This window comes from Oryctolagus cuniculus, chromosome 8, assembly GCF_964237555.1.
Source record: "Oryctolagus cuniculus chromosome 8, mOryCun1.1, whole genome shotgun sequence".
Lineage (NCBI taxonomy): Eukaryota > Metazoa > Chordata > Mammalia > Lagomorpha > Leporidae > Oryctolagus > Oryctolagus cuniculus.
Window position 1 is genome coordinate 131,868,965 of NC_091439.1, and position 59,254 is coordinate 131,928,218.

At 48.2% G+C, this 59,254-nt stretch overlaps 1 protein-coding gene, 1 long non-coding RNA gene and 1 other non-coding gene across 5 annotated transcripts; 1 reads left to right on the forward strand and 2 right to left on the reverse strand.

Moving 5' to 3' along the window:
• Positions 1–1,470: 1,470 nt before the first annotated feature.
• Positions 1,471–11,148, reverse strand: TRIM61 (tripartite motif containing 61). The gene is made up of 2 exons (XM_002720567.5): positions 11,024–11,148; positions 1,471–4,536 (listed from the first exon to the last, which is right to left on the reverse strand). The coding sequence occupies exon 2, from the start codon at positions 4,189–4,191 to the stop codon at positions 2,770–2,772; it is 1,422 nt and encodes a 473-aa protein (XP_002720613.1). The 5' UTR covers positions 4,192–4,536; positions 11,024–11,148; the 3' UTR covers positions 1,471–2,769.
• Positions 11,149–13,583: 2,435 nt separating this feature from the next.
• Positions 13,584–22,759, reverse strand: LOC127487128 (uncharacterized). Of its 2 annotated transcripts, none has more exons than XR_011378117.1 (4): positions 22,285–22,759; positions 19,599–19,649; positions 18,272–18,406; positions 13,584–16,541 (listed from the first exon to the last, which is right to left on the reverse strand). It is a non-coding gene; the product is annotated as an uncharacterized protein (transcript). The 2 variants fall into 2 exon arrangements; XR_011378116.1 differs by having other exon boundaries at positions 13,584–16,544.
• Positions 22,760–22,833: 74 nt separating this feature from the next.
• LOC138843418 (uncharacterized) lies at positions 22,834–42,179 on the forward strand. 2 transcript variants are annotated; one of them, XR_011378114.1, is made up of 3 exons: positions 22,834–23,730; positions 26,440–26,570; positions 34,272–42,179. It is a non-coding gene; the product is annotated as an uncharacterized lncRNA (long non-coding RNA). The 2 variants fall into 2 exon arrangements; XR_011378115.1 differs by having other exon boundaries at positions 22,838–23,700.
• Positions 42,180–59,254: the final 17,075 nt, after the last annotated feature.

A 59,254-nucleotide genomic window follows, 5' to 3' on the forward strand; every position in this document is an offset into this window, starting at 1 on the left:
CACGTTCTATCATATTCTTAAACACAAAGTCAATTCCAAGTAGATAAAAAAGAGTTTTGAAGTACAGAGTTATCTTAACATCATTTGTACAGAAGATTTCTTTAAGAATCCAAATAACAAAGGGAAAGACAGATAAAAACATTGAACATATGAACTGCTGAAGGCACCACTGAGAGAAGTCTAAGTTTGAAGATTCCTGTAGTGAATATAACTGCCAAAGGACTAAAACTATAAAATGTTAAAAGCTAAAATAAATTGACAAGATAGGCAGACCAACTGAAAAATAGGAAAAAAGTATTTCACAGAAGATAATTAATAATAAAACATGAAAATACTATAATAAGTAGAAGAAACATTTACGCCGGCACCGCGGCTCAATAGGCTAATCCTCCACCTAGCGGCGCTGGCACACCAGGTTCTAGTCCCGGTTGCCCCTCTTCCAGTCCAGCTCTCTGCTGTGGCCCGGGAAGGCAGTGGAGGATGGCCCAAGTGCTTGGGCCCTGCACCCCATGGGAGACCAGGAGAAGCACCTGGCTCCTGCCTTCGGATCAGTGTGGTGCACAGGCCGCAGCGCGCCAACCGTGGTGGCTATTGGAGGGTGAACCAAGGGCAAAAAGGAAGACCTTTCTGTCTCTCTCTCTCTCTCTCTCTCTCTCACTATCCACTCTGCCTGTCAAAAACAAAAAAACACTTAACTTCTTGCAAATTATAATCTCTTAAAAAGTATTTATTGATTTGACAGGCAGAGTTAGAGATATCTTTCATTTGCTGGATAACTCCCAAAATGACACCAGTGGCAAGTGCTGGGCCAAGTCAAAGAAAAAGCTTCATCTGGGTCTCTTATGTGAGTGGCAGGGGTCCAAGTACTTTGGGCCATCTTCTCCTGCTTTCTCAGGCTCATTACCAGGAGGAGTGGAGAAGCCAGCACTTCAACCAGCACTTATGATGATGGCATGATGCATTGCAGGTTTTTAAAATATAAACAAACAAATATTATTGAGGACTAATAGCACTGAATGTTTATACCCTATGGATAGGACTGTGAACAGACATATCACACTGGAAAATACCCTGACATTATCCAATAAAGATGAAGACCCAACAATTCACATTCTAAAGAAAGCAGGAGCCACCCTTGTGAAAGTTCTCAACTGAGTATCCATCAGACATGGAAGAGAAATGGAGTACAATCTTAGGGAAAAGAATGGGTGAACCACATAAACATGAAGTTGAATAGAGAAAAATATAAGACACATTAACAATTCAGTATCATTAACATTATAAAAAGGACTAAAACATTTGGAAGTAAACAACATACTGTTTAGGGATAGAAAGATACAATGGCAGAAGTTTAAGGGGGAAAAAAAAAGACTATCAAACCAAAAATAATGGAGAAATCAGCTAGGACCAGGGAGTAAAGAAGTTGGGTTTTATAAGGGATACAAATGAAACTTAAAAAGTACATCATTAGCACATGGTTGGTTTCTTTTTATTATGTTCTACACACTTTTATAAAACACCTTGTTGAGATTATGTACATATGAAAAATATTCATTTTGCATTATTTACAAAAATCAGAATGTCCAAAATAAACATGCATCAGTGGGGAAATGGTTAAATATGGAACTGTCAATATTAAACATGAAAATAATTAAAAAAGAAAAAGGCTCTAGATTATGAGAAAGAAGTACAGATGTATTTAGCTGGAGGTGTCATATTATCAGAAAATGCAAAGGAATCTAAAAGAAGCTATTAGAAGTAAAATTAGCAGGACTTGGATACAATATTAATGTACAAAAATCAAATTTCTATTTACTAGCAATGAACAGTCAGAAAATTGAAGTAAAATATCATGAATAAGCATTAAAAGATTCAAATACTTAGGGATAAGCCTGACAAGAGGTAAAGACATGATGGAAAATTATGGAACATTTCAGAGATACTAAAGATGAAAATAAATGATTTATGGATTTTAAGACTCAATATTGTCAATCATCCCCAAATTAACCAAAAATACACAACACAATCCAATTCAAAAACTCAGCAGTCTTTTTTCTTGACATGTTTTTTGAAATCTTAAATATCTGTGTATCTGCTAAAAGATATAAATCCCTGAATTAATATAAATTAACTTTAGAAGAAAACCATGAAACCAAGTTAACAGGGGATTGTGATGAGAGGTCAGATCCCCACATGACATAAAAGACAACAGGTGAACGCAGCTCAAGGGCACTTTCTCCAAATGGGAACCAAGGAAAAACTGTAAGAGCATTAACTCATTTTCCACAAAACTAAGTCAATACTGACATACATGCATACATATACAATACATTGTAACTGAGAAAGACTACGGCCAGCAGAAGTGGAAACTTCCTACCTAGACAGAGCAGGTGGCCCCAGAGTATTCATGCATATTTTATGAATAAAGGCTTAACAGTTCTTAAAGTGAAAGTATGTAGGCAATTAATACAGAAAAAACAGGCTTTTACTGAGATTACTGAAAAAATTTATAACTTAAGAAAATGTGTTACTCACTCATCACTGTACTTCTCAAGTATTGTATCTAAGAATTTCTAAAGCATTTTCCAAATGAGCCTCATAATCTACCCCATAAAATAGGCTATATAACCACACTTTTTATAAGCTGCTGAAACTAAGATATAAACTATTTTGGTTTGCAGGAAAAATTGAAAAAAAAAATAGTCAACACTATAGATTCACCATTTTGGTCATGTCCATTAAGAGAAAAAGAAATGATCCAATAGTTCATCATTCAAAATCTGTAACTGTACAGATCTGAAGAGGTTTTGAGTCAGTTCCAGTGTAGAAATAGGGCCAAAGCACTCCTGTAAAATAATCACTAAAAGTGTACAGAACAGATCTATCGTTAAGATTATAAAAGGAAACCTCACCCATTTCAAAGTCTAAAAAAATGCCAATCTTATTTGGTGTTACATGTGGCAGAAGCTGAATTTTCCTAGGACCTACCGCAACATAATTACCGTGACCCCACAGCCCAATTCCCCATAACCCATCCTGTACTAAAATTGGCTGATTGTGACTCTTTCTTTTTCTGGGAAGAGATTCTGTACAGACACCTATAATCCATTCATACTTATCTTTGACTTCTACCTCCCAGTACTGCCTGCCAGAATTATATTCCTTAGAACCTAGAACAGCTGGGCAGAGATAAAATCTTTTTGGGTTAGGTGGTAACTTTTGCGTTATATTTCCATATTTCACAGATTTCCTATCTCCTGAGACAACAAGTTTACGATGTGCTGTGTCAGGATCTAGAATTACATCAACTTGAAATCGTTGGATAATTTTATTCAGGCCAGAATATTGTGGTGGAAGACGGTAACCATAGTCTTTTAATTGAAATGAAAACAGTTCAGGGCATTTTAAGTTTTTATATCTGAGGTAGACACTCTTAATATCTGCCAGCAACTCCAGATCTGACTCCACGTGTTTTCTCTTTATCTCTTTTATGAGGTGCTTTAATGAGGTGGCATGATCTGAAAACTTTGTTAGGTTTTCGCTTAGTTTTACCAAAATGCCCATCTCATCATCTTGTAATTGTCTAAGTACATTCTCTCGCTCATTTTGGAGAAACAACATAAATTGCTCAAATTCAGACTTGATTTCTTCTCTTCTATGTTCTGCCTTTATCTTCAGTTCCAGTGATTTTGTGGTATGCATAGTGATCACTCTTAAACTGTGCTCTATTTTCTCTTTCCATGCCATAATGTAACACTCCAAGTTTTTCCTATGATAGGGGGCAGCCTCCTCTATGGGCCAAATATAGTGATGGAGGTGATCAGCAGAGAAACTGCACTGTGGACATAAAACCTCTAGGTCTTTCTGACAGAATAAAGTCATAATCTGATGGTGTTTCTCACATATAAGCTTCTCTTCCTGCCTTTTCCTTTTACTTCTTCTTATTTGGAGTAGCTTGGCAATTTCAGTCAAATTACTCAGCTGGTTATTGCTCATGAATTTCCTTTCTGGACAGCGTAAATGGCAAAAAGGACAGGGGAAACTATCATTTAGATCCTTCCAGGACATACTGATGCAGGAGAAACAGAAGTTATGCCCACAGTGGATGGTCACTGGGTCTTTCAAGTATTCCAGACAGATGAGACATTTAGCCTCTGCTTGGAGGTCTGACAAGACTGTCAAAAACTCCATGGAGTTTTAAGCAAAGGTGGTAGGTAAGGTAACACTTTTTTTTAGTGAGACCTGGCTCTTGAGAGCTCAAGACCAAGTATACGTCAGAAATCCTCCCGTAGACCTTAAAAGCTACCAGCTTTCAGTCTCACTGGCTTGGCATGTTGATGGTCGCCTCTGAAAATGTGATTAGCACTCTGTCCCTCAGCTCCAGGGTCTGCTGCCACGAATGCTCCACAGCCTTTAGCCTGTGTGTATTAAAACACAGCAGCTGAGCTGCTGCTCTTCTCACTTATGATCCGAAGTCCAGCTTAACAGCTTGCTTGCTCAAGAAACTATCTTCAGATCCAAGGTAAAAAATCCTTCCTACAGATGAGAGAAGATATTTAGATTAAAACTGACTCTAAAATCATCAATGCATTATAATGTTCATACAAGAATAATCAAGGAAAGTTACAATAACTGGATAGAATCCTTGTAAACCCAGAGAATTCATATGGTAGAGATTCACTTGAGTGTAACTTTTTTATTTGACAGGTAGAGTTATAGACAGTGAGAGACAGAGAGAAAGGTCTTCCTTTCATTGGTTCACTCCCCAAATGGCCGCCATAGCTGGCTCTGTGCCCATCCCAAGCCAGGAGCCAGGTGCTTCCTCCTGGTCTCCCATGTGGGTGCAGGTGCCCAAGCACTTGGGCCATCCTCCACTGCTCTCCCAGGCCATAGCAGAGAGCTGGACTGGAAGAGGAGCAACTGGGACTAGAACCCGGTGCCCATATGGGATGTCGGCGCCATAAGCGGAGGATTAACCAAGTGAGCCACAGCACAAGCCCCTCGAATGTAACTTATTAAATCTTGCTCCAAAATATCTAGTACAAATCTAATCATGAGAAAATTAATATAACCTGGATTGTAGGGTACTCTGTAATGCAACTGGTATATATTTTCAAAAATGTTAATGTCCTGAAAAACAAAGTTCTAGATTTAAGATGTAAGAAACATGACAAATAAACATTGTCATCTTCTATCAGATCTGAGATCTTAAAATTTTTGCAGTGGCAAGTATATGGCATAACAGTTAAAAAGTCCCTTATAGTGCCTGTGCCCCCACACTGGAGTACCTGAGTCCAAACCCTGGCTCCTGATTCCTGGTAATGTAGATCTTGAAAGCCAGGGGTAATGACACAAGTAGCTGAGGGTTCCTACCACCCATAAGGGAGATCTGGTTGCGGAGTTATCTGCCTCCCACTCTACCTTTGTGGAAATTTGGGGGAGTGAACCACAGGTAGGAGCTTCTTCTCTGACTCTCAAATAAAAAATAGAACTTTGGGGACAAATGTGATAATTTTAGTTTGGGTTATAATCACATAATACTATATCAGCGTTAAACTGGAAACAACATAATTATCATAGATGTGAATGTTTTGGGAACCAGCATTGTTGTACAGTGGATTACACAGGCATAGTGGACAGTGAGAGAGAGAGAGGGAGAGAGAGAGAGACAGAAAGGTCTTCCTTTGCTGTTGGTTCACCCCCAATGGCCACTGCGGCCAGTGTGCCGCACCGATCCAAAGCCAGGAGCCAGGTGCCTCCTCCTGGTCTCCCATGTGGGTGCAGGGCCCAAGCACTTGGGCCATCCTCCACTGCAATCCTGGGCCACAGCAGAGAGTTGGACTGGAAGAGGGGCAACTGGGACAGAAGCTGGCACCCAGAACAGGACTAGAACCCGGTGTGCTGGTGCCGCAGGCGGAGGATTAGCCTATTGAGGCGCGGCACCGGCCAATGCCAGCATCCTATATCAGTGTTGGTTCAAGTTCTGGCAGCTCCACTTTCTATCCGGCTCTCTGATAACAGCCTGGGAAAGCAGCAGAAGATGGCCCAAGTGCTTGGGCTCCTAACATCCTGAATAGAGTACTAGGCTCTTGGCTTCCACCTGGCCCATCCCTGGCCCAAGTTATGACCATTTGGGAAATGAACCAGAAGGTGGGAAATATTTCTCTCTCTCTCTTTCAAAGAAATAATAAAATCTTTTTTTTAATAAGTTTCTTTTTTTTTTTTTTTTGACAGGCAGAGGGGACAGTGAGAGAGAGAGAGAGAGAGAAAGGTCTTCCTTTGCCGTTGGTTCACCCTCCAATGGCCGCCACGGCCGGCGTACTGCAGCCGGTGCACCACGCTGATCCGATGGCAGGAGCCAGGAGCCAGGTGCTTTTCCTGGTCTCCCATGGGGTGCAGGGCCCAAGCACCTGGGCCATCCTCCACTGCACTCCCTGGCCACAGCAGAGAGCTGGCCTGGAAGAGGGGCAACCGGGACAGAATCGGCGCCCCAACCGGGACTAGATCCTGGTGTGCCGGCGCCGCCAGGCAGAGGATTAGCCTAGTGAGCCGCGGCGCCAGCCTGAAATAATAAAATCTTAAAAGTGAGCCCCTAGCAGCTGGTTCATTCCCCCCAAATGCCTTCCAGGGGCCAGGACTGGTCTGGCAGGTCTCCCAAAGGGTAGCTAGAATCCAAATACTTGAGACCTAACTGCCATGTTCCACAGTCTGCATTAGCACAAAGTAGCTAATCCAATGTGAGACACAGACATCTTAACAGCTAGGCTAAATGCCAGCTACCCACCACCATTTTTCTTTTGAAATTTTAAAAATAAGAAGTGAAGGGTCGGTGCCGTGGCTCACTTGGCTAATCCTCCGCCTGCAGCGCCGGCACTCCGGGTTCTAGTCCTAGTTGGGGCACTGGATTCTGTCCCAGTTGCTCCTCTTCCAGTCTAGCTCTCTGCTATGGCCTATGAGGCAGTGGAGGATGGCCCAGGTGCTTGGGCCCTGCAGCCAATGGGAGACCAGGAGGAAGCACCTGGCTCCTGACTTTGGATCGGTGCAGCGTGCCAGCCGTGGCGGCCATTTGGTGGGTGAACCAATGGAAAAGGAAGACCTTTCTCTCTCTCTAACTCTACCTGTCAAAAAAAAAAAAAAAAAAAAAAAAAAAGAAGAAGAAGAAGAAGTAGTGAAGGAGAGAAACTTACTGTTTTCAAGAAACCCGATTTTCAGGAAATCAAATTCCTCTGTCAACTGTATGAGCCACCTCACCATCAATACAGTATCTTTCAAATCATTCTATCACACACTACTGGACCCTTTTTCAACTATTCTTTCTCCTCTCCAATTCCCCATAAATCAATAACAAAGCAATAGTATGGGCATGGCTTCAACATAGGAACTAGGCTTTGTCTTGATGATCTAGCAGGTTCTTTTACTATATAGACTTTCTTATCAGAAGAATAGGAAAAATGCAACGTCTCTACTTATAAATAAATTACTCCCAAATCAAGGTTTGACTCAGTGTTTTGGGCTTGCATAAGCAAAAACTATCACAGCAAAATGGTATAGGAAGCAGTGTTTTTACAATGTAAGGATTCACACTACTAAGAGGACACAAAGTTTGAATCCTGGCTCAACTACTTTCTGGGTGTCTTTATGGAGAATTCTTAGCTTTAAATTCACTTCTTTGACATGTAAAATAGAAATTATAATAACCTTTTTCTGTAATGAAAGTATTATATAAATGGTAGCTAAAACATGCCCATTATTCCTAGCAGAGGAACTTTCTATGTTAGATATATTGGTATATATATTCAAATAATGTCTACACAGTGATTTTCTCATTAGTTCTTTTAAATATTTTTCAATTTACGATAAAGCTTTCTACCTCCAACTTTGTCCTGTAGACAATTTAAGTTCTAATTTGCCTATTGCTTCTTTTTTCTTAGATCTTATTTTTTTAAATTTATTTTTTAAGGAATACAAATTTCTTAAGCATAACTTTAGGAATATAATTATTCTTCCCACCATAACAGCCCTCCCACCGATACTCCCACCCCCCTTCTCCTCTCTCTCCCCTTGCCAGTCCCATTCTCCATTAAGATTTCCAATTAACTTTGTATACAGAAGACCAACTTTATACTAAGATTTCAACAATTTGTGGGTGCACACACACACAACTCATAACTGGTTTTACAGTTAACTCTCAATACAACTCATTGAGAACAGAGGTCCTGCATGGGGAGTTATTACACAGTGACTTGTTAACAATTAACACTCTTATGTATGACATCAGCAACCACCCAAGGCTCTTGAAATAAGCTGCCTAGGCTATGGAAGCCCTTTGAGTCCACAAACTCCATCAGTATTTGCACAAGGCCATAAGCAAAGTGGAAGTTCTCTCCTCTCTTTATAGAGAAAAGTATATGCTTCTTTGATGGCCATTCTTTCCACTAGGGTCTCACTCACAGAGATCCTTCATGTAGAACTTTTTTTGTCAGTGTCTTAGCTTTCCATGCCTGAAGCCTAGAGCTTTTTGATATAGCTGAACTTGTCACTCGAACCTTTAAAACTGGTTGAGTCTTTAATAATGCCCTTTGTATTTCCTCATCTTCATCTGACTAAAGCACTTGACGTTTTCAGTTTTTAAACATAGGTGTGATGCTCTTTTATCTACACAAACCACTTTTTTTTCCTTTTTCCTTTCTTTTTTATTTAATGAATGCATTTTTTTTAGATACAATTTTAGGAATATAGTGGTCTTCCCCCCATACCCCCCAAATCCCACCCCTCCTCCCTCTCTCATCTCCTCCTTCATTATGGTTCATGTTTAGTTTGAATTTATATACAGAGGACCAACTCCATGCTAAGCATAGACTTCAACAATTTGCACCCATGCACACACACAACATATAGAGTACAGTTTGGGAAGAAAATTTGCAGTTGATTCTCATATTACAATTCATTAGGGACAGAGGTCCTCCATGGGGAGCAAGTGCACAGTGACTTCTGTTGTTCCTTTAACAGTTAACACTCTTATTTATGACACTGATCACTCGAGGCTCTTGCCTTGGGCTTCCAAGGCTATGGAAGCCTTTTTTGACCATGGAATTCATCAGTATTTGGACATGGCCATAAGCAAAGGGGATGTTCTCTCCTCCCTTCAAAGAAGAGTATCTCCTTCTTTGATGACTCTTTCCACTAAGGTCTCATACAGATCCTCCGTGTAGGGGTTTTTTTGCCGCAGTCTTGGCTTTCCATGCCTGAGATGCTCTTGCAGGCCTTTCAGTCCGACCAGGAAGCCTTAAGGATTGATTCTGAGGACAAAGTACAAATCACTCTTTAGATCATCCTTTCCTTACTTTGTTCCTGAGACTGAGCATTGCTCCTTTAGGAGACTACACCCAAAAGAAATGTTCTCTGGGATGGTTTATTATGTGTCAGGGACTATACTAAGGCTTTTCAATACAGTTACAGATTCTAATTAAACCATGAGAACAACTTTGTAAGTCAGGAGATATTATCTTCAATTGTAAAATCTGAGTGTACAAGAATTTGAACATGCTTCTCCAACATTACATCAACTGGCATAGCCGCTGGGTTATACCTAATCATTAAGCTAAACTGTACTTCATACTCCCAGAGCTTTACATATCAAAGCACCTTATTTTTTTGTTTATTTTGTTCTTGCTGGTTCATATCTAATCTCTTATCTCAAAAATTTTAAAAGGGAAAGATGAGTTTACAAATTCTGGTACTGTAACGGTAAGCACAGATAAAACACAAATTGAGAGCCGGCAGCATCTAATAGAACTGGGTTTTCTGCCAGCTCTTCTGCCTAACTAGTTATGTATTTGGCCAAATTCATTCTTTGAAGCTAAGTTTTCTTTTTAGAAAGTGGAAATAATGCTATTTTATGTTGTAAGCATAAATGAGAACAAAATGTAAGGTACACTTCACAGTACTCAGCTTTAAACATGTGCACAATAAAAAGTGTAAGACTATCTCATGAAATCTCAAGAGCTCTTACAACTCTAGCCAAATTCAAGGAGAGTCAGCCTTTTATCCGTGGGTTCTATTATTTCTGAGTTCAACCAACCTCAGACAAAAAATATTTAGGGGAGAACTGTCTGTACTGAACACACATATACTTATTCCCTTATTATTTCCTAAATGCACATAGCTATCCACATAGTGTTTACAACATATTAGGCATTACAAGTAATCTAGAGATAATTTAAAGTCTACAACAGGACATGGGTAGGTAATACGCAAATACTGTGCCATTTTATATAAGGAACTAGAGTTCATCTGTGGATTTTTGTATCTGCAGGGGCTTCTGGAACCGATCTCCAGTGGATAGCTAGGAACAACTGCAAATCCATTACACCATGTTACATTTTATTATCTTATATATTATATATATACATATTCATTTACATTAAACTGCACTAATATTTAGCCTAACTGCTCTCACATGATCGCTAAATCCTCACTAACTAGTAAAGGCATAAACTTCAAACACGTTCACTCTAAGAATGTGCCTTGGGAAATCTTCCTAATTTTTGAGTAAGAGGAGAAGCTTCAGAAACTCTCAAACGAATCTTCACTTTTATATTAAAATCCTTTCCATGTGTACAAAATTCCAACCCGGAACTACTACAACGAAGTGCACTTTGTGAGCGCGCTCTGCCTTCCAGGCCGCATGACACGCAGCGATGGCGGCTCCTGGTGACGTCCAGCTGCTCGAGGGGGCACACGGACGGCGGGGAGAGGGTTCTCAAAGGGCAGGGGTGGGGCCGCCACTCCACTCCCGTGCCCCCCACCCCCACCCGCCGCCAATCACGCAGAACTCTCGGAAGGCTACTGCGATCGACGAAGGCAGTGCCTCGGGTGAAAGTGTCCTGACAGGCCCACGAGCCGCCTTGTACCTCCACAAACCTGGGCCCAGAGGCTGAGGCGGTTCCGTCACGGACGGACGACACCCAGGCCGCCCGGCCCCGGCCCCGCCTGGCCTCTCTCCGGGGCCCTCTCCACTTACCGGAGCAGAGGGCTCGGCGGCTCAGCGCCCACGGAGCGCGCCGGACACACGCGGCAGACACCACAGACGCGCCGGAGCACGCCCGCCTCAGGCGGCCGAGACGCCGCGTGCCGGGAGCGCGGGGCTTCCGGGTCTCGCGAGGTTACGCGAGGTTCCGCCGGAAGTGGGCCCAGAGGGCTGCGCCTGCGCAGTGGCGCTGCTGAGGCCAGGGCCCTCGGCGCTCGGGGCTCCCAGGGCTGGTTCCCTAACTGCCATGGGCACCCTCTTCCCATTCTCACTTAGTATCTCACTTAGGATCGCACTTAGGCCCGACCCACAAGGTGCAGTCGGTGCGGCCATTTTACCTTCGCAGTGAATCCGCCTGCATCTCGGGGGGTCTGTGTGCAGGTGCTGCCCCCAGCTACGCGCCGTCTGCCGGTGCCGGTGGAGGGCGTTTAAGTCAGACTTTGAAGAGTACGTGGGAATTAGTTGGGAACCATTAAAGGGCACAAGCCTGCTAGGCTGGAGGAGGGGCCCTGGGGAGCCTCAACCTCAAAGATTAGAACTGGAACCGGGTCAGGGGCGGAGGGTGCTTGGGTGCCCATCCCCTGCGGAGGAGCGGTGAGAGAGGGCCAGCTGTAGGCACAGCTCCTCCGCTTCCAGCTTTCTGCGAATGCACCTGGAGGCTGCACATAATGGCTCAGGTCGTGAGTCTGCCATCCGTGTGGGAGACCTGGGCGAAGCTGCTGGCTCCTGGGCTTAAGGCCTGGCCCAGCCCTGGCTGATGCCGCCCGCAGGGGAGTAATACCGGATAGAAGATCGCTGTGTCTGTGCCCCTCCTCTGCCTTCTGTCACTATACCTTTCAAATAGACAAAACTAAAAAAAAATCAAGACATAAAGGACGGGAATTTTGCTGACACTAGAGGAAAGTGGGGAGATACCGGAAGCAGCCAGGATGAGAAGTGATTAAAGTTGGACAGGAATAAATGCTGCAAGTCCTATTTAAGCAGAGCTGTGCTTTCTAGCTTTTACGGAATGCAGAGGAAGCCGGTGAACATGGTGTAGTGAGATTTGAATTTTGGAGGCCTGTCTGGGAAGCACATGGAGCTGTTCTGAAGGCCAACAGCCCGGGTCTTGCTGCTGCCTAGCCCTGTGGCCCCTCCTGAGTGCCATCGTCTTTTTAGAAAAAAATTGCCGGCGCCGCGGCTCACTAGGCTAATCCTCCACCTGCAGCGCCGGCACACCGGGTTCTAGTCCCGGTCGGGGCGCCGGAGTCTGTCCCGTTGCCCCTCTTCCAGGCCAGCCCTCTGCTGTGGCCAGGGAGTGCAGTGGAGGATGGCCCAAGTGCTTGGGCCCTGCACCCCATGGGAGACCAGGAGAAGCACCTGGCTCCTGCCATCAGATCAGCGCGGTGCACTGGCCGCGGCGGCCATTGGAGGGTGAACCAACGGTAAAGGAAGACCTTTCTCTCTGTCTCTCTCTCTCACTGTCCACTCTGCCTGTCAAAAAAAAAAAAAAAATCCTTGTATATCTACGTGTTATATAAATACAGTTGTTACTATGGAAACATAGATTTGAATTTTGAAAGGATGGCTGGAAATAATTGAAAGGAGACAAATCTCTCGATACCTTTAAAAACTCCAAGAAGGAGTGGGTGGTGAGCATTTGCGGAGAACTAGGTAATTAACAGATGTTGATAGAGAAAATTCACTTTTGTTTTTATACACATGCCCTTTTATTAGTATAGATATAAGCAAAATTCATGGTTTCTAAACCTTTTGGGTTATTGTGGGCAGCAGTGTCACCTCTTTATTTTTTTCTTTGAAGATTTATTTATTTGAAAGGCAGAATGATAGTGAAAGAGGAAGAGGCAGAAGAAGAGATCTTCCATCTGCTGGTTCATTCCCCAGATGGCTGCAGCAGCCAGAAGCCAAGAGTCAGCAGCTTCTTCCCAGTCTCTCATGTGGGTGCAGGGGTCCAGGCACTTGGGCCACCTCCACTGCTTTCCCAGGTGCATTATCAGGGAGCTGGATTGGAAGTGGAGCAGCCAGGACTCAAACAGGTGCCTGTATGGGATGCAGGCAGCACAGGCAGCGGCTATAGCCACTGTGCCACAATGCTGGCCCCCACCTCTGCTGTTTTTTTTTTTTTTTTTTTTTTTTTTTTTTTTTTTTTGACAGGCAGAGTTAGACAGTAAGAGAGAGACAGAGAGAAAGGTCTTCCTGCCGTTGGTTCACCCCCCAAATGGCCCCCACGGCCCCCACGGCCCCCACAGCCGGCACGCTGCACCCATCCAAAGCCAGGAGCCAGGTGCTTCTTCTTGGTCTCCCATTCTGGTGCAGGGCCCAAGCACTTGGGCCATCCTCCTCTGTCTTCCCGGGCCACAGCAGAGAGCTGGCCTGGAAGAGGAGCAACTGGGACAGAATCCAGCGCCCCAACCGGGACTAGAACCCGGGGTACCGGCGCCGCAGGTGGAGGATTAGCCAAGTGAGCCACGGTGCCAGCCACCTCTACTCTTTTACAATGACAGTATAGTTTAATTTGTAATATACAAAATGTGAGTCTTTCCGTGTCATGGTATATGACATAAAAATTATTTGGGGTAGAAACCCCAGAAGAATGGCATTGAATCTTCACTGTGCTTACTAGGAAATAGCATAATTCAGTAGGATGGGGGGCGTCAACCTGCTAGATACTAGTTAACCTAAAGAGTTGATACACAGCAGATTCTTCCTCTAGCAAATTGCTTTTACTAATTTATTTTTAAAGTTTTTATTCATTTAGTGTATTTGAAAGTCAGAGAGACAGAGACAGAGAGAGTTCTTATCTGCTGGTTCCCTCCCCCAAATATTTGTTACAGCCAGGGCTAGGTGAGGCTTAAGCCAGGAGCCAGGAACTCAGTCTGGGTTTTCTACATGGGTGGCAGACCCCCAACTATATGAGCCATCATCTGCAGCCTCCCAAAATGTGCACTTAATAGGAATTTGTAATTGAGATTGAAGCCAGAATTTAAACCCAGGCACTCTTATATGGGATGGGTGTGTTCCAAGAGGCAATCAATGCTATTCCCCAATTGCTTTTAAAATTATCATTTTATGGGGCTGGCACTGTGACGTAGTGGGTAAAGCCGCCACCCGCAGTACCAGCATCCCATATGGATGCTGGTTTGAGTCCCAACTGCTCCACTTCCGATCCAGCTCTCTGCTATGGCCTGGGGAAGCAGTGGAAGATGGCCAAGTCCTTGGGCCCTTGCACCCACATGGGAGACCCGGAGGAAGCTCCTGGCTCCTGGCTTTGGATGGCACAGCTACGGCCACTGCGGCCACTTGGAGAGTTGACCAGCGGATGGAAGACTTTTCTATCTCTCTCTCTCTGCCTCTCCTCCATCTATGTAACTCTGACTTTCAAATAAATAAATCTTAAAACATTATTTTATTTTCTAGAAGATGAGTTCAGAAGCAATTTGGCTTTCATTATCTGCTCCACTAAGACTATTCTAAGTTTATCATTGATCTAGATTCTTAGCCGCGGAGTATTTTTCATGCTGTCACTCTCTAAGATGCAGTGTAGTCCTGGTGTTTGGTTGTTCCCTCTGGTTTTAGCTGGTTGCTCTTCCTCTCCCTTCAATAAAATAAATATAAAATAAAATATTTTATTTGTATATATATATATGAGAGTACTTCAAACAGTTCATGAGGGGTGGGTGTTTAGCAGAAAACGGCATTGAAAGGTAAATGTATTTTGGTGCAAAAACTTGAAATCTATGCTATGTGGGGTCATGGAAAATGTTCATTTATAAAAGCTATTCATGGATTTAATTTATTGCAGCAAAATACAAGCTCCATTTTTCCACAAACTTTTTAAGTACCCACACATGTTATGTGTGTACACACATATTCGTATTTGTCTAGGTACTTGTGTGTTAGAAGAGGAAACTAGAGAGTGGTAGTTAAGGCTTGGCTTTGGAACCAAACTTCTGGGAGTTCAAATCCAAGCTCTCCCCTCTTTTACCTGCTTCCTCATCTATTAAAAAATAAAAAGTAGGAGGCAATATAGTGCACCTTACCCTCACCCCTTACACTTGGGAATAGTAAACGAGTTCTCATGAATTGTTAAAGCACTTTGAACAGGGTCTGGCAAGGTAAATATAGTGTAAAGAATGTATACCATGTATTTTGTTAACATGTGTCAAAGAAGAAAAGTAAGTAGGGCATCATTGATTTGGTACACTCAAAATGGAGTTGAGGGGGCTCTTGTTAAAAATAGACCTTGGGGCCGGCGCCGCGGCTCACTAGGCTAATCCTCCGCCTAGCGGCGCCGGCACACCGGGTTCTAGTCCTGGTCGGGGCGCTGGATTCTGTCCTGGTTGCCCCTCTTCCAGGCCAGCTCTCTGCTGTGGCCAGGGAGTGCAGTGGAGGATGGCCCAAGTACTTGGGCCCTGCACCCCATGGGAGACCAGGAGAAGCACCTGGCTCCTGCCATCGGATCAGCGCGGTGCGCCAGCCGCAGCGTGCCGGCCGCGGCAGCCATTGGAGGGTGAACCAACAGCAAAGGAAGACCTTTCTCTCTGTCTCTCTCTCTCACTGTCCACTCTGCCTGTCAAAAACAACAACAAATAGATCTTGGGGGAAAAATGGGCCTTGGGCATCTATGCTGCTGAACTACTGAATTAGGCTGTTTTGCACATACCTACCTTGGTGCAGACCTTCTAAACCAAGCTAAACTCTTCCTGGAATGAAATTCACTGATCTTGGCAACAGTTTGTGAACACATTCCCCATGCTTCCAGAGACTGTGTCCAATTCCCTACTTTGCTGTACATATCATTATTCCTGACAAACAGAAGATGTAGTTAACAACCCATCTTGCAGTTTAGGCTATAAAACCAGATATCATTTTCTAACAACTTGGAGGACATTTTTGAAGTTGATTGAATTTTGTGTCTCCTGGCTTGCAAACCTAAAACTCCCCACTTCCTCCCCAAAATCTTACTCTTCTTTGCCCATGCGTGGGTTGATTTTTTTCTGAGTCAGCATTCTTGGCATGTTCTCCAGGATGCAGAATGAGCTTCCTCCATGTCCTAGTCCTGGTTGACATGGCATGTGGTCATCATCTGGACCCCTTTGCTTCTCCCATCTCCTGAGGCATGCTGGGTTTCAGGGTAAGTTCTCCTGGACTGAAAGCCCAATCTGATTTTGGTAGAGGACTGAAACCTTTGGAACAGCTCATTGTGAGCTTTGCTGCTTCTGGTGAGGGTTCTATCTCTGCCAAAAAGACAGACTCAGTTTGTCTTTGCTACTAGGCCGGGTTTAGCTCACAGGATTTTCTGTTCCTGTCATTTCAAGAGGATTGGGGTTCTGTGTTTTTTTTTTCTTTCTTTTTTTTTTAATTTTGATGAGAACTTGTAAGTTTAATATGGTTCAACTCATAGTAATATTTTGTTGCCATTTTAAATATTAGAATAAGATTTTAGTTGTTTTAGTCATGTATGGACACTCTCACACATTACATAATTTCCTTCTCCTCTTGTTCTGCTTTGCTGCTGAGAAAAATAGAAAAGAAAAAAGAATGAGGGACTGGGACTCACTTCTCTCATTTATCATCCAAGAATCATGTGTCTCTTCATTTTAAATAACAGAAAATTGTTCCTTTTATTAATTTTTTTGATGGGCAGAGTTAGAAAGTGAGAGAGAGAGAGAGACAGAGAGAAAGGTCCTCCCTCTGTTGGTTCACCCCCAAAATGGCCGCCAAGGCCGGTGCACTGTGCTGATCCAAAGCCAGGAGCCAGGTGCCTCCTCCTGGTCTCCCATGCAGGTGCAGGGACCAAGCACTTGGGCCATCCTCCACTGCCTTCCCGGGCCATAGCAGAGAGCTGGACTGGAAGAGGAGCAACCATGACCAGAACCTGGCGCCCACACGGGATGCTGGCACTGCAGGCGGAGGATTAACCAAATGAGCCATGGTGCAGGCCCCAATCTTTTATTAAATTTTTAAAGATACATTTATTGTCCGGTGCCACGGCTCAATAGGCTAATCCTCCACCTGTGGCATTGGCACACCGGGTTCTAGTCCCGGTCAGGGCGCCGGTTCTGTCCCAGTTGCCCCTCTTCCAGGCCAGCTCTCTGCTGTGGCCCGGGAGTGCAGTGGAGGATGGCCCAAGTGCTTGGGCCCTGCACCCGCATGGGAGACCAGGAGAAGCACCTGGCTCCTGGCTTCAGATCATTGCGGTGCACCGGCCACAGTGTGCCGGCCGCAGCGGCCATTGAGGGGTGAACCAACGGAAAAGACCTTTCTCTCTGTCTCTCTCACTGTCCATTCTGCCTGTCAAAAAAAAAAAAAAAGATACATTTATTTATTTGAAAGGCAGAAATACAGAGAGAGAAGGAGAGAAAGACAGAGAGCGAGAGCACGAGAACGAGCTTTCATTTGCTGCTTCACTCCCCAAATGGCCACAATGGCCAGGGCTGGGCCAAGCTAGAGCCAGTAACCAGGAGCCAGGAGCCCTGAACCAGGGTTCAAGAGCTCAGGGATTTGGACCATCTTCCACTGCATTCCCAGGCGCATTAGCTGGGAGCTGGCTCAGAAGTGGAGCAGCTGGGACTCGAACCAGCACCCAAATGGGATGCCGGCACTGCAGGCAGAGGCTTTACCTTCTAGACCACAGTGCCAACCCCCCTTTTATTAATTTTAAAGGTGAACAAATATTTTCCATTTTTCCTTCTTTGAAAATCTCAAAGAAAGAGTGCATCGTGGGATCTACCCCTGGTGTTCTAGCCACGAAGCCTCTGCCCACGGAGGGCACAGACTCTGAGGCCAGCGTTCCCATCCGTGCTCCTCAGAGGACAGATGCCAGGCCCCAGCCTCTGCTCAGAGGCTCTCAAGGCTCAGCACTGCTGTCCTGCTCCATCCAACAGGAAGGCATGCTCGGCTGAGTAACGTCTGACATGGCATGGGACTCACGGTCAGGGGTCAGGAGACACTGTTCTCCCTTGTGGAAGCCGTGCTCTCTAACAAAGTCAGGTCAGGCCCTGATATCACTGTGTGTGGGATTTTACCCTGGCAGCCTTTACCACATCCACATCTGTGTAAGCTTCAGTTGGAAACCATAGTCCTCCCTGAATCCCTGTCCCAGCTCTTCCCTAGAGGAATGAGGATCTGTGTACTCAGACTTCCCACTTCTCTCTGAGCCGACCACACTTCTGTAGACATGAAAACAGAAATGGGAAACAGCAGTCATCTCTCTTAAGTTTTTTGTCCGTGGTTTCCTACCTTTCCTATGTCCTTGTTGTCTCAAGAGTTAGTTAAAATGGTTTCAAAACAAAGGAATCGAGTGCAGAAGAAGCAAGGCTGAGTTTGGGTAAATATCCATGAAGTCAAAGCTGGAGCTCAGTCACGCCTGAGTATCTTTTGAGAAAAGAGAGTGTTTTCTGAGTTAGGAGAAACGTATGATGAGTGAAATACAAAGTATCCTGTCCAAATGACTAGCATTGTTTTGTTGTTGTTACTTTCTTTTTAAGGATTTATTTATTGTGACAGAGAGGGACGGGGGTGGGAAGGGGCAGGGAGATTTTCTATCCACTGATTCACTCTCTAAATGGCCACAGTGACCAGGCCTGGGCCAGGCTGGAGGCTGGAACTCCATTTGTCTTGAGGATATTATGCTAAGTAAAGTAGCTAGACACAGAAAGACAAAAATAGGGCCAGCGTTGGTATGAGAATTATGTGGTACCTTGTAAGCCCGGCATCCCATATTGAAGAGCTAATCTGAGTCCTGCCTGCCCTGTTTCTGATCCAGCCTGCTGCTTCTGGGGAAGCTGTGGATGATGGTCTGAGGACCTGGGTTCCTGTTACCTTTGTGGAGGACCCAGATGGAGCTCAAGGCTCCAGCCTGGCTCAGGCCTGGCCATCGTGGCCATTTTGAAAGTGAATCACGACCAGCGCCGCGGCTCACTAGGCTAATCTTCTGCCTTGCAGCGCCGGCATACCGGTTCTAGTCCCGGTCGGGGCACCGGATTCTGTCCCGGTTGCCCCTCTTCCAGGCCAGCTCTCTGCTGTGGCCAGGGAGTGCAGTGGAGGATGGCCCAAGTACTTGGGCCCTGCACCCCATGAGAGACCAGGAGAAGCACCTGGCTCCTGCCATCGGATCAGTGCGGTGCACTGGCCGCGGCGCGCTGGCCGCGGCGGCCATTGGGAGGGTGAACCAACAGCAAAGGAAGACCTTTCTCTCTGTCTCTCTCTCTCTCACTGTCCACTCTGCCTGTAAAAAAAAAAAAAAAAAAAAAAAAAAGAAGTGAATCAGTGGATAGACGATCTCTCTGGTCCCCACTGCTGGCTATCACAATAAATGAAATCATAAATTGTTCCGTCCTAACACACACACAATACAGGGTCTGTCCTCCCCTGAGGACAGAAGGAAGGGGTTAAGAAGGACCCTGTCCTTCCTTCTCTGAACAGCATTTCTTGCTGGCCTGTGGTCCTTGTCACTCAGATCACAGAGTTGTCAGAGTCTCCAGACAACATGAAGGGAGGTCACAAGCACATCCCTGTGGGACACAGAAAATTGTCCCAGAATCTGACCAGGCTCATCACATCTTACCATGTCAAGTCTTCCAGCATAGCCGAGTCAGAGACAAGATGAACAATGGAGCTGAGGAACAAGAGCAAGGTTTTTCTATTTATGACGGGGTCTGAGAAACACAAGGCAAGGGCACAGAACGGATTAGGGGGTGGAAGCACTTGTGAGCAGCAATGGGCCTCCTGGGAGGTCCATGAACAGGAAACTGGCCCAGTGCTGGGGTCAGCCATTCTATCCGTGCTATCAGGGAGGTAAGGGCAGGGGTCCATGTGGCTATCCTCTTCTCTCCACAGGGGACTGTGGCACACACACAAGGTAGTTCTCATTGAGATCCTCTGCAACACACACACAGATATACATAACCTTTGAGGTTCTGAACCTCTGGCTTCTACAGGAAAAGAGGTTCACTTTTAGTTAAAAGGCCCAAGGCCATTCCTATTTAAACAATCACAGTCCATATGTGCGTGTGTTGTGGGGATGGTGGCATTTGTAGCGGGAGATTAGCACCCTATTTCTTGAGATCCACCATAGAAGAAACAGTGGGTTAATGAACCCTTTGAACACCGGGGCAGGTTTGAGCATGCCCCAGCAGCTGTTCCCTAAGCCCACAGCACACACACTGTTGCTGTAAGCAGGAGCTTCCAAACACATGTGTTTATCAACAGTGCTGGTGGCTCCAAGCTGAGCAGTAACAGCCTGATCGGGTGGACCACTGGGGTGTGCTGCCTGAAGGGGACATGGAGCTTTCTCCCTGCACATGCACGGTGCTGTCCTGCACAGCTCCACTTCACTTTGCTAGGTGAGCCCAGCGGCCTGTGTCGCAGCAGGAGTATTTCCAGCCACAGCATGATGGTGCTGTCTTCCGTGACAACAACAGAGTTTTCAGCTCCAGGGGTGTCCTGGGTGCTCTGATGGGAGGTGGGATCACCAGGGCCTCCCATCACAGGGCTGGTGGTGTTTCCAGCAAATGCACCACCTATGACTGAGGTGGGGGCACAAGGCCTTTACCCAGAGGAAGGGTGTTCTCTACGTGGTACTCCAGTGTTCTGGGGAGGTGGGCTCCAGGTCAGAGGCTGGGTGTGGAGTACCAATGTGTCCAAATCGGGGATGGTACTGGTGTTTTCCAGCTCTGTGACTGCTAGAATGGGAGGTGGTGGAGGACAGGCGACCCACCACATGCTTCCTGTCCCGGGTGTTGGGTCCCCTGCATGTGATGGATTTTTCTGTCTAGATAGGTCTCAGAGGCACCCATAGGAAGTGGGAGCCCAAGGTGCTTCATGGGTATGGCGTCATGTCCTCCCACAGTCCCCCTCCCTCAGTTCTGGGCAGGTGGGCCCCAGGTGCATGTAAGCGCACTCAGAGGAAGTGGGAGCCCAAGGTGCTTCATGGGTATGGCGTCACGTCCTCCCACAGTCCCCTTCCCTGAGTTCTGGGCAGGTGGGCCCCAGGTGCATGTGAGGTGGCAAGTACTCTAGTGTGTCCCAGCTCAGGCACAGTGGTGGTGTTTACAAGTGGCTGTGCTATGGCCAAGTGAGTCCCAGGTGCTGGGGTGGGAGGTGGACACAGACATGTCCCTAAGACATCTTTCTTAGCAAAGATCTGGCCTCTCCAGGGGCAGGTGTTTCTGTCCACGTGTGTCCCAGGTGCTGGGGTGGGCAGCAGGAGCCCAGAGGTCTGCGGGCATGGGATGGCCTGTGTTTCAGGTCACACAGTGGATCTGGAATGTGGCGAGCACTGGAAGTTGATCCCCTACACAGGAAGGATGCAGTGGCCAGGTGGGTCCCGAGTTCCCGACCCAGGGCGGCGGTGGAGTGGGACTGGGTGTCCCTGTCCCAAAGTGCACTGCTCTGAACTGGAACTTGGAAGCACACTGAATCCCAGCCTCACTGGTCCAGAGGGCTGCTGGCCCCATAGACACCCGTCACCCTGGTGGGAGGCCCCTGGGCCATTGAGGGAGCTTTATGTACCAGGGGGTGCAGGGTGTGGAGGCTGGGCAGGCTGCCAGGCCCCTGGGCTGGAGACATGGCGGGCCCACCTCCCATCCACTGGGCTCACGTCCTGCTGCACTGTGGAGAGGAAGGTGACCAGCTGGTGGACAGCGCCTTGGACTCTGACTCTGACTGACGGAGGAGCCTGCACATTGTCTGGGACATAACGAGGAAGGGGAGTCGGGGGCAGCCAGAGGATTAGTCAGGGGTCTCACTGACACTGGGCGTGGAGGGATGCGCAGGGGCAGACAGATCTGGCCGGCTTGGGTGGCAGCAGCAGCTGGGACCCGCGCAGCACCCAAGGGCCGGGTCAGGCAGTCTGCAGTCTCTGCCCCAGCCGGGGAGAGGAAGGGGTGGGGAGAGAGGCACAGAGCCACCGTGCCGCCTGCTCTATCCTCCAGGACTTCCATTTTACTGAGGGGGTCTCGGGTTCCTGGGACCCTGGGTGATGCTCTCCACGGTGCCCACGTCTCCTCCCATAGCAATGCAGGCCAGTCTGGGAGCTGGGGCCGCTCGCCGCCATCTCAGAACAGAAGCTGGGGCGTGGTGCGGGCAGAGGACTGCTGATGGCTGCCTCCGCATCTCCTTGTCCGCCCAGCACGTCCTTGGCCCGCGGCTCGATGAGTCTGGAGGCCTGCTGGGGGCCTTGCACAGGGCTGCGGGCGCCCGGACAGCGCAGTCCTGAGCAGACGCTCAGCCAAGGCCCCGGGCCTACTCACTCCAGGTCGTCGGAGGTCGGGGCGGCGCCTCCCCGGGAGGCAGCGGGTCGCCCTCGGCTTCCAGGTCCAGGCTGGTGCCCCCCAGGTCCACGCTGCTGCTCGCCCGTGGCTGAGCCGCGAGTCCTCTCCCGCTTCGCTCTTCCTCTCCATCCGCCGTGGTCCTGGGGCGCCGGCCGGGCCCCGGAGGAGGTGACAGCGCTGTGTGTGCAACCCTGACCCTCGCACCTGTGGGCCTGAGTCGGGGTGCGACGTCTGGCAGGTGCCCCTAGAGCGCCCCCGCTTTTCCGTGCGCCCGAAAGGGCCGGGAGCGGAGGAGCCCGCAGAGCGGCAGCGGCCTGCGGCGGGCCGGGCGACAGCGGCCAGGATCCCGCAGCCAGGGCCCCGGCCTCGAGCTCCCAAGAGAGCAGAGCGGCCGGAGCCGGCGGTGCGCGCCGCCCCGCAGAGGAGCTGCAGGCCGGCCCCGGCCCCTCCCGCTGCGCGCCGGCGACCACGTGGGGCGCCCGCGAGCCGGCGCGAGCCGGGCCTGGCGGCAACGGGCGTCCATAAGCAGCAACGGACGGCGGCGGACGTTGGCCCTGGCGGGGCCCTGGGGACGGAGCCGCTGCGGCCCTGCGGGCTCCTGGGCTCGGCCGGGTCCCTGGGTGGGTCCCGGGCCCGTGCGTCGTGGCCGTGTCCGGGGTCAGGCAGGGCCGAGCCCGCTGCCCGCCCAGCGGCGGGGGCGCCCTGTGCATGGCCCCCGGGCCGGCTCGCTGCCTGGCGGAGCCCGCGGGGGCTGCGCTGGCCGGTGCCGCCCGGAGCAGGTGCCTGCCCCTGCTGTTGGGGCCGAGAGCCGCAGGGAGGCCGAGGCACAGGTGCTGCTGGGCCCCGCAGGGCGCCGCGGGCTCCGGGTGCGGCCGAGCTGCGCTGCCGCGGTCACCAGGTACCCCCGCCGTGGTCCTGGGTCCTGAGCACCCGGCGCGGCTCCCTGGGCACCTGCACCACCCCCGCCGAGGCTCGGTCCCTTGGCGTGGGCCTGAGCAGCCGCGGCCCACGCTGGGCTCCATCTCAGCAGGTGCAGGGCCCCCATGAGCCCCGTCGGCCTCCCTGATGGAGCCTGCAGCCCCTACTGGTCGTGGCCGCATTTGGGGATGCGGTTATCTTGAAAGAACGGATGATTCCATGTGGATAAGACGCGGTTACGCTGGTCTCGGTGGGATGCGTCTGGAAAGCAAACATCGTTTACGTGCAAGTTAGTGGTGCACAGTGAGAGCCGCACAGCTCGGTCACCGGGACCCTGCCAGCCGGGCCCTCTCAAGTCTGCCTGCTGCTGGCCCTCAGGGTCGCCCTAGATGTCCCAGCGCCCAAGAGAGCAGGTGCACGCTTGGTTTTCAGAGCCAGGGAAGCAAGTACTGTCTGGGAACTGGAAGCTTTAGCCTGGTAAGGAAGATTAGAAAAGTTCTCGGCCTGGTAAGAAAAATTCTGCACATCGCTTTTTGTACTTGAATTTTTTTTGTTGTTTTATTTCATCTGAGTGTTTTTCTGTCTCTGGGGGCTGTTGTGTATCAGAAATATGACATGCAGAGGGTCCTGAACCAAGAATGATAGAGATTAATATAAATTCTTAAAAATTTTAAATAGTCGATGTACAGTGGCACTAGGCATAATTCATGTGTTACTAAATTGACTTTAGCCCTCTGCTCATAAGAAAGCTTCTATAGTGTATGAGCCACTTGGACTTCCATCCCCAACAAATTTGAAGTTTTGCTCACACCCAAATTCTGTGTGTTTAGAGAAGAAATTAGCTCCTATAATTCTAACCTCTCCAGGAGCAGAGCTGATATATACTTGTGGCATTTAAACATAATTCCTTGATGACATTTAGGCAGAAAGCAACATAGAATGTAATCTTGCTTGCTTCTTTGAAAGAAATTAAGCTAGCTTAAATTTTAGAAAACTGTTTCCTGTAGGAGCTCTGAAAAATAATAATCGCATGCCAGATCTTTAATAAATAATTGCAGTCATGTTCTTTCCATTATTTTTTTACCAAAAAGAAAAAGTAGTTAAACAAATGAAGATAGTTGAAGCAAAATAGTTTCAAAATATAATAGTTGTTAATTATATTTGAACAATAATGCTTTATAGCTGCCAGGGGAGATTACTTAATGTGATGATTTATGATGCACTGACCTGCAGTCATGCAAAGGGACGAGGCAAACGGCCAGCGCTGCCTGGAGCTGTGGTGGTGAGAATATCCACAGAGACAGGCAGTGGGGGAAACCTCTCAGTCGGTCCCCGTTTCTTGTCTTGACGACCGGCAATCCACTGTAGTCATACAGAGGTCATCCACGCGGCTCTTCACATGAAGACTCCACCCTAGAATAACTCAGCATCTTGGAATCAGCACTTCTTTCCCCCACTTCCCTGTGCTCTAACCAGAGCTCAGCAAAGGCACACAGGTTTTGTGCGGTTCCCTCTTAGGTTTGTCTTGGCCTGATTATTTTATCCATCGCCCATGCAGCCTACTTTTCGTTTCCCAAAAATCTGTCAAAACCTTTCTGTGGCTGATGGCTCCCACAAACTCTTGGCTTTTATCAGTCTACTAAGTTTGGTACTTTACACTTGTATTTGATTATGATTCCAAGAGGAACACAGAGACATGTGTTCCTGGTCTGACATCGTGAACTGAAAAGTCTCTTGATTGTCGAGAATTCCCATGGGAAGAATCCAACTCTAGCATGGACAGCTGTAACGCAAAAGAATTACACTTCTCTCAGTGCTGGTCTTCAGCCACTCCCAGGACCCCAGGCAGCAGATGCAGACACCTCTTATAAGATGGGGGTGAAGCCCTTTTGTGCTACAGACAGTGCCTCCCCGTGGTCTGCTCTGCCTCCATTTCTCCTGGAAAGACCCTGTGGAGGCCTACAGGTCCTCGCTCCACTTCAAAGAGAATTTATTTTGGAAGAGGTCCCATTTGTCATCTCACCTTTTGAATACATCTAAGGAGCTAATGGCACCTTCCTCACCAAGAAAAAAAAAAAAGTTCAGCTTCTCTTTAGAAATCAGTGCAGATCAGGATATATTAATCTCTGATGGGGAAATGATACCTATCCCATGAAGATGATTTGAAGATGAAATAGATAATGAAAATGCTTTATGAAGTCTAAAGCACTATAAAAATGCTTTGCATTTGTTGCTATATCAACTTTACCTGATAGTCATTTATAACTCTGTGTGAAGAAGTGCTTTTCCAAAACCATGTTATATTTTTCTAGTTTATTTGAGAAACAGAGCAATAGATACAGAGCTAGAAAGATAAGAGACAGAGCTAGTTCATCAGCTAGTTCACTTCGCAAGTGCCCACAACAGTTAAGAATTTTATGACATTCCACAGAATTCTTTTTCAGTCAGTACAAATATTGAAACTGGTGCATGCATGTGCACCTTGATTAATTTATTTGATGCTCTACAGGAGCCCCTCGAGGTAGGGATAGCAGGTACGATGATCAGTATCTCACAGTGAGTTGAATGTGCTCAAGGTACACCATGGTTTAGCTGTAGATGTGAAATGATCACACCCTTCCCAGGAACCCATAACTTACCGGTAAGATCATGGTAGCCAACAGAGATTCTCTGAGCTTCCAACAGCACACACTGTAGAGACCCAAGTATGCTGTGTCTGTTTTAAAGATGGGAAGAAGTGATCTGGGTCACACAAGGCAAAAGGAATAGTTAGTGTCGCTGTCCATGGTCATTTCTCCTGGAGAGAGTAGGCCTCAGCTCACTGAAGGGGGCAAGCTGGCCATGGTGTGCTCAGACAGGCTGCCTTTCTCTGACACTCGGAAGAATTTCAGAGTGGAAAACCATCCTTACCTAAACAGCTAAGGGAAATTGGGTCATTAGGGGTTCCTCAGCTTTACTGTTCGGCAAGATGAAGACAGTTGTTCTGAATGCGTCCAACTACCAAGAGGTTTCGGGTCTTAATTTTCATGTGGAAGGAGCTTATTTCACTTCTGCAGCCTCCTGTCTGTCTCTTTCCAAACTCTGTTAGAGGTTTGGGCAGAATCAAGTAGAAAAGAAAAATCAAGATAAGTGGTTATTTAATTGATACATAGAACATTTCATGGACTCACAAGAGCATGCAGAATAAAATGTGATTTTGTCCAAATGTTGTTTCAGTATTGTACACTGGAGTGGAACTTCCAAGGGGCCAAGAAACAAGAATCTGCCCTCCTGCTGGGAAGTGCAGTCCACACACCCCCGCAATGATCAGTTATACTCATTCCACAGAATCATCATCTTTATACCTGGTAGGTGTCTAACTTGGACTTCACAGTTTCCTAGATGCTGCTTCTTACGCCGTGTTTCAATTTCAAACTTGCTAAGCTCAGTTGCTTAGGATGGAAGAATTGCGTTTTTTGTTTGTCTGTGTTTGGAACCCATGAAAGAACACTGGAGTGGGAAGGAGGAGATCTAGAGCACGTTCCCAATCTATCACAACGTAATTATGTTCCCTTGGGAATGTCATAGATATTTAGACCCTTTTCCCCTTATTTATATTTACAAAATTATCGCAGATGATTCCAAATATGAAGGGTCTCCAAAGTGTTGATTTGAAGTTTGTGTTATGAAAACAATGTGTGGATAGCTAAGTATTTGTACACCAAATTAAATTTAGCTGATGCAGTAACTTATTTGAGAGGCAGGGTCTCGTACACTGGTTCACGCCTCAAATTCCCATAATGGCTGTGTCTGTGTGAAGTCAATCCAGATCTCCCATGAGGCTGGCATAAGCCCAGTTACTTTAACCATCCTGGCTGCTTCCCCGGGTTCTGCATTAGTAGGAACCTGGATTCAGGAGCTGGAGGAATCAAACCCGAGTAGTGTGACATTGATACTGGCTTCTTAGTGTACTAACCAGTGGACAGTAATCCCAGTCCTAACATGTATATGTAGAACTTTTCATTATTTGTTTCTTATGTATTTATTTATTTAGAGATTTTCCACCTACTGATTGACCCCCCAAATGCCTACAACAGCCAGGTTGAAGCCAGGAGGCTGAAACTGTATCTGGTTCTCCCACATGGGTGCTACAGAACCCAGTACGGAGCAGTTACCTGCTGTTTGTCTGCAGGAAACCAGAACTGGGAATGAAAGGAGGACTTGAGCCCAGGCATTCCAGTACGGGATGTGGGTGTCCCCACTGGTGCACCAAATGCTGGTTCCCAGGGGCTCACCAAATGCTTGCTGCTACACTCGGCTCACACTCATGGTATCTGAATTCTGTGCGGTAATGGTTTGGATGTCACTGGCCTTCTGACTGAAGACAGTTCCACATGAACGGTGTAGCTGCTCCCCAGCTCTACGTCCGGAGTGTCCTCCATTTTCTAGAGGACGAGACAACAGAGACAGTGCAGGAATAGCTGACTTCAAGATCCAAAGTAGATGAAGGCTAGACCCGTGTTTTCCTCCAGCTCACCTGACTAGCACTAAGGGATAAGTGGGAAGCATACTGTGAGTGTGTTTTAAAGGAGAACATTCCTGTAGGACTTCCAGCCAATAGCAGGAAGTACTGTAATTCTGAAGAGTTTTCCCAATTTTGTGAGGTTTGCAACTCTATCTTCATGTCAAGCAAGTTGTCTAAGTGCCAGATAATCCCCTGAACTTCTGGCTGCTTAGTAAACTAAAATTGTGAACTTCTAGAAGCTTACCCCTTGCATCGGAAATGAGAAACAGATAGGCTGTTTTCTAGACAGTCCAATCAGGCTGTGATATTTACAAATAAGAAATGGACTCAGTGATTGGGTGGAGTTCAGTCCTCATGCTTAGGTGGTACTAGCGCCTGGCTAATGCCCTCTGTGCCCTCCTAAACGACAAATTCCATGAGGACAGGAACTACCTCTGTTCATCTCTTGGCATTGCCTTAATGTGCTGTTGGCTGTGCAGTGGTTAGCTGTAGAAATGAGATGTGAAGGTATTAGCGTTGCATACATGTATACATTGTGCACATATCACTTGTCATCACCTTATACATACACAGCCATGACGGAACCCAGAGTCCACCCTGCTCAGTTGGGCCAGTGCTTGATGCCACTTCTAATGATTTTCCCCTGTTTTATACATTTCTTCCTTATAAATGAAAACATATTGATAATTGTACACATTTATGGGCTGCATGATGACACTTCAATACATGATAAAGTGTATGCTGATCAAATCAGGGTCATTAACATCTCCATTTAAAACAACTTTTTTTTTAACTTTTATTTAATGAATATAAATTTCCAAAGTACAGAATATAGATTACAATGGCTTCCCCCCCATAACGTCCCTCCAACCCGCAACCCTCCCCTTATCCACTCCCTCTCCCCTTCCATTCACATCAAGATTCATTTTTGATTCTCTTTATATACAGAAGATCAGTTTAGCATACATTAAGTAAAGATTTCAACAGTTTGCTCCCACACAGAAACATAAAGTGAAAAATACTGTTTGAGTACTAGTTATAGCATTAAATCTCAATGTACAGCACACTAAGGATATAGATCCTACATGAGGAGTAAGTGCACAGTGACTCCTGTTGTTGACTTAACAAATTGACACTCTTGTTTATGGCATCAGTAATCACCCTAGGCTCTTGTCATGAGCTGCCAAGGCTATGGAAGCCCCCTGAGTTCACTGACTCTGATCATATTTAGACAAGGCCATGGTCAAAGTGGAAGTTCTCTCCTCCCTTCAGAGAAAGGTACCTCCTTCTTTGATGACCCGTTCTTTCCACTGGGATCTCACTCGTGGAGATCTTTCATTTAGGTTTTTTTTTTCCCCCTAGAGTGTCTGGCTTTCCATGCCTGAAATACTCTCATGGGCATTTCAGCCAGATCCGCATGCCTTAAGGGCTGATTGTGAGGCCAGAGTGCTAAAAACAACTTTTTACTTATTTTATTTGAAGGAAAGAGATTGCTTCCACCTGCTGATTCGCTCTGCAAATGCCTGCAGTGGTCGGGCTGGTCCAGGTCAAAGCCAGGAGGCCGGAATGCAATCCAGTTTTTCCGTGTGGTTACAGGGACCCGCATACTTAAGTCTTCGTCTCTGCCTCCCATGGTATGCTTTCACAGGAAGATGGGTGGAAAGCGAAGTAGGCAGGCCTCAGACCTGACGCCCCATTATGGGATGTGGGCATCCCAAGTGCCAGCTTTGCCACTGTGACAAATTCCTACCCCCATCCCCCCTTTGACATGACTATGATGGGAGACTCAGAACTCCTTTCTTCTGTTTGTTCATAAAATATATACTAGGTCATTGTGAACTGCCATCAGCCCATTGTGCCCTGTTACACACTAGGATCTTATTCCTTTGATCTAACTCTGATGTGGCACCTGTTATCAAAACTCCCTTTATCCCCTTCTTATCCGTGTTCACCTCTAGTAATTATATTTCTGTGTTCACATTGAAGTTTTCTTAAGCTCCCACATATGAGGGAGAATATGGAGTATTTGTCTTTCTGTTTGTCTTGTTTCATTTACCCTTTTGCTGCAAATGACGGAATTTGTTTTATTTCAGTATAAAAATAGTAGTAGTATCCCATTGTGTATATTTAACATATTTCTTTATTCGTTCATCTGATGATAGACACCCAAGTCGTTCTGTATCTTGGTTCTTGTCAGCAGTGCTCTGTAGAGATGATGGGAGTCACTGAGGTCTTCCAGGCAAGGCCAAGTCACCTGCCAGGGAGCCAGGGTTGGCGCTGTGCTGTTCTTTGTTCCTCTCTCTACGCCGGCTTTCTCAGACTCTGTTATTTTCAGTTCCTGGCACTCGTTTACTCAAGTTTAGCCTCAGTGGATCTCCTGGAAGCGTGATCTTTCCTTTGTTATTCTGCCTTTTGGTTTTTGTTTTTGCTTTTGTCTGTGTTGGAGGTGCGTGCAGGTCCTCTCCATTCAGTAATCTTGCATCCTCTCCCTAGTAACTTTTCTTTCCATCAGTGTCTTCTGGACTAATCCAAAGAAGGCAGGCAAGGGAGGGACTAGGCCGCAGCTTCTGGTTGGCTGACGCATAAGGGCATCTGGGTGTTCCTGGGAACAGAACCCTGAAGCACACAGTTCTCCATCCTTCCTCTGTGCCTTGGTAGGAATCTGCTTCCAAAGGCTGGCGTCAGTAGCTGCAAGGTGCCTCTGCACAAGGCTTGGTAATCAAGTCCACAGGGCCGAGACAGTGTTTGATTGGCTTTGTAGTTTATATGTGGAGGTGTTCTGGGGGAGAGGGTATAGGGGATCCTGATGGCTTCTTTCTGTGAAAAGAGCCCCTGGTCATTCCAGGCTCTGTTTCCAGACTCTGCCTCTTAGCTGGCTACAAGAGTCATGGGCAAAGTTTAGAAAAAATTCACTGTGCATGCTCAGCTTCAGTAATTTTTTCTTTTCTTTGAAAGTACACATGAAGTCCTTCTATTTCTTATTTTTTTTTTATTTGACAGGTAGAGTATAGACAGAAAGAGAGACAGAGAGAAAGGTCTTCCTTCCGTTGGTTCGCTCTCCAAATGGCCGCCACGGCTGGCGCTGTGCCGATCTGAAGCCAGGAGCCAGGTGCTTCTCCTGGTCTCCCATGCAGGTGCAGGGCCCAAGCACTTGGGCCATCCTCCACTGCACTCCTGGGCCACAGCAGAGAGCTAGACTAGAAGAGGAGCAACCGGGACAGAATCCAGCACCCCTACTGGGACTAGAACCCGGAGTGCCGGTGCCGCAGGCGAAGGATTAGCCTAGTGAGCCGCGGCACCGGCCCCCCTCCTATTTCTGTAATCCTGCATGTTACTAGTTGGCAAGTCTTCCCAACTCTGGAGTTTTGTTTGAGGCTGTTTAGCTCTCATTCATCGTGGAGTTCTTAAACCAGGGCTATCACCAATACAAATAATATTCTCTTCTGAATAGTTACTGCTTCTTTTTATTTCACAACGTTCCAACTTGAATGGAATAAAATTTTTACTGGAGGCCACCATAAGACCCTCGCCTTTGGTGCCTTCTTTGAGAATGCTGAGGAAAATGAAAGAGGCACGTCTGGTACTGCCACCTGTATTTTGGTTCTGCTGGAGAGGTGGTTTCGTGCCTTGGTCTTCAGTGAGTGGTAGAGTGCTCTGACATTTTGAAAATATTGTGAGTGAATCCTGAAGGTGCGTGCAGCAGGCTCTAAAGCCCTGAGAAAGGGTCAGTATCTTCTGTAAGACCTTCCTGTGCTTGCCATCAGAAATGACCTCAAACTTCATACATTTCACCGTGGAATTTTGCTCTTTTATCTTTCTGGGGTGCAATGTCCGGAATCAGTGTGGGAGTAAGGGCGCACTCCCTACACACGCTCAGAGGGAGGATCCCGTGGGAGGCAGCAGTGAGATAACCCAGGGAGTTGTCACTACCACCCACGTGGGAGAGCTGGATGGAGATCCTGGATCTTTTTTTTTAATTTTTATTTTTTGACAGTCAGAGTGGACAGTGAGAGAGAGAGACAGAAAGAAAGGCCTTCCTTTGCTGTTGGTTCACCCTCCAATGGCCGCTGCGGCCGGTGCACCACGCTGATCCGAAGCCAGGAGCCAGGTGCTTCTCCTGGTCTCCCTTGCGGGTGCAGGGCCCAAGCACCTGGGCCATCCTCCACTGCACTCCCAGGCCACAGCAGAGAGCTGGCCTGGAAGAGGAGCAACCGGGACAGAATCCGGCGCCCCGACTGGGACTAGAACCCGGTGTGCCGGAGCCGCAGGTAGAGGATTAGCCTAGTGAACCGTGGCGCCAGCCTGGTCCTGGATCTTGACCTCAGCCTATCTCAGCCTTGGATGTTGTGGGCATTTGGGGAAAAAACAAAATATGGGATCTCTGCCTCTGCCTCTCAAATAGCTGTTTGTGAAAGGAAAGAAAATTGGAGCTTACAACTGACAGAAGGATTTGTTTGCTCTCCCAGCCAGATGGCTGGGTTAGACCTGGGTTCATTACTGTCACTGACTTCACCTCGCCCTCCTTTGTGCTCATTACCACCCGCATAATCAGCTCCTGTAGACCCGGCCTCACTGTTCCGTCTCTGCTTGGGTCGCTGCAGAGTTTCCCGTTAGCTGCATGGCCTCTTCTCTTGGGTCTTCTCATTCTTCTCTGTCACACAGTCAGAGGGATGCTTCTAAAAGCTACAGATAATCTTGTTGTCTTTGTTTACAATGTTTGAAGACCCCCAGATTGTCAAGAACAAGCCCCATCATGGCGCTGTGCCCTTGAGAACCCTGCAGGGGCACCCTCAGCCCATGTGCCCAGCCCTGGGCTGTCCACTGGCTGCCTCTCGCTCTTCGTTCCCCAACCTTTCATGTGCTGAGGCTTGGACCAGAGAACAGCCTTCTTTTAAAAAACATTTTTATAAATTTTAATTTTAATTAGTTTTACATATTCAGTGATTCGTAGATACAGTTGTAAGAACATGATGATATTCCCTTACTCCCTTACTCCCTTCTCCCCTGCCTCCCACCCCCTTCCCCTCTCCCTTTTTTGGTTTTTGAGATGACATTTTACATTACAGTAAAAAGGCTTAATACTTCACCAAATAAGAAGTTTTAACACGTAAAAGTCAGAAAGACCCTAGTTTAGTGCAAATAAACAATGGTTATAAACAGTAATTGAATGGATACTCAATTATATACAGTATACAGTATACAATATAGTTTTAAATTATATACCGTATACAGTAAGTTTTAAAGTCATCTAAGGTCATTAAAACTGCAGTGGTATAACATTCTTCACCATTGGTTTGTCCAAATAGCCCTTATCTGACCATTCGCTCCTCCTTGAAGGTTCAGTTCACATTTCATCCCGAGATAAATCATCCCTTCTTACCTGCTCCAAGGATCTTAACTCCAACCACTGTTTGTCACTTGGGTCAGTCTTCTGTCTCATGTACTACATTGTAAATTATTCTGGGCCAGGAGAATTTTTTTTACAGATTTATTTCATTTATTTGACAGTCAGAGTTACAGAGTGAGAGACAGAGACAGAGATTGGACTTCTATCCACTGGTTCACTCTCCAAATGGCTGCAATGGCACAAACTGGGCCAGGCTAAAGCCAGGAGCCTCTGGGTTTTCCACATGGGTACAGGGGTCCAAGGACGTGGGCCTTCTTCCACTGCTTTCCCAGGCAATTACTAAAGCAAAAAAAAAAAAAAAAAAAAAAAAAAAAAAAGGCAGCCTGCGCCGTGGCTCACTAGGCTAATCCTCCGCCTTGCAACGCCGGCATACCGGGTTCTAGTCCCAGTCGGGGTGATGGATTCTGTCCCAGTTGCTCCTCTTCCAGGCCAGCTCTCTGCTGTGGTCAGGGAGTGTAGTGGAGGATGGCCCAAGTGCTTGGGCCCTGCACCCCATGGGAGACCAGGAGAAGTACCTGGCTCCTGCCATCAGATCAGCGCGGTGTGCGGGTTGCAGCGTGCCGGCTGCGGCGGCCATTGGAGGGTGAACCAACGGCAAAGGAAGACCTTTCTCTCTGTCTCTCTCTCTCTCACTGTCCACTCTGCCTGTCAATAAATAAATAAATAAAGAGCTGGATGAGAGGCGGAGCAGCCGGGACATGAACCAGCACCCACATAGGATGCGGGCATTGCAGGGGGCAGTTTAACCCACTCCGTCACAGCACCAGACCCCCAGGGAGTCTTTCACATCTAGCTCCTTAGAGTATGAATGAGCGTGGAGTCATCATGAATGAATGTCTCCTGAACTGTGTTTGAAGCTGAAGAGCCGCCTGAGAACTGCTCCGGGCTGTGAAACGCCTTAGACAGGACTGGGCCCAGAGTGGTTGAAGCTTGTGAGGACCCAGCAGACCTTTGGGTTGGATAAACCTGGTGCAACTCTTCTGATTTGTTAGAAACTTGGTGGTTAGACTAAAGCAGACCAGCCGTTAATTAAGATATTTTTCCGATTTTTTTAAGCGACAGGATCATTTCTGTTTTAACTTAAATTTTACCAAAATCACAGGTACTTATGAACTCTTCCTCTCTTGCATTCTCTAGATGCAGGAAGCTGACGTCAGCCCATCCTCTCTGGGGGAAGCAGGGATGTGTGAGGATGCCTGGCCTGTGTTCAGGGGAACAAAAACACACAGACAAGGACAGTCAATGCTGTACCAAGCAGAATCAGCAAGCACGTTGTCCTACCACACAGGACTCGGGATCTGCCTCCAGTGAGGTCACGGCACTGAGAGAGACACCCCGAGGAATGTGGGGAGGGTGGGGCCTGTCCCACCCGCTCTGGACCTCACCTCCTCCTGGCCAGTCGTCCCCGTCACTCAGATCACAGAGTCTTAGCATCAGCAGGCGCTGTCGTGCAGGGAGGTCACCGGCACATCCTGCTCCCTGGGACATGGAAAACTGTCGCAGTCTGACCAAGCTCCCCACGGCTCACCCATGTCAAGTCTTCCTCCATGTTGAGTCCAAGAGCAGAGGCTGAGCCACAAGGACAAGGTCTTAGTTGCTGACGCAGTCTGAGAAGACACAGCCGAGGAGTCAAGGGGGTAAGGGAAGGGAGCACTGGGAGCAGCAGGGGGCCTCCTGCCAGTTGCGAGACTGCAGGAAACTGGCCCCGCGCTGGGGAGAGCCCGGTCCCCTGCACCGTCAGGGAGCGGGGTCTGAGGCTGTGCGTGGCTCCCCTCTGCTCTCCCACCCAGTGAGCGTCACACACAGGCCCTTTGAGGTGCTGACCTCTGGTTCAGAAGGGAGCGAGCAGGTTAAGTTGGACTTCAGTGGCTGAGCCTCTTCTCCGTGCAGCATCTCTGTCCGTTCTCGGGATGCTGACCGTGGAGGGGGATGTGCTCTCTATGTGCCGATGGCCATGGCGGGAGAAGGGAATGGGTTTGGGGCTCCTGTGAAGCCTGTGGCAGATGTTGAGGGTGCCCAGGGTCTGTTACCACGCCCATAGCACAGGCCCAGATATTGAGGCTCATCAAGAGCCTCCAAACACATGTGTTTCTCAACAAAGTCAAAGGGAACATCTTGGCTGGGTGGCCCCCTGGTGCTCTTACCGAAAGGGAGACATGAGGTTCCTCCCCATAAATGTGGGGCCCTGTCCCCCATGGCACCCTCTGTGCCTTTCCCAGATGAGCCCGAGCTACTGCCTCTGAGATCCCAAGTATCTGCAGTGACAGCACGTGTTCTGCTGCCCCCTGGCACCACCTGGGCGATGATATGTGCTTGCTCTGCGGACAGGTGCGCTGATGATTGGCGGGTACCATAGGGCTTCCCATCACAGGCGTGGTGGTAGTCCCAGAAAATGCATGATGTGTTTCCTGGCACTGATAGAAAGAGGGGGCCCAAGGGCTGCCAAGCCCAGGGCTGGAGTTGGCTCCTGTGGAGTGGCATATGCTGCACTGGGGCCCTAGGTGCCTGCAGTGGGGTCCATATATGGGATCCTCTGGTGTCTGCAACCGCAGTGGTCATGGGACAGGCAGGTTGTCCTCAGAGGCTGTGATGAAAGAAACACACCAGTCTCTTGAACTGTGTCTTGGCAATGTGTTTGTGTCTGTGTGTGTGGAAGGTTTTCACTCTTGGTGTGCCCCAGGTGCACTTGTGGTAAAGTGCACCACAGTGTCTACCACCATGGTGTGGTGCCATCCCCTTTCATAGCCCGGCCTGTGATGGGCAGTAGCAGAAGGAAGTCCAGCATGGGAATGGCGCTGGCCCCTCCTGCTGCTGCAGCCGTACCGTGGCTACTTGGGTCAAAAGTTCCATGACCCAGAGCAGGAGCGGGGATGGCGCTAGGTGTGGCTGTTCCTAGGCTGCCTGGGTGGTATCTGGAACTGGCTCTGCGCTGAACCCAAACCCCAGTGTTCCTTCTTCTCAGAGGGGCTGTGGGTCCCAGAGGCACCACTGGCCCTGGCGTAGGTCGGCAAACAATAAAACACCTGCCACGTGCCAGGAACCCTGGTGACAGCTCCCAAGGGAGAAGTCCTGCTGTCCCAGTAGAGAAAGCCGGCTAGGCATTGTGCGGCCTAAGAAATGCAGAGTGTGGCCACATCCAGCCCCCACACCTGGGCGTCCTGTGCAGGCACCAGGTGGCTGCACTGCAGGGAGCGTTACACAGATTGCTTGTGTTGGGGCTCTTGGCCTTTCCAGTCACAGAGAGCAGTTCCAATGGCCATCAGGAACTTCACACGCGGGCTCAGTGGAAGCTGCCTGATGAAAAGCATGCTTGGAAGTTGCAGATGGTCCCTGGACTTACCATGCAGCCAGAGGGGCGGAGACTTGGGCTGTGGCCAGGCCATCACTGGGTGCTGTGTTTCCAGCTCCAGGAATCACTATAGAGAATGGGATGTAGTTCTCTTTGAAGTCAGGGGGAAGCAGAGCGTAGCTGTGGAATGAGAGATGGTAAACATGGCGGGCTTGGCTGGCCGTTTGCAGGTCGACTGCAAGGATGGAGACCGTAACGGCAGGAGCTATGATGGAAGGACTGTGCTTCTGTGGGCATTAGGGGGAGAGCTCTCTGCTCCTGCCCACCCTTGGTCCAAAGTGTGGGCTGAAGGGGATTGTCTAGGCCAAAGGGGTAGGAACTCTTCCGGTCCGTGGGCAGGAAGAACCCGGAGGCTTCACAAGCTGTCTCTGACCCGTGCTCTCACGCATGTGGGAGAATGGGTAGGTGCTGCAACTGGAGCCTGGAAGAAAGCCAAAGGCAACAGCATTAGGAGAAAGCTGGGGAGTTGGGCGTGGGGCCCAGTGAGTGTCCATGTCCGTGACCCCAAGGTCTAAAGTATGCTGAAAGGCCCAGTGAGCAGGTGCATTGGTTATGATAGAAGAAACGATGGTGTAGAAGTGTGGGCTCGTCAGTGATAACACGGGACTTGGCAGGGGGGTCTGGGGGTGGGATAGCACTGAAAAGGTGAACAGGGCACTCTGTCTACACACACTGGGTTGTGGGGTTCCTTCCTAAAGGAGGGCGTTTATCAAGAAGAGGGTGTGAGTCTGAGGGTGGTTGTGCGGCGTTCAATGAGAAGGTGCAACCCCCACAATGGGCCTGTGGCTACAGGAGAAAGGGGGGCAGGACTGTCAGAGTGGCAGCTCAGGGAGCATGTGTGATGTCCTCTGCTGTGTGTGCCCTAGGAGGGATGCAGAGGGACAGACAGGACGGGGCAGGCAGAGCGAGTGGAAGCCCTGGGTGTAGCAACACCTAAACCTGCCCAGTGCCCGTGGGCTGGCAGGGAGTCTGCAGTCTGTGCCACAGGTGGGGAGGAGGGAGGGGCTGGTGGAGCGGTGCTGCCGTCTCCTCTGGCATCTCCTGTACTGCCCTGGGCCTCGGCTGTGTCCAGCAGGATCTCGGTGTTCTTAGTGTTCAGTGCTTCTCTCCGTCAGCAGCAAAGCAAGGCAGCTAAGAGGTGGGTCAGCTGCCGCAGGTGTGCCAAGGGCAAGAGCAGGACTGGTAACACAAGTGCGGCCCTGGGAGGGAGGTTCCCTCCAAGCTTGGCCAGTTACCATCAGAGACAGTTGCAGCAGGTCCCCAGTGGATTTTCGCCCTCCACCTCCTGGAGACCTGGACAGCTGGGCCGCTGGTGGCCCCTCAGCCCCTCTCTTGGTGACTCTGCCCATGGCAGTGGGGACGGCCTGGGTTTGGCTCTAGAGCCCTGCCTGATGGAGACGGTGCTGCCCACAGACAGGCCCACAGCAAGAGCTCTGTGCGGGAATCGGGCCTAGAAATCCCTTCCTGGAGGAGGCACCAGGAGAAGCCCAGGCCTCCTTCCTGCAGGGATTGAATGAGGGAGGAGGCCCAGGACGGGACCAGGAGGAAGGGAGTTTCCCCTGGCTCCAGGGTCTCACTGGTTTTCTTCTCGCTGGCCAGAGGGGCCTCATTTCTTTTCCTCCTGCTCTTCTTCTGCAGCCGCCGCCTCAGTCTCAGCGAGACAGCAATGGGCAGATGCCCGGAATGGGCTCTTGGCTTCACAGCCTTTGGAGGGGATGCTCTTAGCAGAACCCACGGCCTCTTGACGGCAGGTGTTCCACGCCAGCCGAGGCCGAGCACTGCTCCCGAAGGGCAGTCTCTCTCACTCCCTCCAGGCACGCGGCTTGTGTCCTGCTCCTTGCACTGCCCACTCTCCCCTTCCTCGGGCTGCGCCCTGGCACCCACCTGGGTCTGAGTAAGGCAGGGGCAGTGCAGAAGGTTCGATTTTGGCTCCTGACCTTGGATGTCTTCAGCCAGTGCTGGTTCAATGATACCCTCGCACCTGGTTCTTACTTAAGCCAACCTGTGGGATTGGCCAGTAGCCTTCTCTCTTGTGAGCATAGGAATCTTTTTAGGGGGGTGCCCAACTCCCCATGGCCAAGGCAGAGGTGGTTCTTTGAGAAGCAGGATCCACTCTGAAGATCTGATACCCAGGGCGCAGTGGAGGGAAGCGGGAGGTGGGTGACACAGCCAGGCGGGAGCAGGGGGAGCATCACAGACCAGAGCAGCCACGCGGCTGCAGCTGTGACCACCGGAGTGCCGTGAGCGGTTCCCCGTGAAGAGCCGATGTGCGTTAGCAGTCCCCGCTGAGAGAGGAGGTCCCCACGCACCGCAGGAGGAATCTTCGCCACCCTTTGTTCTTGCAGACATAGGAATTACTCTTCAGTTGAGGCGTGTGATGTCACATCAGCGGTGGTGACGCTGGCTTGTGAAAAGGAACCAAAGGTCACAACACCAGGAATTTCTAGCGCCCAGGAGGCTGGCTGCAGGTGTTTGCCACTAGATGGGGACATCTGGGACCTCCTGGAGGCTGAGTGGGGCCTAGGCCAGAGCTACTGCAGCTTGGGCTTGGGCTACACACGTGCCTCTATAATTGACCATTGGCCAGCCTTTATCCTGAGTGACCATGTGTTGATGACTCTCTACCCAGATCATGAAGGGCAGGGTCAACTGAAAACTGAGCTGGACACAACACCCAGCAGTCTCATTCGAGGGGCAGCATCTGGGCTCCTTGGACAGAGGTGCTCCTTCCCTCTGTGTCCCTTGCCACCTGCTTTACCGAGCTGGTTGTGAGGGTTTCCTGGAAGAGGACCTGGTGCCCTACCTGACGGTGTTCTGCCCAGCCCAGCACACTTTCCTGACAAGTGGGTTCTCTTCCCTCCTTTTCACAAATTTGGTAAAACATTTAAGCTTCAGAGTGTCTTTCAGGTCACCACAGGCAGTGGCCCAGCCAGGCTTTGAACCCAGGCTTCCCAAGCCCGGGCTCCGATATGTGGGCCTGCTTAGCACACATGCATCAGGAGCTGCTCTGTTTCCGTACTCTGGAGGGTGCACAGAACCATGGCCTCTCTGTGACGAGCTCATGAGTGCCCCCACCTGGGCAGAAGTCACACGGGCCTGGTCATTGCCCACACCAAACTGAATGCATTCTAGCAGGTGGAGGGCAGGGGTCACTCGTGTCATCATGCGTCATCCCAGGTCTCTTCCCAAATTCAGCCTGCAGCCCGGATTCTCTTCTTGACTTGGTGTGAAGAATCCAAACATGGAGAGGTGACCTTCTAATCAGCTTGGCCTATCCTGAGTGACGTAAGCCAGCATGTTCCTGTTGCACATAAAAGCTAGGTTCTCTGGTCTTCATGGAGCACGTTTGGAAAACAGATACTTTATTTTGTGCAGATTGAAGTGAAGCACATATAGGGTTAAATCAGAGCAATGCAACTTTGTGATTGTGAGTCTGCCAGGGGGTCCTCTCTCTTCACACACACTGTTGCCCTCAATGTCAGTCTAGACCGTTGGAGTGCCAGGACGAAGGAAACATGTATTACTGTGGCGTTCCCCATGTGTGGATATGTGGATCCCGGGTGCCTGGAGTGATGTCCATGCGTGGGATGGTACTGGAACCATCATGGCTGTTTTGTACCTTGGTGAGCCCAGAGTGCTAGAATGAAAGGAAACAGTTCTACCACATCTCATGGCCAATGTGGGATTCTTCTCCGTTTAGGCTTCTTCCCTCCTGTGTGCCCCAGTTGTGTTCTGGGAGGGAGGAGAAGAGATCTACAGCCATGGGTGTGGTGCCAACCCCTTCCATAGCATGGCCTGTGCTCAGGGACCTGGGAATGGCAACTTTGTCCCACGTTTCCCCGTCCAGGGACATGCCCGTAATCTCCCAGGCATGCTTCCCAGAAGTGTGTAGTCTTGAGTTGGAACTGAGGCCTGAAGAAGACATGTAGAACTCAACACTTGCTCGTCTGTAGGGGCTGCTTGGTGGCACCTTCAATAACAGATGTTCTGTCTGTGCCCTGGGGAAAGCTGGCAGGGCAGGGCCAAGTGTAAGGAAGGCACAGTGTGTGATGTCCAGCCCACACCACCTGAATGCAGGAGGTGCCACGGGGTGTCTGGGCCACTGAGAAGTTAGGTGGATGGCTTGAGTTGGAGCCGTTGGACCTGAACAAAGGAAAAAAAACCTGAAGCTGTGATGATCCTGGGCAACAGAACCCCAAATAGGGCCAGATGGTGCTCCTGGCTAATGGAGTGACTGGTAGATGCCATTCGTATTGGACAGACGGAGCTGCAAAGTGGTGGGCACTCGCCTGAGGCAGTACTGCGCTCTGTGCTGTGTCCCCAGAACCAGGGAGTCCCATGGAGACAGGGGCTTCTTGGAAGGCGGCCGGTGTCAAGAACAGACTGTCACCTTTGCAGGTGCCTCAGACACATGCTATCATGGCCCTGAGCAGAGGGAAAGTGCGCCCCTGGGAGCCTGGAGGCACGTTGAAGAGAAAATTCTAGAAAGGCCAACCGTGTCCATGGCAGTCAGCTCAGGGTCTAGAACAAGCTGAAGACCAAGTGGGCAGGTCCTGGCTGAGACTGGAGAAGTGACTGCAGTGGTGGTGATGGGCTCCCCAGACCAGCACTAGTTCTGCTAGCTGGGCTTGGGCTAGAGAGGAGGGGCGTGTACCAGAGAGGGCCTGGGCGTTCCTTCCCGTAGGAGGGAGGCAGATGGAGAGGGGCACGAGGCTGGGTTGCGGGAGGTGGGGGGTCAGACATGGGACGTGCTGCCACTGTGTCTGATGGTGAAACCCACGGTGGGCCCGCACACGGAGGGGGCAGGACCAGAGGAGGCTTAGGAGTTGTGCATCTGTCTCCCACCGTTCTTTGGTACGGGGTTGGCAGAGGGTCAGACAGGTGAGGCTCCTGCAGACAGACATGAAGTCGGCGGAGGCTGTAGCCACTGGACCTGCATGGTGTGCACGGCAGAGAAGGCGCGCGGCAGCCTCTGCTACAGGGGCAGAGAAAGAAGGGGCGAGGTGAGTGGTGCCGCGTTTACACTGGCGTCTGCTTCCTCCTCCGAGGCTCTGTTAGACATGGCAGGTCCTCTGTGCTCTTTGGGACCTTAGGTTTTTCTGCAGGGTGCCTGTTTCTGCCTCAGCAGCAGTGCCGGGCAGCTCAGGAGTTGGGAACCAGTGCCCTGGGCCTGGGCACAGTGCCACTGCATGACCTAAGGCAGCAGCAGGCCTGGCCCGGCGACAGTCCTCTTGCTGAGCCTGATACTGGCAGCTCTGGGCAGGCTGCAGCTCCCCAGGGGACTGTCCCACCTCTCTTCTCCTAACCCGTGTGGGCGCTGGGAGCTGGGGCTGTGGTCCCCACCCCACGGTTCGTTGGCCATGTGCTGCATGGCCGTGGGGAGCAGCGTGGGGCTGGGTCAGGGCGTGCTACTGCATGTGGGTGAGCCCTGCACAAGAGGCTGGACGGCAGCAGCAGGGCCCTGTGCCGGGGGAATGGGGGATCGCGTTGCCTTTGTAGAAGACACTTGGTAAAACCCTCAGCCTTCTCACACTGTTGTGAGTGGTTGGTGGAGGACTCCTCAGACACCCAGGCCTGCGCTGTGCACAAGTGAGGTCTCCCCCTGTCTCCACGGGTCCTGTAGTTGCAGGACACTCTTCTGTATCATACCCAGTATCTCAGTGCATTTGCCAAATAAATGAATGCATTGTCAATGATTCTTCATCTGTTTGTATTTATTGTATAATAATGTGGTGATCTTATAAAATAATAACTTAAAACACTAATGAAAATATATTTACCAATGAGAATATGAAAATTTTTGAGTTCTTTTTCATTGCCCTATAAACTTTGTTTTAAAGGTTTTATTTATTTATTTGACAGAGTTACAGACAGTGAGAGAGACAGAAAGGTCTTCTTTACATTGGTTCACCCCTCAAATGGCCGCTACAGCTGGTGCTACACCAATCCAAGCCAGGAGTCAGGTGCTTCCTCCTGGTCTCCCATGTGGGTCCACTCCTGGGCCACAGCAGAGAGCTAGACTGGAAGAGTAGCAACCGGGACTGGAACCAGTACCCATATGGGATGCCAGCGCCACAGGGAGAAGATTAATCCAGTGTGCCACAGTTTTGGCCCCTGCCCTATAATCCTTTAGGGTTAGCTGCCCTCCTTCCTTATACATTCTCCCTATATACTCCTTATGCATACTCCCTATACTCATAGCCACATGGCTTTTGGTGCCAGATTTATGTGAACTGGATTGAATTTTGAGGGCTACAGAATTCAGATTTTTATACCTAAATATTTCTGAAGGACTTTTAAAAAGTAACCCTAGTTTGAATCTAAGCTCCGGTAATTCATAAAGTGCATTTCAGATACACCTACATCTGGCTGGTAAAATGATGAGGCTGTGTTTTGGCAGTCTACTTACCGGAGAGCTGAAAGCAAGCAGGAAAATAATTTATTACAACCAGAAATCATAGATCCATAGAACTGAAAAGGGGCCTTGTTAATGGGCCCACACACTTAGTGACAACTGATTTTCAACAAAGGTGCAAAGTCAGCGCAATAAGAAAGGGAGCATCCATTTGGAGGATGGTTCTGGAAGCATGGCAGGTGCAGCCAGCCACACACAAGGGCTGAGCTTTGGTCCCTGCCTCTTACCGTCCAAAGGTTAAAAGAGAAAGACGAAAATAAGAAGCACAAACCTACAAGATTTCTACGAAAAGTAGCAAAATTGTTGTAGTCTTGGGTTATATAAAATATCCTAGAAATATTTAAAATAAGACACATAAGGGGCCGGTGCTGTGGCGCAGCAGGTTAAAGCCCTAGCCTGAAGCGCTGGCATCCCATATGGGCGCCAGTCCTAGTCCCGGCTGCTCCTCTTCTGATCTAGCTCTCTGCTGTGACCTAGGAAAGCAGTAGAAGATGGCCCAAGTCCTTGGACCCCTGTACCCACGGGGGAGACCCGGAAGAAGCTCCTGGCTCCTGGCTTTGGATCGGTGCAGTTCCGGCCGTTGCTGCCATCTGGGTAGTGAACTAGCGGATGAAACACCTTTCTCTCTGTCTCTACCTTTCTCTGTAACTCTGTCTTTCAAATAAATAAAAATAAATCTTTTAAAAAAAATTAAGACACATAAAAGAAGAAACAGATTTTTGGCTAAGATCAAGTATAAAAGAAAAAGACCATAAATTCGATTTAACCAAAGTTAAAGGACCTCCAGGGAAGGCAACCCTGTGGGCAGCTGTGCTGAGACATCAGTGTTCCAATGTCTGGCCTCCTGAGCTGGGAGAGGCCACTGTCCTGCCGACTGAAGCCACTTGGCAGTTCAGGCAGCCCCAGGCACCACGAGGACTCTGTTGTTGGTCTGTTCAAAAGGAGGAGGGAGTGGCAGGCAGCACCTCGCCTGCGGGCACACGCTCCCTTGTTGGCTGTGGGAAGGCACTGGCGGAGTCTGTGGGCTGCAGGAGGTGCTGAGAAAATGCTGCAGTTTAAGGTCTCTAGGATGCGGCCTCCGTCACTTCCACTAACAACGCTCAGAGAACTGCAGGGTGGGAGCTTTGGGGAGGTGAGCATGGATGGAGGCAGATGGCGTGGGCTTGGCGTGTCCTGTGGAGCGGGAGCAGCAGCCACAGAGGAGAGAAGTGGGGAGAAAGGAGGCCAGACGTCTCGACATCACCTTGTGCACAGATTGCAGGCACGTTTGAACAACTAGACTTTGTTCTGGGAAGGGCTGCTGTGTTTAATTGGTGCCCATTACTCTGAAGGAAGGATAACAATGCTTATGATGATAATGTGCCTACAGGCCATTCATTTTTCCTCTTGTATTCTTCCTCTTCTTTTATTTTTTGGACAGGCAGAGTTAGACAGTGAGAGAGAGACAGAGAGAAAGGTCTTCCTTCTGTTGGTTCACCCCCCAAATGGCCTCTACGGCTGGCACGCTGCGCCGATCCAAAGCCAGGAGCCAGGTGCAGGGTCCAAGGACCTGGGCCATCCTCCACTGCCTTCCCGGGGCCACAGCAGAGAACTGGACTGGAAGAAGAGCAACCGGGACTAGAACCCAGGATGCCGGCGCCACAGGTGGAGGATTAGCCAAGTGAGCCACGGTGCCGGCCTCCTCTTGTATTCTTTAGAGACAGTTTGTTTGGAAAATGGCATCACGTCCCTGCCCTCCTAAGAAAGAGGAGGTCCTGTGTTCCTCCTCTTCATACTGGAGCTGGACGTGCTTAATGACCATGCACTGTTTTGTCTTTTTTTTTTTTTTTTTTTTTTGAATATTTATTTACTTGAAAGGCAGAGGGAGAGACAGAGTCTTCCATCTGCTGATTCACTCCCCAAATGGCCACAACAGTCAGGGCGGGGCCAGACGGAAGCCAGGGATCAGGAGCTTCATCTGGGTCTCCCACGAGGGTGCAGGGGCCCAAGCATTTGGGCCATCTTCCGCTGTTTTCCCAGGCCATTAGAAGGAAGCTGAATTGGAAGTGGTGCAGCAGAACATGAACTAGCATCCAGAGGGATTCTGGCACAGCAGGGAGTGGCTGAACCCAATGCACCACTCTAGCATGGGCTCTTCCTACACTCTCAATGACCTACACTGGGGATTTTTGCACCTGTAGCTGGAAAACGCCAGCCTTCTGAAATATAGCAGTGCATACACTTTTTGGAAAGATTTATTTGAAAGAGTTACAGAGAGAGGTAGAGACAGACAGAGAGGTCTTCCATCCGCTGGTTCACTCCCCAGATGGCCGCAACAGCCAGAGCTGTGCCTATCTGAAGCCAGGAACCAGGAGCTTCTTCCAGGTCTCCCATGTGGGTGCAGGGGCTCAAGCACTTGGACCATCTTCTACTGCTTTCCCAGGCCATAGCGGAGAGCTGGATAGGAAGTAGAACAGCTGGGACTCGAACCAGCACCCATATGGGATGCCAGCGCTTCAGGCCAGGGCTTTAACCTGCTGCACCACAGCACCACCACCTCCCCCCTCCCTTTTTTTTTTTTTTTTTAAGAATTATTGCAGTGCATGCATTCTTAAAACCAAAAAGGGTAGAACAAATGCTTGTGCTGCTAGTTAGTGATTGTTTCAAAAGCTCACGTCGTCTAGAAGCGAAGAGGAGCAGCTAATCCTTTCTTGCACAAAAAGAGAAGCAAAGAGCAAGTTCTTTGGTTCGTTAGCCCCTCCAGGATGGAAGCATGGCTTGCAACCTGACAACAGATTCTGCTGTAACATTGGGAAGCAGGGCCCATTCCGGGGAGGGAGAATTGGAGTTTGCACATAGGAGAGGTAAGTTCAAGAATAAGTGGAAAGATGGTGGAACGGCGACAGGATGGTCTGACTTATGTGCGGCAAAATTAACATTTAAAAAGCGAAGGAAATGCATTTGTAGGATAGAACTCTGGGGGACCCCAGCAAGAGACCCAGTGTGGGCAATAGGAACGCTCCAGATCCGTGTCGAGGGAGCACACAGCAGAAAACGACCGAAGCTTGGATCGTGGGAGGAAGACGCCGGCCCTAGCAAACCAGGTGAGAGGGGACGCCAAGGGCCCACAGCGCTGCCGACACAGCTGGAGGGAGAGCTTGGTGAACTGCTTTTTTTTTTTTTTTTTTTTTTTTGACAGGCAGAGTGGATAGTGAGAGAGAGAGACAGAGAGAAAGGTCTTCCTTTTGCCGTTGGTTCACCCTCCAATGGCCACCACGGCCGGCGTGCTGCGGCCGGCGCACCGCGCTGATCCGAAGGCAGGAGCCAGGTGCTTCTCCTGGTCTCCCATGGGGTGCAGGGCCCAAGCACCTGGGCCATCCTCCACTGCACTCCCTGGCCACAGCAGAGAGCTGGCCTGGAAGAGGGGCAACCGGGATAGAATCCAGCACCCTGACTGGGACTAGAACCTGGTGTGCCGGCGCCGCTAGGTGGAGGATTAGCCTAGTGAGCCGCGGCGCCGGCCAGTGAACTGCCTTTTTTTTTTTTTTTTTTTTTTTTAAATAACAGTTTTACTGAGATGTAATCACATACCATAAAATTTACCCTTTTTATAAGGTATCCAATTCAGTGATTGTTAGTATATTCACAGAATTTTGCAACCATTACATTATCTAATTTCAGAATATTTTTATCACCCCCAGGAGAAATTCATATCTATTTTTTTTATCTTTTATTTAATGAATATAAATTTCCAAAGTACGACTCATGGGTTACAATGGATTCCCCCCCCCCATACCGTCCCTCCCACCCACAACCCTCCCCTTTCCCACTCCCTCTCTCCTTCCATTCACATCAAGATTCATTTTCGATTATCTTAATATACAGAAGATCAGCTTAGTATACCTTAAGTAAGGATTTCAACAGTTTGCTCCCACACAGAAACATAAAGTGAAAAATAATAGATGATTTTTTTTAAATGATGATGAAATCAGATCAGACCTATTGTCATGTTTAATCCCAGTGAGAGTCAAGTTGGGAATTGATAATTTCTTTCTTTTTTTTTTTTTTTTTTACAGAAGATCAGTTTAGTATGCATTAAGTAAAGATTTCAATCGTTTGCACCCCCATAGAAACACAAAGTGAAATATACTGTTTGAGTACTCGTTATAGCATTAAGCCTCAATGTACAGCACATTAAGGACAGTGAACTGCTTTTAAAGTTCCACACAAACCCCCTAAGATAGCAGAAGTGGGAAGAAAGAAAAAAAAGGAGAAGGAATCTCCAGAACACATGCAAACATGAGACTGAACAACATGCTCCTGAATGACCAGTGGGTCATAGAAGAAACCAAAAGAAATAAAAAAAAAAAATTCTGGAAACAAATGAAGATGACAGTACAACATATCAAAACTTATGGGAGGGGCCAGCAGTGTGGCATAGAGCATAAAGAATCATCATGACCATAAAGTTGAAATTGTGAAAAGTATGAAGTTTGTTAATGTAAAGCAGTATACTTCTGCATACATTCCTATGGACTTCTAAGGATACAGCTTAGAAACTTGCCATGGGACCCCAAATCCCCTTTGTTTGGTGGTAAAAATAGCATTCTAAGTGTTATAGATATCAGATGGATAGGATTCAGTGTTAAAGTGATCATATAGATAGGATCAAATGTTAAAGCAATCACATAAATAGGACTAAGTGTTTGGTAATAATACTAAATAGAATTACAAAGGAGTGAATGCTCCAACATGGGAAGCAGTCCATACAGCAAACTCATAGAATGACAATCAGAGTAGCACTCTGACCTCATAATCAACCCTTAAGGCATTCTGGTTTGGCTGAAGAGCCCAGGGGAGCATTTCAGGAATGGAAAGCCAAGACACTTTGGCAAAAATGTTCTATATGAGGGACCTCTGTGGTTGTGACTCCACTGGAAAGAAGTGGCCACCAATGAAGGATGTACTTTCCTCTGAAGGGAGGAGAGAACTTCCACTCTGCTATGGCCTTGTTGAAATACTGAAGGAGTTTATGGATCCAAAAGGCTTCCATAGCCTAGGAGCTCTTGTCAAGAGCCTTGGGTTATCACTGATGTCATACATGAGAGTGTTAATTGTTCAGTAAACAACAGGAGTCACTGTGCACTTTCCATGCAGGATCTCTGTCCTCAAAGGGTGTTATTGTGAGACTTAATAGTAAAACTTGTTCTCAAAGAATTACTTAGTTTTAGTGTAGTAAGTAGAGGATATTCTTATGTCACATAAATTATAGTTATGTCTAAGTTCCTCTTTAAATATAATTAAGTTTCTAAAAAATAGAAATTACAATCAAGATGCAATGACTTTGAATAACCCTTATCTGGACTGTTGAGGAACAGTTTTTGTTCTTTTTTTAAAAAAATATTTTTAGTTTTTTGTTTTGTTTTTCTTTCTTTTTCTTTTTCTTACTCATACAAATTGCTGAACTCTTTACCTAGAATAGAGTTAATCTTCTGTGTATAAAGTTAAATGAAAATAGATCTTCATAAAAAACAAGACTGGGGACAGGAGAGGGAAGAGCAAGAAGGGGTAGGAGTGTGGGTGTGAGGGCAGTATGGTGGGAGGAATTACTATGTTCCTGAAGTTGTATTTATGAAATTCATGCAAATAAAAAAAAGAGTAATGGAAACAGGCACTGCAGTAGTAACCAGGTGACATAAACAATCAATACTTGATATCAATCAATCAGTTTCCTGAAATACTAAGAAAGCAGGAAGAAAGATATAATAATGACTGTATGGAAATAGTTTAGAAACTGTTGGAGGAAGTAGTTTGACCACGCTGTAAGCGTGGGTTTCCCACGGTTGATCTGTTAGGTGGAGTGTGAGACACTGGGGAAGTAGTAGGCACATTTGTTTTAGCTGAACTCTCAGGGCCTTTGCTCAAGGCGTCCCAGTTCTGCAGATAACTTGGCCCCCGTCAGCCACAACCTCCATGTGGTTTCGTGGCTGCTACTTCCACCCTCACCCTGTTTTTCGCCTCCCCAAGGTTGGATCTGTTCTTTTGCGTTTCAACCACCAGGCTTGGCCGTAGATGAGCTTCTGGGTTGTAGACACCCTGGAAGGCATTGACTGGCCTGCCTCTGATGGCATTGACTGGCCTGTCTTCCTGTGGGCAGACGCAGAGTCGACTTTGTGATGATTATGATAGAAACCCCAAATGGTGATTCGCCGTACTTTCCACTTTTTCCATGTTCTGATGAAAATCCCTCAAACACAGAGCTAATATTGGACAGGACCATGGAAACATGGTTACAGAGACAGCCAAGACTGGAGCTCAGGATTTGTGTGTGTGTGTACTGTTTGTGTGTGCCATCTGTGTGTTTGCTGTCTGTGTGCACTGTGTGTCTCTTCGTGTGTGTGCTGTGTGTTTAGTGTGTGTGTTGTGTGCCTGTGTGTGTGTGTATACAAGTATGTGTGCTCATAGACTTGCCCAGCCCTTGGCTCTAAGACAACTGTTTTTTTTTTTTTTTTTTTTTTTTTGACAGGCAGAGTGGACAGTGAGAGAGAGAGACAGAGAGAAAGGTCTTCCTTTGCTGTTGGTTCACCCTCCAATGGCCGCCGCGGCCGGCGCGCTGCGGCCGGCGCACCGCACCGATCCGATGGCAGGAGCCAGGAGCCAGGTGCTTTTCCTGGTCTCCCATGGGGTGCAGGGCCCAAGCACTTGGGCCATCCTCCACTGCACTCCCTGGCCACAGCAGAGGGCTGGCCTGGAAGAGGGGCAACCGGGACAGAATCCGGCGCCCCGACCGGGACTAGAACCCGGTGTGCCGGCGCCGCTAGGCGGAGGATTAGCCTAGTGAGCCGCGGCGCCGGCCCTAAGACAACTGTTAGGCACTGCTATTCATTTTATTATAAGAAGCACCTCTTGATGATCTCATTTACTATTCCAACTCCCTGCAATGCTATTTCCTTAAAATTATACTTGACACAAGAAATAATAAATGCCTGACTCTTCTTCATTATTTTAATAGAGTAAAAGAATGGAGTACTCAACTCTGGTAAATTATAAAATACTTTGACTTTTATCTGATTTGCTTCTAGAATTTTGATCTAATTAAACAGTATTCTATTTTATTTTTATATGTCTCTGTTTGGGCACACATCCACTCATTTGGATTGAGTGGAGCTCAGGGGCCCTTGACGCCCAAGCCATCTCCATGCAGGTGTGGAACCTGCAGAGTTCAGACTAAAAGCACCTGCAAACAGGAGTTATGTTCCTCACCACATTCCTCACGTTCCTTAGTAAATCTCACTGACTCTGTCATCTTCCTCTAATTGCTCATATGGGGAAAGCTAGTAAAAGGATTTTTTCTTTTTACCTTTCTCCTTGTTCGTGCATTAAAAACTTAACACTTAGACAGCATCTGAGAGAACAGCTCTTTGGAGTCTTTGACAAGGAAAAGCTCAGCCATGGCAGTGGGTGTGGGTTTGTCAGGACACCCTGGATGCGCAGGGTTGTCATCAGTGTGCAGGACTGTGCTCTGCTGCTTGGGAGCACAGGACGTAAGCCATGGGTGTGGGGCTCATTTGAGCGATCTTCATTCATTCACATCAGAAGATCAGCCCCACGTTGCTGTTGCTGAAATTCTGCGGTAAAGATGAGCGGACACGTGCAGTCCTAAGTGTAGCCAGGGCTCGCAGTGCTCAGAAGACGGTAGCTCTCTGGGAAGACTGCAGAGTTCAATGCAACATTTGCACATGCACTTCCTATCCATCTAAATAACTGGAGGCGAGCTTTGGGCAGAGCCTGCAGCAGCGTACCCTTTAATTACCATTTACATAGCAGAGAATCATTTTTTAAAAAAGATTTATTTATTTGAAAGACAGAATTACAGAGAGAGGTAGAGAAAGACAGAAAGGCTGGGGGGGGGGGTGTTCTATCCATTGGTTTGCTCCCCAAATGGCCGCAACAGCCAGAGCTGAGCTGATCCAAAGGTAGGAGCCAGGAGCTTCCTCCAGGTCTCCCATGTGGCTGCAGGGACCAAAGGACATAGACCATCTTCCACTGCTTTCCCAGCCCATAGTAGAGAGCTGGATCAGAAGTGGAGCAGCCGGGACTCGAACCAGCGCCCATATGGGATGCTGCTGCCGTGGGCTGGGACTTTAGCCCGCTGTGTCACAGAGCCAGCCCCTCATTAATGTCTAATTCACCTCTCTTGGATGTGCTTTGTCAACGTCTGTTTGGGAACAGTGTGACACACATGGTCACCACACTGCTTCTGTCTCCTGCATGTTGTGTTTTTCGTGGATGCCCTTTTGACCCTCAGGGGGCTCTTTCTACACAAGGCAAGCTCAGGACTACTGCTTAGATGTGATTTATGGTGCTGCATTGGTCCTTGATTGACCTAGAGGTACCCTAATAACAAAGCATTTAGACACATGGAAAATCCAAAGCCTTTTTATTGAAAGTGCTCTTGTATGCATCGTTAAGTTTCCTCAAACTGATGCCATGGCCACACCATCAATGTCCCACCACTATAATGTCATGACAAACTAATGGATGAATTCTTTGTCATTTCTGTCCCAGTGACCTGCAAATAGCCTGGAGTCTTCTTCTCTCTGTAATTCTGTCTTTCAAATAAATAAATCTTTTTTAAAAAATGATTCTCTGCTATGTAAATGGTAATTAAAGGGTATGCTGCTGCAGGCTCTGCCCAAAGCTCGCCTCCAGTTATTTAGATGGATAGGAAGTGCATGTGCAAATGTTGCATTGAACTCTGCAGCCATTTCTAAATGACACATTTAAGATAACAAGATAACACATGAGTACTTTAAGAAAAAAAGATAGCCTTGGCCGGCGCCGCGGCTCACTAGGCTAATCCTCCGCCTAGCGGCGCCGGCACACCGGGTTCTAGTCCCGGTTGGGGCGCCGGATTCTGTCCCGGTTGCCCCTCTTCCAGGCCAGCTCTCTGCTCTGGCCCGGGAGTGCAGTGGAGGATGGCCCAGGTGCTTGGGCCCTGCACCCCATGGGAGACCAGGAAAAGCACCTGGTTCCTGCCTTCGGATCAGCGCGGTGCACCGGCCGCAGCGCGCCGGCTGCGGCGGCCATTGGAGGGTGAACCAATGGCAAAGGAAGACCTTTCTCTCTGTCTCTCTCTCTCACTGTCCACTCTGCCTGTTAAAAAAAAAAAAAAGATAGCCTGAAGGCTGCGGGCTGGGTCACAGACAGCCCCTTGTCTCCTTACACCTCTGGGAAGCTGTGACTTTGCTGTTTCTAATTTCCTGCCATGGAGTTCCTATAAATGAAAAAGGGAAAATACCTCTTTGAGTAGGTGAGAATGGCCACAAACTTCAGAGTGAGCCTAGCGTCCTGGGAAAGGGGCTGGTGCCCAAGGAGAAGTGTGAGTTAAACATGTGGCACAGTTGACCAAGTAACAACATCAACATGAATGGATGCAGAAAGAGCTAGCTGTGGAAGGCTGACCTTCACCCAGCATGCACAAGTACAACCTCTCTGGTCCGAAAATATTGAATCAACAGCCCCTGCCCCGAGGCACGCTCTCTTCTCCTCTCCTTTGGGGGTACCCCCCAGATCTCTCCTTTGGGGGTAGCCCCCCAGATGTCCCGCCTCTGGGGATCCCGAACCAGGTCCTGGGGAAGCAGTGAAAGGGACTACATTTGATTCTGCTCAGAGCAAGACAGGAAGGAAAGACGGATAATGCTCCCCCTCAACAGGGACTCCCTATTTACACAAACACAAAGAGGAGTTACCTAAACATCTGATAAAATTATACATACGGTCAGTAGGTCAGAGTACAGCGCACACCGCAGCGGTCAGGATACAGCAATGCGATTAGATGACCAAGTTTCTTTGAAAGCACAGTTCACGAAGTGCATGCATCACAGAGATGCAGCCTCAGTGAACAGCCTCTCTCACATCTGGGTTCCCCACGGCCTCCACAAACAGAGCCCCTGTTTGTATTTGCTTGGTCCTTTATAATATGCAAATACAGAGGGCAAAAGGGTGCCCTAAGACCTCAGGCATGAAATTTAAAATGAATCCTGTCAAATCACAGGAAGTCAAGTGTAATTCTCGTTATTCTCATTGTACGGCTGACAGTGGGCTAATTAGCAATACCAGCGAGCACCCCTCTTCACCTCTGAGGTCACAGGCCCCTGTACTGCCTTGTTTATTAGCTTAACACAAGGGTCGCTATGGTAATCCCACCCCTCCCGGGGTTTGGGTTTCTTCCTTTTCTGTCTCACTGCTCCCCAGTAATAAAGCTTTGTGAGAAAACACATTATAATATCCTAATACAGCCTCGACAGCTTTTTAATTAGTATCTTTAATGACTCTGAAAGTATTGGCACCTGAGAATTGCTAAGATGGTACCCCACAAAATCCCACGTGTGGTCTTTCTTTCGTCTCTTACTTAAGAGAGAGACTGTAAGGGAAAGAGAGGGGCAGGGTGAAGCACACTCTGAATTTCCCCCATTGTGGTTTCTCCTCAAAAACTACGCTCTCCAAGGAAAACACTTCCCCATCCATCTTCCGGCTCACCTTGTCCAGCAGTGTAGTGAACTGCCTTAGCAACTTTATAGTACTGAAAGAGTCTGTATCCTGAGATTTTGAAAACAGGTCAGCCCACCTAAATTACATATTGATCAGGTTTAATTTCATGTCACCCATCATTATTACGTTTGAAAATTCACAAAAGAGAAATAACGTAGTCTTTGTGGATGATTACATTGAGGGCATTTAAATGAGTCCCAACCCTTGGCCAGGCCTGAGAGAGATTATACAGCCTTGCCATTTAGCCACTCAAAGATCAACAGAGTAGAACCACTGCTCTCCACCTCGCAGAGAGCCACAGGGTACAGACGATCTAAATCTATACATTTTCTTTTAAGGAAAACAGCAAAGTGAAACATTAAAAATAAATCTTCATTTTTCAATCACTTCCTGAAACCCCCTCCTCATTGTCCTTGTAGTCATAAACATTCATTTTAAATTCTTTTTGGATCCCGGCATCCTTTTATTTTAAGTAGTAATTCATATTGCAATCAATATTCAGTAGTGAAGGAGATAAACAAGGATAAATGACTGGCATTTTTTGTTTTGTTTGTTAAAGTTAATTTTTATGCAAGGGCATAAAAGGATTTTAGTGCTCATTCTTTGGAAGACAGCCATTTAATTTTTGTAGAGACAATTCTCATTCGCCATTGTAAGTGGCGAATGTACTTTAAAAGCTATCTTCTCATGGAGGTCATATTGGCTAAGAAAGTAAGTTCATTGTTAATTTCCACTTAGAAATTAGTTTACTTTTAGAAATTATGTTTGTTGGTATTGGTTGTGTTTTGAGAAACTGTGTTTTGTTTTTCTTTACAGATGATCAATACTAAACAAAAAGAATCAGTAAAATCATTGGGCTTACTTGGAAAATGGTTTAATAGCTACATTTTATCTAGCTACTCTGAGGTCATAGGTATCCGTGGGCATATTGAACTGTCATTATCTGAGTCTGGCTCTGGGTCTACCTCATTGTCTGTCTCTGGTGCAGATGCGCGCAGTGCAACCTGGAGAATCATCTGGGGGTGTCAGGTGTGCCACAGATTTGTTTTGAAGTTGCAGATTATGGTACTTGGCAGATGCAGCACCTTGTCTCATTCATGGCACAAAACAGAGCCCCTGTTTAATTCCTGATGAGGGCCGGTGCCGCGGCTCACTAGGCTAATCCTCCGCCTTGCAGCACCGGCACACCGGGTTCTAGTCCCAGTTGCCCCTCTTCCAGGCCAGCTCTCTGCTGTGGCCTGGGAGTGCAGTGGAGGATGGCCCAAGTGCTTGGGCCCTGCACCCCATGGGAGACCAGGAGAAGCACCTGGCTCCTGCCATCGCATCAGCGCGGTGCGCCGGCCTCAGCATGCCGGCTGCGGCGGCCATTGGAGGGTGAACCAACGGCAAAGGAAGACCTTTCTCTCTGTCTCTCTCTCTCACTGTCCACTCTGCCTGTCAAAAAAAAAATTAAAAAAAAAATAAAATAAAATAAAAAATAAAATAAAATTCCTGATGAGGCAAAGGCAACACTGTGCACATGAACTTGCCAGACGGGCCTGAATGCATTATTTTTTCCACTGAAATTACTGCTGGGGGAAGTGGAAAATAATGGTTTGTGGGGCACAAGAGTCGTGGCTTAATCTGAAGTCCTCACGAAGGTCAAGTTGCATCAGGATCCTGTGGGAGAACCATCCGTCAGATCTAAGGCAGCCCCTAATACAGGGCCGTAAAATATGTGGTGTTCCTACCTCTTGGCAGATGGCGACACTGCTCCTACTGCCTGGAGAAGGATACTCTCATCCTCAGAGTCTGACATCCTGGACCCAGCACCCATCAATAGTGTGCGTGCATGTTATTGTTGCCTCACTATATTCTTAAGGACAAAGGGAGGGAAAGAGATGGATGAAGGCAACAGCCAGGGATTCTCCTGTGGTTAGCCAAGATTCTTGCTCTTCCTACAGCCTGGAGGTCAGGAGTCTGCACCATCAGAAACACCGAGTCTACTGGAATGTTCAACATGGTTCAAAAGGAAAATGGTTTTACTTCACTGATCTACTATCCACTGCCTAACTCATTATGTCTTACTAGAAGCAGTTGCCTGCCTAAATCATCCACTGGACAAATAAGTCTCTATTTTTTTTTATTTGACAGACAGAGTTAGACAGTGAGAGAGAGACAGAGAGAAAGGTCTTCCTTCTGTTGGTTCACTCCCCTAATGGCCGCTACTGCTGGCGCGGTGCGCCAATCTGAAGCCAGGAGCCAGGTGCTTCCTACTGGTCTCCCATGTGGGTGCAGGGCCCAAGCACCTGGGCCATCCTCCACTGCCTTCCTGGGCCACAGCAGAGAGCTGGCCTGGAAGAGGAGCAACCGGGACTAGAACCGGCGCCCATATGGGATGCCAGTGCCACAGGCAGAGGATTAACCAAGTGAGCCATGGCGCCGGCCCCATAAGTCTCTATTTAAAAATCAGAAAATAAACTCATAGCCAGTGAAAACTTTGAATTTTAGAACCATTAAAATCCTTCCCTGAAAGATTGTTATTAGGAGTCAAGGAAGAATTGATTTTAGTTTTGGCTATCCAAACACAAAGCCCAAAATGAAGTGTTCGTGGAAAGATATTGTCTTAGCATGTAACTGGTTAGTTAGGAGTGAGGGGTGTGAGGTGGAGTGAGAGGACATTCTCTTAGTAATGGTGAGAGAATTACAGCTGGGAATGTACAGAATACAGCATACTGAAGCCCTAAAGGAACCAGGATGACCCTTAAGGAATTCACAATGCACACAATGACCCTTAAATACAATATAAATGCGATCTAAGGGACTTGTCCTTTAAATTGTTGTTGACCTCGGTAAGTGAACTTCTGATGAATGAAGTATAAACAGCATCGGGCTGAACGTTACAAGGAATCTGAATCCATATGGCTAAGAGCGCACCACAAAGCAATTGTTGTGGTGTTGATGATGGTGGTGGTGGCTGTGGTGATGGTGGAGGTGGTAGTGACAGTCGTGGTGGAAACGATGGTGATACTGGCACTGATGGTGTTGATGACGACCGTGATGGTGGTGGTGATGGGGATGATGGCACTGATCCTGGTGCTATGTTGTGTTGGTGGCGATGGTGTTGATGATGGTGGTGGTGGTGTTTAGTGCTGATCTCGGTGTTATATTGGAGTGGTGGTGGTGGTGGTAGAGATGGTGCTGGGGATGACAGTGGTGATTCTGACCTGCCTCGTAGGGGAAGCAATATGATGAGCTAAAGTCACTTTAGTGGTGTGTCTGGAAATGAAGCCGCATACAAAAATGTTGAAGAATTTTATGAAGAAAGACCTACATGTAAATAGTACAACCAACCTCCAAAAAAATTCATTGGCATTAAAATAGTTTCTAATCTCTGAAGTTGTCTAAGCATCTCACAAAAATGAAAGCTTTCCCATAAGGGGAGGCAACACAGAAGACTGGAAATATCAGACACTTTGACCTGAGGCAAATGAGTTCAAAACCTCACTCCTGCTCACATGAATCTGGCCAGGCTTCTCAGCCTCTCCCAACGTTGTGTTCCTGATCTGTCAAATGACTGCTTTAATAGTTTGCCCACTTCTTTTGGCTAAAGAGAGAATATGCGCAAAGAACACCACCTGGCACTGGAGCATGTTAGGCACTTACTAGCAAACTTCCTCCTCATCTCATAATCCGTGTGTGATAAAATGAGCCATACAAGTTAGAATGGGCAGGGGCCATATATCTAATTGTTTCTCATTTCCCTAAAAACCCAAGTCTGTGATAATAGGAAGATAATTTGGGGGATTCAAGACCAAGCTAATTCCCTTTTCATCTGTCCCCAGAGAAAATGACCAAGACACTTGGCAGCAGCTGGCTCCCTCAGAACAGATCAAAGGCATGAATTTCCTGTGCAAAAGCAGCTTTTCCATTACTGGGTATAGTTCGGCTGAGTCCCCTCATTATTTCTGTATCTAGGGCTTGCGTTTGTCTTGAGTGCTCAGTCATGAAAACAAAGCCATTTACAAGTTCCCAGGTTCCCCTGGACCATCCTTTGCTGTCCTCAAGAAGGTCAAACCACATTTTCTCGGTGATGCTTTTTAGGCACAGATCTACTTCAACTCTAATTCCACAGAATCACCTTTCCCAGTTCCTTTGCTGTTATTAAAGATGTTTGTTTCATGAGAGCTTAGTTGAAGACAATATATTTTTTAAACAGGTCATGGATATCACCCAGACCTCAGTCTAGTGTTACCCTAACAAGTCCTTACCCAATGGATTCCAAATAAGAAACACCAAAGAAAAAAATACAAAATGGGATTTGGAAAGAAGATTTAAAAACACCTTTCTTCTCTTAATACCTCTTAATATGAATTTGAATTCCCATCTTCTGTCGGAAAGAACCATGGATTTGGATTCTGAAAAACAGTGGAATGAGGACCTCCTTTGCATGGTGTTGGGACCACAGCTCCCTGCACAGCCCCGGGGGGCCATGGTATGTGTGGAGCTGGAGAGAAGTGTGATGAGGTCAGGTGTGAGCCAGGCATGTGGTTGCTGGTTAGGCGTGCATGTCGAGCAGTTAGATAAATGAGCACAGATACATTTAGGACAATCCATGATCTTTCCCATGAGTTTTGCTTCATTAAACAGCTACCTGGCACTCTCAGCCTGGCTCAGGACAATCCATAAATAATATTAAGAAATAATAATCTTCATAATCACTTACCTTGGAATGTGAAACAGAGCAAGAGGCTTTGTCCACAGGCTGCAAACAGGTGCACATGAACTTGTGAACATAAACCTTTGAGTTTCCACTCGGGGTCTGCACTGTCAGCCCACAGCTTTCTTCCCGACCATGGCATTTGACGTGTGCTGCACCTGCCTCTCCTGGGTCAGCCTAAGCTGCCCTGGAGTATGACTGTCTGTGTGGGGTACATTCTCCAATTTCGTAAGAAGAATTTCATGAGACTGTAATTCAAGAGCAGTTTCAAAGACGCCTTCTTGAGCGTGCCCCGTGAGGTGGGCGGGATGCTTTTGTCCCTTCAAATTTCCTTTACTGAAATTTAACCTCAGTGTGTTGGTGTTGGAGGGTGGGAACTTTACATCATGAGGTGGAGCCCTCATACGTGAGATCAGTGCCCTTAACAAGAGGCCAGAAGAGGCAGATGGTTGGCTAAGCCCTTAAGATGCCAACCTGCAATGCCCATATCGCAGGAATCCAGGGATTTTACCAGAGGGAAAAATCCACGATCCTCACTGATTTGATTCTAGCTAGGAGGACAGACAACGGCTGGGCACCCACGTAGTCTCTCAATATATCGCAAGCTCTGGGGCCAAGAGAAAACCTGCAGGCAGCTGGCTCTGGGAACGTCTCTGCCTCACCTTGGACAGGATGCGCTAGCAAGGTGGAGTGGATCCTCTGTTCCCTGCGGCTGTGGGAGCTTCGTGTACTGAGGCTTTGGAAACTGTTACTGTATGATAGGGCGCAGGGTGTAGCTGGGTCTCTGGGCAATCACTATGTATGGTGCCACAGGCTCAGAGCTCCCTGATTTCCTGGAGTGGGTCACTGTAGCAAGATCCGTGTTCACACAAGGACTGTACAGATCCTTTGTGCAGTTCATCTGGCAGTGCGGGTGAGAGTTGCACCCTCTGTGGGCTAAACCTGGGCACTGATTTCTTTGGAAGAGAGGAGGTGAGGGTGTGATTACAAAAACAGAGGTGATCAGCCAGTGCCCCGGCTCAGTAGGCTAATCCTCCGCCTGCGGTGCCAGCACACCGGGTTCTAGTCCCGGTCGGGGCACCGGATTCTGTCCCGGTTGCCCCTCTTCCAGTCCAGCTCTCTGC

Excerpts from the sequence above, each read along its gene's own strand:
- TRIM61 (XM_002720567.5), bottom strand. The coding sequence starts at position 4,191 with ATGGAGTTTTTGACAGTCTTGTCAGACCTCCAAGCAGAGGCTAAATGT.